Source organism: Solanum verrucosum, unplaced genomic scaffold (assembly GCF_900185275.1).
Source record: "Solanum verrucosum unplaced genomic scaffold, falcon-dt-bn FXZP01000102.1, whole genome shotgun sequence".
NCBI classification, from domain to species: Eukaryota; Viridiplantae; Streptophyta; class Magnoliopsida; order Solanales; family Solanaceae; genus Solanum; species Solanum verrucosum.
The window spans coordinates 807,247-871,581 of record NW_026019930.1 but is presented as its reverse complement, the minus strand read 5'-3'; the positions used below and the strand labels follow the sequence as shown (position 1 = coordinate 871,581).

The window sequence follows — 64,335 nt, the reverse complement described above, 5'->3', positions numbered from 1 at the left end:
TCTTATATCTATGAGATTGAATATGAAATTCTGTTTACTCACTCCAAATTACTTGCAACAAGTCAAAAAATAACTCAAATTTATATTTATGGCTAAACACAAATTAAAAAGAAAACCTATTTTTTTTCAAATTCTTAGTGATGGGAGTGAAGTCATAAAGCCGCTAATTATCTGCATTAATAAGATAAGGTAATACATATGTCACAAATGTAATAATTACTAAAAAAAGTTTTTGCTTAAGAAATGTAACAATTATTGAACGTCTTTTGGGACTAACAAGGGACAATGAATTAAGGGTTATAGAAAAGATTCAAAATTAGGGATTGGTGACTCAAGTCTTAATTATTGAGTAGAGGTGACAATTTTTAAATTAAGAATTAAGGGGTTGAATTTTTCATCCCTAAGTTTTTTTGTTTTACACTTTAGTCCATCTTATATAAAACCCTATATAATAAGAAATTGAGGGAAAAAAGGGTTCCAACGACTCACTTTTTTCCTTTTTCTCTCTTGCTTATTCTCCCATTGTTGGGGACCATTGTTGTTAATCTTCTTCTTCATTCTTCTTCTCCTTCTCCATCATCATTCTTCTTCTCCTTCTCCATCATCATTCTTCTTCTTCTTCTTGTTCATCACCATCTTCTGGTTATTCATCATTTTTTTTTCAGTTGATATTCACATTGTACTGCTGCTTTCAGACCAATTTTCATTCATATATCATTGGACATTACATCATATGTGATTTTGGTAAGTAAACTAATGATTTTTGCTCTAATTTTTCATTTTGATAGTTTGAGTGTTTCTTCAAAAAATTACAGTTGTGTACCCAACATGTAAGTCATCTGTTGCAACAGATAAATTATCTGTTGGATACATATTACAGTACCATGTCAAGCTAGGACTGAACCAGAAGCTTGTCCCAACAAATAAGTCATTTATCGCAATTGATGAGTCATTTGTTGCACCAGATGACTCATCTATTGCAACAGAGGGCTTACCTATTAGACACATATTACAATATCAGGCCAAGCTGAATAAGAACCAGAAGTTTGTCACAACAGATAAGTCATTTATTGCAATATATGGGTCATCTGCTACACCAGACGACTCATATGTTGCAACAGATGGCTTACCCGTTGGATACGTGTTACAGTACCATGCCAAACTACACCAAAAATTTGTCCAAACAAGCAAGTCATATATTGCAACAGATAAATTACCTGTTGCAACAATTGACTTACATATTGGATAAGTTTCTAGTTCTGGACATGTATCCAACAAGTGAATCATATGCTGCAATGGATGACCTACTTGTCGCAATAGATGATTGACTTGTTGGGACAATGATTGTGCATATGATTTTTAACTATATATAGTCACTCAACTTTACTATGCAATCATTATTAAATATTTTTAATAAATTCCTTTAGGTATCATTAATGGAAGAATCAATAACAATAGATGTTGATTGTTATAGTGAATGGATTGAGAAGAACAATCAATTTATTTGGCGTTGGAAGAATGGTGACATGTCAGAGTCAGTATTGATGACCGTCCAAAGGAATATTTTGTATAATAATTTTGTGAACTCAATCATTAGCTATTGTGGACTAAATTGTCAACCAAATGATCTTGTCATCAGTTACATGCACAAGTCTTTTGAAAATCAAAGAGTCCTACCTTTTAAGATAAACAATCAATTTCGGGGAATCATTTCCAACAAGAAAAAATAGGTGTTCAATATATAAAAACATTGGACACAAGAGAACAACATGTCCGGTTCGAAATGCTCCATAATTATTGTAATAGTGAAATAACTATTTTGTACTTAGTTATAAATCTAATAATTTTAACTCATTTTGGTTAATTGTGTATGTTCATATTTATTATATAAAATATATTAGTTATGTTCATCCATTGCAACAAATTTTGCATATTTTGCATTAGATGCATTATTTATTGCATTATTTGTTGCAATAGATAACACATTTGTTGAAAATAATAAAATAAATATGATCATCTGTTGCAATAATTATAGGAATCTGTTACAACAAATGTCAAATATGTATTATTTATTGCAATAGACGACTCATCCATTGAAAATAATTAAGCATATATGTTCATATGTTACAGTGAATGCTTCATCTGTTGTAACATATGAACATTAGTTATAACATATGAGCATATATGTTTGATCATTTTCAACTGATTCTATATATATTTGATATGAAATGTTTCATTAACACATAATTAGTGATAAATAAAGTTATTTAATTATAATTACATTTTAATTAATAAGTTCAATTGCATTTTCAATGTATTGTAAAGTAATTACATGATCAAATAACTGTATTCGTCTTAAATAAAATGATCAATTGATTATTTTGATATGAAATGCTTCATTAGCTCATAATTAATGATAAATAAAGTTATTTAATTATAATTACATTTTAATTAATAAGTTCAATTACATTTTCAATGTATTGTAGAATAATTACATGATCAAGTAACTGTATTCGTCTTAAATAAAATGATCAATTGATTATTTTGATATGAAATGCTTCATTAGCCCATAATTAGTGATAAATAAAGTTATTTACTTATAATTATCTTTCAATTAATAAGTTCAATTACATTTTCGATGTATTATAGAGTACGTACATGATCAACTAACTGTATTCGTCTTAAATAAACTGATCAATTGATTATTTTAATATGAAATGTTTCTTTAACCCATAATTAATGATAAATGAAGTTCAATTATAAGTTCAATTACAATAGATAATTCATCTGTTGCAATAGATAACCCATTTGTTGAAAATAATCAAATAAATATGATCATTTGTTGCAACAAATATAAAAATTTGTTACAACAAATGTCTAATATGTATTATCCGTTGCAATGGATGATTCATCTGTTGTAATAGATGAGTTGCAATAGATTATAACCTTCTGCAACATCTGTTTCAATAGTATAATTTAACATTTTACAAATCTAAGAATAAAATAAAATTCATGATAAAACAACTGAATATCTATATAATATAAAATATTGTCATCGACAATTACAAAATATGATTAATTAAATATGACAAGTGTTCATGAATTACAATTCATATAAAAGTCTTCAGCTTACAAAATAGAATTCATGGTAAAATAACTGGACATCTATTAAATATAAAATATTGTCATCAGCCATTACAAAACATCATGTTCTTCACCTTACAAAATATGACTCCAGCAACCCATACCTTCTACAACTTTTGCTGCTCTTCTATGGGTCCTGAAGATGACTCAACATTGCAAGGAAGAGAAGTAGTTGCAATTTGTTGTCTCTTTTTCATATTTGATAATATCTTGAAAATTGATTTTCTTCTCCTCTTAATCTTCAATGGTGTGAATGGCTCCGAATTTTTTCTTGATGAAATAATACCTCTCTTAGATATCAATTTCTTAACAGCACTAGTAAGAGCATCAGAGACTTCTTAACATCTTCACCAGTAGATATTAACTGAGCCTATTTGTTCTTGCATTCTTCAAATTTACATGCAGAACATGAGCTAGAAGAAGGAGCAAAAGATGTGGTATGTCCACTGAAAGGGTTGAATCCACCATATATACCACCAACATCATCAACATGCTCACCACCACTTTTAGCACCAGCATCACCAATATCAACACCAACATTAACATCAACATCAACACCAACATCTATTGCAACATCAGTAGCATCACCGGAAACAATATGTGCTTCCCTTTTGATCGTTGTTGCTCCAACCAATTCTTTTTTATCAGATCCACTGTAGGGTCTGATTTTGTGTCAATAATTTCTAGAGTTAAAAAGAATGGCATTTGCATCTTTTGCTTTGTGGGGACAAGCCATTAATGTACAATCTATAAATAAAAGTAGTTTATATTAAAACTAATCTATAAATTATAATAGATGAAATATTTATTGTAATATCTACCTATATATTTTATTTCTAACAGATGGCCCATCTGTTGCAACAACAGATGGCCTATATGTTGTAACAAATAGACTATCTATTGGAAGAAGGCAAAACAGTAGCAAATGACCATGACATTGTTGATGTCTTCAGCCCATAAAATAACATGCACAAACCAAACTAAGCACAGTTGCTCTTTGTGCTTCTTCAAAACCTTTTTGCTCTGAAGATCTTCTATCAAATCTTTGGCTTTATAACTAGGTCCAATAATAGCTAACAACTCATTTTCATTATTTAGTTTTTCTTTGCCTTTGTTGGTTTTGGTGTTGACTGGCTTTTTACCTTTCTTGCCAACCTTGACTGATTTAGATATCTTTTTTTCTCTTGGTTTTCTTAAGCGTTCAACTTTAGGAAGAGGGTCAGAAGGAGGATGACATCTCAGTCCAGTCACTATGGTAAATTCTTTCATGCCAAAACAAACAGGCATGCCACAGTAATTTATCTAAATCTCATTCATTTTCTTGTTCTTATCCTCCAAAGCATCATCATCATCTCCCTTATGCTTGATCCTGCGCTTGAGAAGATCATACACCATGCTCATTTGAAATCGTGCATTGTTAGCCTCCGGCAGATCAAGAAAGTATCCAAAACAGCTAGACTTAAAGAAATCATCCAACATTTCATTCATCAATATCGTTCTAAAAGCATCAACTTTGGCGCCCATGGCTGATTTTACAACAAAATCACCTGTCAAATTTGTAGGATCATCTATAGGCATCTCTACCTGAAACTTGTCAATATTAAAAGTTTTGACAACATCTTTATCTCCTTCCTCACTTTCAATATCATCTCCTTCATCACTTTCATTTTCATCTCCTTCTTCTTCATCTCTTTCCTCACTTTCTTTTTCAACTTCCTCCTCATTTTCTTTATCATTTCAGATTCTTCATCATCTCCATCTTCATCATTTATTTCCTTTTCTTCTTCATTTTTTATTTTTATCTTCCCCCTCTACAATTTTCATATTTCATTCTGTTTCATACAACAAGTTATTTTAATGGTGTTTGTACTTTAGCTACTTTACTTGATTTATCAGAGATCGATTCACTTGTTTTTCTTTTGGAAGTCATTTTATCTACAAATAGAAAAAATGAAAAAACTTACAATCAATTTGTGCATCATTAAAAAAAAGATAGCAATAAATTTAATAAATTCAACATAATACAATAATCTACAGACAATCCACTTGTTGCAACAAATAACCCATATGTTGTAACAAATAGGTCATCTATTGCAACAGGGGAGGCCCTAATGTAGTTAATTTCAAAAGATAAATATAAGATCAACTTTTTATCAGAACTAGGACATTTCATATACTTATATTGTCTAGACATTATAAGGTTCAAAAAAAAAGTACATGTTGAATTTTTTACCTACTTCAGCCATAAAAGCAAACTAGCACATCTTCAGTTAAAACCTTATTTAGATCAAGAAGACTAACTCCCAAAACTTGCCCTTTCTTTTTCTTTTTTTCTAATAGTGATGTTTGGATCAGCTTGCATGCATCTCAACAAAGTATCCATTACTAAGTTCAATTACTTTGCCTAGTTTATCTATATAGATGAAGCATGGCATCAAGCTTGCTAATTTATCCAACAAGGAGAAGACACAAAGTAATAGCCCTTAGTTACACAACTAGGTAAATAGTTATGGGAAGCAAAGTTATGATTTTATATCATATTAGTACAGATTAAGCCAAGAATAACAATTGCAATGGAAGATCAGAAATGAATAGAACAAAATGAATCAATCTTTATCATCCCTAAAGCGAAATACAACAAAAACAAAAACAAAAACAAATGTAAGATTAAGAAAAAAGGAATGAACAAGAAAGCAGGGACAATTTTTCTTTCTTTCCTTTCTTGAGTGTTCTAACCTCCACCTTCCACCCATCAGGAACCCAATTGGGTAAACCCCTTTTCTTCCCCATCTCACCTAAATTATCAACTAACCCCACTAATCCAAATCAATCTCCAAGTAACCCAAAAAACAAAAAAAACAAATAAAAATCAAATCTTGCCAAAAATTGTCCTAAAGCATAGGGTGGGGTTAGTCGATTTGCTCTTCCTAGAACAATCAGTTGGTCCACTTCCTAATGCATAAACAAGCAAAAACTTCATTGTCTCAACATGAATCGCACAAAACCTAGGCAACTCTTAAGGGAAGAGTATATACAAATTGTAAAGCTATTAAAAAAAAAAAAAACTAGAAGGCCCTAATTTTTTTCAAAAAAATAAAGCTTTACTTGCAAATTGTTGTTCCTTTTGGATGGTTAGAATAGAAGAATCGAAAGTTCAAAGTACGGCCATCGGAAGTTGAAAGTTGCTGGAGAAATTGATTGTCCCGATCGAAACAATTTTTAATTTTTGGAAAGTATGAAAAGTTTTCTGCCGCGAGAGAGAGGAGAACGTTTGAGGGTCTCACGTTTGAGGGGAGAGGGGGTGAAAAGTTTTGAAAATGTCAATTGAATCCACAATTAACTTAATTTAATATTTAAGTATGTTTGACCTTTTGTTGGTCAATATAGTCACTATAGGGGTCGTTTGGTTTGAAAATGAGTTATGATGGGATAAATTATGTTGGGATAAGTTATGTTGGGATTAGTTATGATGGGATAAGTTGTGTTGGGATTATTTTTTATTGAGTGTTTGGTTTGTTGTATTCAAAATAATAAATTTTAAGAACAATTTATTTGTTTACAAAAATGCCCTTCATTAATGTAAAAAGTGATATAACAAAAGGGTTGAAAGAGATATTTTTGTCATTTACCTATTTTATCCCGGGATAAGTTATCCCGGGATTACTATACCACCCCAAGAGAGGGATAACTTATCCCGGTATTAATTATTAATCCCGGGATAAGTTATCCCGAACTTGCCAACCAAACAACAAAATAAGCGGTACTATAATTTAATCCCGGGACTATTTGGTATTATCCCTCACACCAAACGACCCCTAATAGTTAATTCAAAACTTAAATTCCTTTCCTTCAATTTTCTCGAGTAACAATGGTTTACCTTTCACTTGGCTAAACCTGGGCTTTTCACAATGCAGTATCCTCAAGCAACAGCTGCACCAGAGAGGGCGTGCGCCCGTAGCCTCGTGGTCTTCTCCCCCAAAATAATCACTTGCAAAAATCGGCAGCCAGCTTCCCATTTCTGTTCCACAAAGTTTGGCTCAGCTCTTCCGTCCGGCACGTCTCTGTCAATTTCGCGTCGGGCGAACCACAGCGCCGCCGTACGGGCAAGTTCGTCTTCATTCTCCAGCTCTGCCTCACCGTGGGATGAAAAACCCTACCAAGTTTTACCGAATGGCAAGATAGTGTACTTGGACGAACAGGATGTAGTCACCTTCCTTGACCCCCCCATGGAGCTTATTCCTTTGGACCCATCTTCTTATAATCCCGCCTTTTATCTCTGGTGAACCACTATTACTGAATTGCTTTGATAGACAATTAGTAAATTTGGTGCATTTTAGCAATTAAAAAATCATTAAGTCTCATTAATCTTTTTATTTGTCATTTGTTGTTGTGGTTAGGAAGAAAATTGAGGATATTCCGGAGGAAAGGCGGCACAGGCTGTTGGCCTTGCTTAACCCAAGGTCTGTATGTTACTTGGTTTCCTTTTTTCTCTTGCTTTTATGACTTGTGCTTCATGAAGCAGAGAATATTTCCCTCTGTCCCTTTTGTATGATTCGACTGAGTATGAAATTTAATAGGATAGAATGACTTGTATACTATATTGATAAGAATAGATGATAGTATTACGTTACTGGCCTAGGTGAGACCAGTGTCATAAGCAAAACATTTTGGTTAAATTTGAACGATTTGAACAAAAATGAATCTGAATTCTTGAAAGATGTGAGAGTTTATTCTATGAAACATTTGATTAGAGGAAAGTAAACATTAGTTGTATAAATTGGAGGGAATATGTGTCTTTTCTTTACTGCATTCGTAGTAATTAGACATCTTGAGATATTATGCGCCATACATCCCCTGCTATTTAAGCCCCTCTGGACATCCCTTTGCTTTGTGATCTATGGCTATTATACATTTATGATAAAGACTTGCTTTTATGGATTTTATTAGCTTGTAGAATCATAGAATACCTACTGTGATTATGTTGACAATTGTTTAAAGTGGGGAGGATCTTTAGCTATATGCAAAAGCATGATTATCTCCTCCTCCCCCGACTGAGAAGCTTGCTATGCTCATTACATATCTTTACACCTCAAACTATCACTTCAAGAGATTTATCTTTTATGTCTCTTTTAAATATAACCCATCCTAGGGACAGTCAGCTTATGTAATGTAACATAGCAGACAATTGATGGTATTACAATATCTCCTCATATCCTCAGTTTAACTTCAAGCAGGTTGATTTCACAAGCTTGGGAGATAGCTGGCACACGGTACAATAATTCAAAACTGGTAGAGAAAAGTGCATCCAGTTTGCTAGCAACTGGAAATAGTGATACAGTTGCTGAATTTTGGAAGTGCCGAACAAGCGGAGGTTACTTATCTTGATTTTTGTCATTTCATGACCCAAATAGTTCTATGTTCTGATTTATGTTTCTAATAATTCTGGACCATGATAAAATGTTCTCCACGTTTAGCCAAGATTGGTTGTCTGATCTTTCTCCTATTTGCCCTTAGCATATGAAGTTTCAAGCAATTAGATGATACCAGATTTTGAAATCACATGTACTCAGAGGGAGTTTGACTGATAATTCACATATTTGATTTGGGTTGAGGTAATCATAGAGGGAGTCTGATGGTTGTGCAGCTTGTGCTATATGATCTTTAGATCCTTAGAAATCTGACCTACTTCTCTAAAGGGACCTGTATTCTACTAGCTGTTAGTAACATACCAGTGTATGTCATTTTCAATTCAATGTTTGGTGAATGATTTTAAGATACTTCGAAATGTGAACAGGGCCACTGCAGATTGCTTGGTTAAATTTCTTCAAAAAGGTTGCCCCCTTAACTGGTGTCTTTTGAACTGATTTTTGAAGGAATTCAACTCTGGTAATTTGGTGCTAATACTTGAGTTCATGAACTAATTTTTATGCCAGGTTGTATTTTACGCTGGTGATGGGAAGACATATGGGCGACTCATTAGTAAGTTAATTAGGAGCTATCTTCAGCTACGTGCAAACAACTTCTTCTTTTCTTTTTTAATAATTCTTCTCCAGAGAAGATAGTTGTTTATTTCAAGCTTTTTGCATCTTGTTACTCTGTATATTCTTGAGATTTCTTTTGCATTTTGTTACTCAGTTGTAATCATGAGAACTCTTTCGCAGTTTGTTACTTGTCTGTTCATAAGTTGAGTGTCATGCTTGCTTGGAAATGTTGCTTTATTATTACAAAGACTGCAATCTCAGATAACTCCCTCTGTTTTAATTTACGTATTTTACTTTGCGTTTTTGTCCATTTAAAAAAGGATGTCACTAACTATAGTTAGTAACTCTTTCTTCCAACATCCCATGTGACATGTCTAAAACCACAAGATTCAATCGGTATTTTGATACATTGCCCACATATTTAGAATGTGTGTTCAGAATGGAGAAAACTGTTTTTAGAAAAATAAGTAGGTTTCTTACTTATTTGCTTGTGTTCGGTACGTAAGCAAAAAAAATTATTCTTAAAAGCATTTGTATTATACACTAGACAAATATTATGGGAAGTGGAGTGGGGTAGGGTGTGAGGTGGTTGGGATGTGGGCTACGGGGTGAAGATGAGGTGGGTTGGACGGTGGGACGGCCACAATCAATATAGAATGCCGTTTGTGGAACTTGTTTTCTCTATTTTCCACTCGGGAAGTCATTTTCCTCATTTTAAGGAACTTATTTTCTTAGAGAAAATATTTTCCAAAAATTTTAACCAACCAAACATGGAAAAAATCGAAAACATTTGACTGAACACACCCTTTGTTTAGGACGAGAAGATTCAAAAATCTTACTTGCCTTCTTAAACTCCGTGCCTTAGTCAAATTGTCAAACAAAGACAAAATGAAAATGGAGGGAATATATGTCTGATAATGGTCAGGAACAATATATTAGAATCAGGCAACATGCAATAAGCTTATTAGGTTCCACACTAACCACTGATTAAATCATGATATGATTACTGCACAATTAATTTGCCTAGTATATTTTCCTAACCAATCATCCACATTATGCAGGTGAATCAGTTTTCTCTGGGCTCTCAAATTCATTTTCTCCTTTGTACTTTATGGTTAATGAACTCAAAGAAGTGATGTCTACAGAAGAGCCTTGTGATTTAGCATATGAATTCAAAGATGGAATCTTGGATCTCCCTGATTTTCCTCATGGTTTCCCCATGCCAGGTGAGAATTATTGCATCAGGCTTCTTGTTGAAGAGGATTAGACAGCTTCTCATGCAAACCACATATTACCCAATAGCCCTCGTTTTCTTCAACTTCAGTGGCCTATCTACCCTAGCCATTCCTAAACAATTGTTTCCCTACTGATTTACATGTCCTGAAATACCAGGCTTGGTAGTGAGTCCTATACGTAGTTGTTTGGATTTCATTTTCCTTTGTATTGTCAAGTTTACTAGTTCAAAACCTTATCTAGTCGGTTCCTGGCAGAAATTTTTTTATGGACCCTATGATCCCACTATGTTCTCTATGAGACGAATATTATCAATAATAATCGTATGCATGAAGTTTGTGTATGTCAACCTAGGACACCTTTAAATGCTTGTCTTGCTTTCACTGTCCTATCTGACTATCAGCTACCAAATCTACTAGTGCTTCTGTTTCTCTAAAAATCCCATAGAAAATTAAAAGGGGTGGGTTGAGATGCTGGTAGGTTTCTTTCTCGATTAGATTGTTATTATAGAAGTTGCTACTAAAGAGATACAATTTCATGAAACCTCTTCCTTTGCATTGATATGGCATTGCCTAGCTTTCTTTGTTGTTTCGTTTAGTGCAGTCTAATTACTTACCTAATTGAGGTGTTTTAACAACTCAGCGGAGCATCCATGGCCATTTAACGATGAGATAGTCATATATATACGTCATGCCGGGCCAGGAGTGATGGTAGGGCAAGCATGGCAAGAAGGAAAAGCATTACAACAAGTCCCTAAAAAGCTGTGTAGTGAAATCTTGATGGTGAAAGAGTATTTATCTTCTCAGCCACAATCAGCTAGTTAGTTGTTCTGTTGTGTCAACTCTTTTGTTAACTTTGACCATCTTTTGGTATGTAAGTTTCACAAGTGTACATATTGTCATTTGTAGTCTCATTTCTTTCTATTGCCACTTCTACATGGATGCTTGTGCACTGTTCACGGTTTGGTTTGGTTAAAAATCAAAACTAGTTTTATTTCTACTTTTCAAACAAATGGATGAAACATTGAAGTTGGAATGAAAAAAAACATATAACAAGAATTTTAGTTGTAATCTACTGTATGTTGAAAATGTGGTGGATTTGATTGATTTCTAGAAAGAAAGGATATTTCCCCACATTTGGAGCTTGGAATAACATAGAAAGTATGTGATGTAACTAGAAGATTTTTTTCCTTTTTCAAACATAGAGTTAAATGAAAGGAAATAGTATGAGTACAAGAAACATTTGTTGTTATACAATCAAAGGAATAATTGATGGGGAGTGAAACAAAAGTTATAATGTCTTTGTTAAGTCCCCACATCAATGGGATGAGAAAATTATGAATTTGGACAATTTTTTCTTCATAAGTTAATTTTTAAGATATGAAATCTACTTTACATGAAATCAGAGTAACATTCATTTCACTCGATATTAGATTTACCTAAATATACTGATGAAATAGGGTGTTGAAGAATTAAAAAATCCGCACACCTAACCTTTTTCATGAGGCGCCAATCTTGTGCGAGGCGGCCAATCAACCTCACTCAACAACCTTTCCATTCTTTTCGTCCTCTTTTATATTCTCTTCTCTTTGTCCGATATAAGAAAAATAGATACTCCCTCATTCATTTTTAATTGTCATGGTTTTCTTTTTTAGAGTCAAACTATAAGAACTTTGATCAATATTTTACGATGTATTTTTTCATCATATTGATATGCAAAAAATTGCAATTTATTGTACGTATCGTATAGTTTTTGAATATCTAATTTTTTTAAAAAAATATCGAATTAATGTAATCTAATTTAAATTTCAAAATTAGTCAAATTGACTTTTGAAAAGTGCAACATGACAAATAAAAGTGGGCGGAAGGAGAAGATATACTATTTGTTTTTATTTTTTAAAAATAATTATCTAAAATTATTTGTTATCTTAAAAGTTTAAGATAAAAAAAATTTAATCATTTTGTCTTTGATACTATTAATTGTTTTTAAATACTTCAAACACCTCAATAGAATAAATATTTAATAAAGAAAATCATAAGGATAAAATTGTTGAAATTAATATTTTTTTTAAAAACGTGTAAAAGTGAAATACGATACTGAAATAAATGAAGTGTATTTTTTCTTTCACCATCCTTTCAACCTATTTATTTATTTATTTGTTTTAATTTCTAGACAACAATTGTAGGATTTTTGAAATTTTCATTTATCCAACGCCGGAGATGACGTGCACCTCTAGTGGGTAGATATTGTTCTGTTTTTTCCACGTTACATGACATTATTAGAATTTAAATTACTACATTTTATCATAATGTTGTTGCACAATGTACTTTTTTATTATTTAATTTGACAACTTGTAGATTCTAATTTATGTAAAATGTATTTAAAAAAACTAATAAGTCGATATCCAGATTGAGACAAAAAAAAAATTGATCATTGTACACCAACCGTTTATGATTCCTTTTTGAAATAGAGAGTATGATAGATTAACTCACTTTCTTTTCCGCTCTATTTATATAAAAACACTATTTGATTAGGTATAAGAAAAAGTTTTTAAAATATTTTAAAAAAATTGTGATCTAAAATAAATTTGACCTATTTAGCTGAAAATTACCGACAGGGTAATAGTAAACTTAATTATTATTATTATAAAAGCTATTAGACAATAATAGTATTGCAACGCCCCATTATTAAGGATAAAATAAGCATATAAAATTAAGTTATTTCTAATTATTAAAAAATTACACTCTCTTTCTGAACATATTAAAAAGGCAAGTGTTTACATTAAATTGGGATCGATTTTAATAATTTGTCTAAAGAGGAATGAAAGGTTAGAGTGCCAGTGTATAAGCAGATCTAGGTTCTTTGATTTTATTTTTGAACAATATTTACACATTTAAACTAAATAAAAAAGATTTACTATAAAACACAAGATATTTAAAAAAAAATTAAAAATCAAAGAAAACAAAAGTAGGATTACCTTTTATTATCTGATGAAGCACATGATAAGTCATAACTTCACCTTTTTTTTTTCTTTCATTTTCCATAATATATGCTCAAAATGAGTATTTTCTTTCATACTCCATCTTTTTTGGTCATCTCTATTTACTTCTTATTGAGTCTCAGTTAACATTTTATCGTGAAAAAAAATCAACTAAAATTAAAGATAATTCAGTAAATTAACAAAGTCTTTTTCGTATTTTTAAACTTCATACCCGATCAATCGGTACTACGAAATTTTGGGCCGGAAAGATAACGGCGTTGTGTTTAGGCGCTGAATCGTTTTCAAAAGAAGTGTCGGTGGCAGAAAAATGAACGTCGAAAAAAAAAAAAAAAAAAGTGGGAGCGCCACTCTGTCAGTCAGTCTGTCCTTATCCTGATTGGCCCTAATTAATCCAACTTGGTAAATTTACAACAAATAGCACTGCTACACTTGCTGCTAATTCTACTTAATTACCAAAAGTGGTGATTTGTCCCGCCGGATTTTTAGTTTTTCTTGCTTGTAATTTAATCATTTATATATAAAACTCAGCATCCTAATACACATTTTCACTGTGAAGTTGCTGCTCTATGTTACTCTGTGCACAGTGTACCTTCAACTTCTTCCATATTTGATTCCTTGTGAACAGAGCTTTTGTGGATCCGTGAGATATGGCAGTGGATCCGAGACAAATTGTTGCTGGTGTTCTTACTGTTACTATGTTTGTAATGCTCGGCAACATGATCACGAGGGATCACTTTTATCCAGTAATTCCTATCATAATCATGCTCTAACTATTTGATTTTGAGTTCATTTGATGTTATGTTCCTTTTTGTACCGTGGATTTGTACATCTCCATTAGTGGCTATTCCAACTGCGTAATTACACTTGTTGCTCTCCATTTTTGGCCGATTGATGTTTTGTTTTTGGCTTTGTTGAGTTATTTGTTCTACTGCTGCTTTAGATTTTGTTCTGGCTCTGATCCATTATGTTTTCATTATATTGTTCGAAATGAATCGAACTATGCAGTATTTAACTTGTTTTGAAAAGCTTCTAGTATTTTCAATCAACAAATATTCTCACCAGCTTTCAGCGGGCAGTTGCAGCAAACTTTCACTACTGTTACCTAGTTGATTTCATAGTTTCCTGAAAGATCCCGTGTTTTCTGGCTTAGCCTTGGCTAAAAATGATCTATCTAATTAATTTCTGCATTTAGAGATTCTATAAGATTATGCCAAAAACAGATAAAACAGTGTCTAGTGTCAACATTTGATTATGTGATATTCTTTGTTTAATTGTTTGGACATTTCTGATTTCTTTTGATCCTTTTCCTCTCGATGAAGGTGGATTCTGATATATCTATCCATAGTACCAGCAAGCAGAGCCTGGGAAATGGCCCTTGGATGAAGGGTGGTGAATCCCTAAAGCCTTGTTGGACTAAACCAGTTCCCCGTGAGTGGTTTAATAATCTCGATTTCTTAAGGTTATCTTTTACTATCTTAATTTCTTTCAAGCAATTTGTACATCTCTTATTCTATGATTTTCTTAACAGAAGAAGCTGACCAATCAGAAGGATTTGTTACCTTCTCACTTACTAATGGTCCTGAATATCATGTCTCTCAGGTATCTTACTAGTGTTAGATCTTGAGTTTATCAAATAGCAGTATGTAGGTGGATAATTACCTGCAATTTACTTGACAAACTAATTGCAAACTCTAGGTTCTATCTTATAGTCAAGCATTTGTTTGCTGCAAATGGTATCTACAAGTTTGCTTTTGATTTTATTTGTGTTGTACATAATTTACTAATGTTTAGGATGATTCATGGAGACATTCAACAGCAGGACTCAGCACCAGTCTATCTCCTACTCAAGTGTTGAAAACTGTAAAAGGAGCACAACACTGTCGCATTTCATGTTTTTGGGAAAACCTTATAAAACTACAGTAGATGAGGCATAACTAGCTATTAAAGTGGAAAAATTACATTGGACATCCATTTTATTGCTTTTTTGGTTACGTTTACACTTGAGAATTTGTTTCTTTTCACTCTGCGGGTATTGGTAATCGTCTAAGATTACTTGTCCACCTTACATTTTTAGTTGGTCTGTTTGCTTCTGATCTGAAATGATTGTGTATGGTGCTCTAGATTCCAGGCCATTCAAATATTTCAAGTGGTCATATGAATTGTATCTATTTCTTCTGTGTAGGGGTGCTAAGCGCATAGTTACTTTGATGGGTCTTTCTTTAATCCATATTTGATGTTCATTCTTCTTGGTTGAGATGTGGTTATTCACTGTGACTACAGTTTCTGTCTCCAATCACATTTCTTTATGCCAACATGCAGTGGGTAGGGGTTGGATGGGATAGAAACTGAACTTTAAACCACTACTTGATATTGCTGTATTCCTTATATCATGGTTATTTCTCTATTAGCTTGGAGGAATATCTGGCACTTTCTTATATTACATCATCACTTTGCCTTTCTGTTTATGCTGCCAGCAAAGAGCAGATTCTTGTAAATGTTGTAGGATGAGTTAGACTTATACAGAGCTGCGTCTATGTTTGTCTTCTCTTCTATTGTCTTATTCTGTGTGGAACTGGCATGTTAGATTGCTGATGCAGTTATAGTAGCGAGGTATCTGCGTGCAACTCTTGTAATCCCAGACATCAGAGGGAGCAAACCTGGGGATAAGAGGTCAGTGTTCTCTATGCGTTTTCCCTATCTCTTGTTATTCTTGTAGAGTTTTAATGTTGTTTCAAATGAGAACTATTTAAGGAATTTAATCTGTATTTGACATTCATAAAGGTTACTTGAATTGTTCTTTCTCAATACACCCGTGGAACATCATATTTCTTGTGCCTGATATGCCCAGATGGAAACTAAGCTCTCACTCATGAGTCAAGACACTGCATGCATTTCTTTGGGCAAGATCTCCTTTATTTATTTTCTTACATCTCCCTTATTTTCATTTTCACTCCATTCCCAGTTTGGAAGAGCCTTCAGCCGAGGTTCTATCAGAAACAACCTCTCTACCTCTGAGGTAGGGGTAAGGTCAGCATACACTCTACCCTCCCAAAACAGTACATTGGGTATGTTGTCGTTCCCAGCTTGGAAGAGCTTGTCAATGACCAATTAAAAGAGATCGTGCACATGGCACAAAGCTCTACCAATTTTTTTCTCGTCTCCTACTGCTCCTTTTCTCTTTCTTGGCTCATATGATTATTATTTGTACTTAATATTTTTTCTTATTTATGTGTCTGTGTTGCCTTTGTTTTAGAAAAGCGATTTAATTGTGTTTAAAGCCCTAGCAGACTCTAGACACTTTTCTACATTCTTTTGTCTCCGATAACTGTAATTTGGAGATTGAATCCTGAGGCAGACATTGGATATGATTTTCATGAGCCATTCCTAGTTGAAGTTTCTTTCTGTAGAACTATAACCTTTGGAAGCTGGAATTATATTGAGCTTGTTGAATATTTGAAGAGCTCTTTCAAAATCTAACGGCTTTTCAGTACTGCTGATCATCTGTGAATTTTTATCGTTAGTTCTCATATCATCTAGGTCCACACTTTTAGTCACCCAGAGTTTGAAGATTCATGAAGGTCATTTGTGACTTTCAGGAATTTTGAAGACATCTATGATGTTGAACACTTCGTGAGAAGCCTAGATGGTGTGGTCAAAGTAGCAACAACTCAGCCTGCTGAAGTCTCAGCAAGAAATCTTGCTGTTGTGAAGGTTCCAAATAGGGTTTCTGAAGATTATATTGCTGAAAACATTGAACCAGTTTTCACATCTAAGGGAAACATAAGGCTGGCAACATACTTTCCTTCAGTGAACATGAAAAAAACGAAAGAGAAGAGTAATATCGACTCAATTGCATGTATGTCAATGTTTGGAACTCTAGAGCTTCAACCAGAAGTTAATGAAGTAGTTGAGTCCATGGTGGAGCGCTTAAGAACTTTGAGTGCAAAGTCAAAAGGACAGTTTATTGCAGTGGATCTGAGGGTTGATATATTGGAGAAAAAGAGTTGCCAAGGTGACAGTTCTCTTAAATCAAAGAGCTGCTATGGTCCAGAGGAGATTGGTATGTTCTTGAGAAAAGTTGGTTTCAACAAGGATACAACTCTATATCTGACTCAATCAAGGTGGGATAGCAGCCTTGATGCATTGAAGGATCTCTTTCCTAAAACATATACAAAGGTCCGGTTTCTTTACTATTGTATTTACTGTTTCACAATATTTTGCTATACTGTCATAGATTTTGGATTATGATAAGTTAAGTTTCGATTGTATGTTTAGGAAGTAAAAGAATCTGTATGCTTCCATGTATCTCCATGTGTGCTTTTACTATTTGTGTTGCTTACTCCTCCGAAAACACGACTGCAGGAAAGCATAATGCCCATTGACAAGAAGGCAAAATTTCTCGACTCAGAGTCTTCTGAACTGGAGAAAGTAATCGACTTCTACATGTGTTCTGAGAGTGATGTTTTCGTACCAGCAATTTCAGGCCTCTTTTATGCCAATGTGGCTGGTAAGAGAATTGCTTCCGGAAAGACACAGATACTTGTTCCAGCTGATATTCCTGGCTCTTCTGCTGCTTTAACAGATTACATATCCCATTATGTCTCAAAGAAGAACCACTTCGCCTATTCATGTTTCTGCTAGCTCCCTGTGAAGAAAGGCTGAAAAATGCAGAAGGTTGAGATGGGATTTCTTCTACGTATTCCTTGCCCTAAGCCTACCATTTATTAGAGGTTTTGATGGAAAAGATCAGGCCACAAATAGTCGAATGTTGAATTTAGCATTTGTAGAGCAGATTTATTTTTTACATGTCAGTAAAGCTATTTCAAACAAAAACTCTGGGGTGTTGAATTTTTTTTGTTATGATTGTTGTCAACTCCATTCCAATCAATGGAGATTGGAGCGTTCCCTTATAAGTAGTGCAATTAAATAGCCTATGACCTTCTATTTATGCGCTGCCATCATGTACTATATAGACAAGCTTCAATGACTATCTCAAAATCTATCGTCTTCTCCAACACTACCATTTACAGTTCTTATTCTGAAAGAATATCATATCAATATTTAAGTTTGTCATGCCCGTGGATTCGTAATATTTATCACTTTTAGGACTAATACTAATTCTAAATATTAAGCTTTGCCTTTAGCATATAAGTTTATGGAAAGTAAAAAAAATCGGCACTGTTGAATTATCACTTGTCTGATGTCTCTAATGTTCATATATTACATAATAACAATTGATAGTAGAGAATAATAACCAGGAACCGTTCTTTACACTGCTAATAATGGATATCTAATCTCTCCAAGGCGCCTTTCATGTCACTGAGTTTCTTTGCACTAGTATAACTGTAGCCGGAAATGATTAAAAGCTTGTATTCTATTCTCACAAGAAAAATACAAGCAGAGGATCATTATCCCCTACACTGAAATGACAAATTCTTCAAACGAGTTATATGCAGCTGTCGGTGTAGAGAAAGCTTCTTTGGGAGCATCCAAGCTTAATGATATTCCCAGAATTCATCAATCGTGTATCCCATTTTGTTATAATTTGAACAAGAAGTCAACGCATAGCTCAATATTTTTATTAAGCTATATACTCATGGGGATGGCACAATTGGATTATGGGCTTCAATGTCCACATGCCTAATGCCTGGAACTATTTCCTGGATTTCTTTTTCTAGCCGATCAACTTCACTCCCTAGTGCTGTGACAACTTCCTCACCTGCCAAGAAAGAAGAGAAAGTTCATAGCATTTAACATGTGCAATTCACAACCATACGTTCAAAGTTAGGCATACCATATATTGACATCATTTTCAGTAAAGCTGCATCATCCTTCTGCTCTGAAGCCTCTCGAAACTAAATATGAAAAGAGAAAATAACTGGATGTTACAAATCAATAATGCTTGTAGACAACATGTCCTCAAGGGTGAAGAAGAAAGTGAAATAATATTTATGGTCTTCATTTTTCAAGCTTAAGTTGTGATAATTCAAGAAATATGTCATCAATGTTCGCATAATCAAATAGAGATGAAGTAACTGAACTTCAAGAATGTATTAGCAAGAAATGAACTATGTGCCAAGCATATATTACATCACTACAAAAAAAAAAAAGCAAAAAAGTAGGGTCAAGAAACTTGCAGATAGTCCTACATCAATGAAGCATAATATCTTTGTTCTATCCAGGTTTCCATGTCAAGGACAGATACAATCTTAAAGTGAAATCCTCGGCAAGATTAATTGCTAAACCTGTAGCTGTTAGCATATGGTTGGAACACTATTTGTCAAACATGTGTGTGTTAAATATCTTGGTGAAACTCTACGCTCCACAGATTTAATCAAATAGTTCGGATTTTCTTGGATAGAAACAAACAACTTAAGCCAAAAAGTTTGTTGTGGATGGGATAAAATTCATCCGTAATATCAGTCCCATGCTGGGTCAGGTTAGCAGAGTTGCAGCAGATACCACAAATCCGGAATGAAGTAGATAATTGAGCCAAAATCATGTAGTTATTTAAAAATGAGCTCTTTTATCTGGTAATGACATGACTACATAAAAGGATACAACTCATCTCTAGGAGAATAGGCTTTAAAGAATCTTGCAGATGATGATCAACTGTAAGTAGGAAAGATGAACAGCTGACGGTACAGGAGGCCGTTACTTGAACTATGAAGCACAAACACACAGACATGATGCAGAAACATACAAATTAGCACTTTTCATCCATCGTTTACCAAAATAATTTTGATCTTTTTATATAAGGATGTCCCAAAATATGCAACATATTTCTTTAGATAATAATACCCAACAATTCTGCAACGTTTCAAAACTTAAAACTCATGTAATATTTAAAATTTCAATCATGATTTTGTTTTTCACCACACCGGCTTCTTCAGAACTTCAAATTGCTCTACAACTACCAATAAACGAACTTAAAACTAATCTAATAGAGTAGCTAAAATTTTAATCATGAATTTATTTTTCATTACACAACTTCTCCAAAACTTCAAATTGTTCTGCAACTATGAATAAACTATGCAAGTCAAATCAACCATGCCAACTCAAAGAATTTTATACAAACCAGGACAAACTAATGTATGTGTGTTACAAACAAGTGAACATGTTTGTATTTCATATCATTCATATGATGAATCATTATCTATAATAATGCACATCAGATCCACCTGTACCCTCACTTGTTTTCCAATTTGGCTTTATCCTATAGATTATTGTATTCTAAGAATTTATGTTGAGTTTTTATTACATCTTCCTAAACAAGTCATCTTGAGAAACACCAATGTAGGGCCGAAGACTTGTCACCAGGTTGGCATGATAAAGATGTATCAAGTGTCTTCTATTTTAGGAAAGATGAAGGACTCTATCAATCCATTGATGTTGTCCACTACTGAAATGCAAAAACAAGATGCATTTTTCCCTCCCTCACCTCAATGAGAGGTGGTGTGGTGGAAGAATTAAGAAGTTAGCATGCGAAACTAATAACCTGTTTAGCCCACTCTTCACGTCCAGCTCTCTCTAGATAATTTTGAACCAGCACTACGCCATTGAAGTCTGCAATATAAAACAACATATTAGGAGGTGTACCTTAAAGAAACTGAAGAAAAGAAATGAAGAACCAGATCCCATCACCTATCTCAGCCTTAAACCTAAAGAACCCAGGCCCAATCACCTCACTTTTGCAATCATAAATGGAATCAACAACCTGTAGCAAGTAAAGTTTGGATGGTTTAGTTAGGCAATGAGGTTAGCAGAGTAGAGCGATCAAGAATCAACATACTGGATCATTTTTCAGGAACTGAAGAACCCTGTCCATGTCATTGTCATCAATTGCTCTACCAATCAAAGCATGTCGATTTCTCTGAATCAGAAATATAGCAACCTGCATTTCAAATTGCATTGTCACATAATAATCTTCCCCTTTTCCAAAACTTAAGTTTGAGATGACAAGCAAAGAACGTAAAGGCATCAGACACTTATTACTGACAACAAAGTTTAGTCATCCATGTCATCAGTCGTTGTATCACATAGAGTGCATCACTAACACTGGAAACCATTTTGTGAGACGAGTTTCAAATTTCACTTGTCTCAGTCAACATCTCTCTTATATGCTAATTCACAGTCACCCAAGTTACTTCGGCCCCAGTATTAACTTCAGAACCAAGATACAAGAGCTAAGAACAACAACAACCACTTGATCCCTATCTAAACTAGAATTGGCTATATGAATCATCAATATCTATCCTGCTGCATTTTGATCCATTTTCTTATACTTAATATTTTATTTCATTCATGAACTCGCATTTTTAAGAAATCATCATTTCATTCATGTGGGGTATCATCATTTTTGAATTATGCTGACACATTGAAAATACATACAGATTACAATGCCTGAATTTCAGGACAAGTTCAAGGTTTAGCATCACATACCATTCCCAGGAGGTTGCCCACTATAATGGAACCAATGGGATCGTAAATTGGATTTCCAGTGGCGTTTACAGCAACCAGTGATGCGGCAGCAATGGCTAGACCTGTAACTGCAGCACCATCCTACAAATTGAACATCATATTACACATCACTGACAAAGACATCATGAGTAGGAGCTCAAGAAAGCATGTTGGTCACCTCTGTCATGACAGCTACAGCTGTAGGATCATGACCACGCCAAATGTAATCTCTCACTGTCATTCCTTCAGCAGCAGCTCCTTTTCTGACAGATTGAATAGCCACAACGAGAGAAATACCTAAAAGAAATCCAGGGTTCGGAAAGAATATGTAGAGAGTGAGATAAGTGGTAGAAAACATAAAAGGAACAAACATTCTAACTACTTGTATTTATTAGAGAAGAATTCATACCCTCTATAATGAATGAGCCACCAATCACCAGTGCTGCATATCCAATATTTGTAGGTTGCTGAAACAAATACATAGGAAGAATACAGTTCTAGTTGATGTGAATGCACAGTATTTAACAACAGACAATGGATCACTGTATTTCAATTAAAGTACCTCAGTAGTCCACAAGTTTTGTACTCCATGAACTATAGTAGCACCACAACCAAGACAAAAAATACCAACAGCAGATATCAAAGACCAGACAAATCTTTCCTTGGAGTAGCCGTATCTGAAATGATAAAATAAGTTCAACAAGTTCATCAGCCTCTAAGCCTCGGATACACGTCACCAGATAAAAAATCTTTTCCACTATATCGGTGTAAGACCAAATCAATCAAAATGTGTTCGATTTATTGTTGTTAAAGCTTTGACCAGAACACATATATTTGAAAAACAAATATCTTGTACGATACAGCTGCACATTCACCAAATCAGTGGTAAATATTTTCAATTTGCAATGGAAGAAAATACTGCTATATCTACAGGTGTGCTTTACTCAAATACAATAGAATTTTTTTTAAAAAAAAGAAGGAAAGGGGGAGGGGGGAGCATGTCTGCAATGTCAAGGTATTGGGACTTACGGGTGGATAGCATCTGGTGCACGTCTGGAGCTACTTAAACCATAAGCAAGAAGCGCCTACAAAGCAAGCAATCAAGATTTGTTTGATTGATGAAATATTAAAGATGGAACTTGGCTCATACCAGGCCAAGTTAGTTTTAAACATGTGCAATACCTGATTTGCGAAATCCGCAACAGAATGCACAACTTCAGCCAGCATGACATGGCTGGAACTGACAAACCAGACCCCAAACTTCAGGGAAAAGACAAGAAAATTGCACCATAACGCTGTTGTGACTGCTCGCTGGCTATGGAAATTAAAAAAAGGAACAAATTACATGGTGACACAATATATAGATTCATAGTTTTAGCTAAGAAATATCTTCTTTTTTTAGTCAATGTAGGTTGCCACGATTGTACAGGATAAGGTTTTGATGTAAACATTTTAATCTAGAGAAACTATTAATCACTTTGATAGTGAAGTCATTTCCACCACTCTATGTGAAACCAGTGTTCAGGGAAGCATGAAGCGGAAAAAAGCGATAAGGCCCCGCTTCACGCTTTAAGCGATGAAGCGCTCACATACTCATTCTAGTCTGTGAAGCGTAGAAGGCTCGCATCGCTTCGCTTTAAGCGATGAAGCGCTCGCTTTCCTGAACACTATGTGAAACACTACTATGTCTGACCAAATGGAGTCCAAATTAAGCAAACATGTTGAAATCCATTTAATGTTATTGAGTGCTACTTGATTGAATATGGAATTATCACCTCCCCGAGTAACACCTTTGAATGATGATTAAATTACTTGCAATAAGACAACTGAGTTCCAGTGGAACATAGAAGATAGTACCATAGTGGCTGTGTCCAAATCCCAAAGTAAGTTTTCTTTAGGAATATCAACTGCACAAATATTCTCTTATGCATGTCAAATATACAATTTAACCTAAATTTTCTGTTAATGTAATGTGACACTGATAACTCATTTCATGTAATTTTAATCAATATTTCTTCTAAAACGGTGATGTTTGGACTTACTTGTGCTGATATCGACTAATGTGTTTGTCAACTTGTTATAGTTCACAAGCATTGGTGTCTGATTATCATGCCCACCAGGGTTGGGAGCATGAGCTTACAGTCCATTGTTATTTTTATTTGTTGCTTATCTTTCCCCTTGTCCTACGGGAAGGGATATGGAATGATGATGAGGGACTTGTTATGCTAACAACATAATAAGGTTAAATTTGCAGATTTCTAAGAAACAGTAAGGCTATTTATTCAATTGTGTCTAAAAAGAAAACAAAAGGAACATCATATATGATGAGAACAACACACGTTACCCAGGATCATCCACCACTTCTATTGTCTTTATCTTCTTAGCTCTGGTAATCAAACCTGAAAAGAGCAATTTTCTAAAACACTACACATAGGAACTCTAATTGGTAAAGCTATATTTTGCTCCGGAATTCGTATCTGAGTTATGATGAAAGGACACTCACCGCGGCTGAGGAACAGGTGACTACTCATTCTGGAAATCGAACACGATACCACATTTCGCGAAGAATTAACCGAGAATATACTGCGCAATGCGAATGAAGGCCCCTGACCTCCACTGAAGTTTGAACACGGATTGCATTGAAATCTATGATACGCATCCAAATGAGGTTTAGTTTCTTCCTTGATTTCAGATGAGCAAGTGTGAAAAGCATCAAAATCAAATTTATCTAGGGCTGCAGAGAGGGAATACGATCCTTGATAACGATGGCGATAGCAGCGAAGAGCAGAGAGAACGCGAGGAGTAGGCATCAATGCGTGAGAAACAAAAGACTATATACTCGAGCAAAAGTAATTTCGGAACTTCACTAAGGCTTTAGGGTTTTGAGGTTTTGCAATGAATGTGAACTCCAAAACTCATTGCATTGAAATAGAGTTGCAGAAGGATAGTCATCAATGGTGGAATCGGAAAGTCCCCTCAAGAGATTCTCCATGGGTAAAGAGAAGCATATTTCCTAAAAGCGTTGTCCCCTTCCCAATTTTCGTGAATTAACTATGTTTGGGCTGTTGGACTTGGCCTTCGACCTGTCAATGGACCATCGTTGGGTCATTCACATAAATGTCCATGACTTTGAAATTTGAAATACTCTAATAGATAATTTTTTATTATAATGTAATATAAATTATACCTTAAAAAGACATGACAAGTTATAGCGATAGAGCAAAAGTTTAGTTCAAATTTTACGAGTTATGTCATAAAAAAGCATAACTATAAATGTCAATTTTAGAACTTACAAGTTATGTCGCAAAAGACATAACTTACTTTTTATCGCACTTATGTTGAACAAGACGAAAAGTTCTCTAAGATTACGTCTAGCGAATTAGGTCATAAAATTACTACACAATTTATGCTCCATGAATTACTGTGTTTAAAATGATACTCTAATTGTTTCAATTTATGTGTTAAATTTTGAGTCTACCTACTTTTTTATTTGAAACTAATTTAACTTTAAACTTCTCATTTGACCCTTATGAGATAGATTTTTAAAGGGCTAACCCATCGGTGGCCCCCTAAACTTGGCACTAACTTTCACTTGGACACTTTAACTAGGCTTTGTTCATTTTAAGCACCTCATGTCAAACCTCATTGTGTCATTTTGACACTTTTTATATTTTCAAAACTGCATTTTAAGTGCGTACATCCAGACGCCTCTTATGTGGAAAAATAAACGAATTGGTATATGACATGTGGAAATTTTATTTTATTTTTAAAAGTCTCAATTTTACTTTCTCTTTTTTCTTTCTTCCAGATCCCAAACCCCATGCCCCCACCTCTTTTCTTCTTCTTCTTGCGCCTCCTTCCCCTTCATCTGTTCTTCTCCATCAAAAAGGCAAGAACATAGGTTAGTTTACAAAATAAAATACGTTTTGGAGAATAAGGGAAATCATACCAAATCGAAAAGTTTTTATATGACATTTAAAAGAAGATGATTTCTTGTGCTACTACAATTGGAATTTACAATGAAGGATATGTAAAATAAATTTCTTTTTTTTTTCATTGGAGGTTTTTCTTTATTTCTTTTTTATTCCTTGAAATCAATTTAATTTTCAATGGAGAAGGTAAGAATGTAAATCAGTTTTTCCATTTGAAAGAAGTTGATTTCTTTTTTTGTTCCCTTGAAATCGATTTTGTTTTTGAATATGAATCAAGATGCAAATTCGATTTTCAAAGAAGATGGAAGAATCAAAGAGTGTAACCTAATAAAATATTGTAGAATTTTTTTAAAAAGTTGTGTGGTGATGGAGGATGGTAGAAGGTGGGGAAGATGGAAGGGAGAAAGCAAGAAAGAAGAAGGAGAAGAAAATATTTACAAAAAAAGTCTCTGACGCGCTCAAAATTCGTGTAGCACGCGTACTGTGCTTAGTCAGCAAAAAGTGTCAAAATGACACAGCGAGACCCTACATGAGATGTCTAAAATGAACATCGCCCACTTGAGGTGCCTAAGTGAAACTTCGTGCCAAATTTAGGGGGCCACGGATGGGTTAGGCCAAAATACACAAATATCTTTAACTTGTTTTAGATCACAAATTTCAAAAGTTTTCATTTCTTAAACAGCATATCCAATCAAACACTCACGTAAATTTGGACGAAGAGAGTATGTGAAGATGCTTGTAGAATCTCAAATATCTTAAACCAATCCATTGGATACAAGGTATGGTATACAAACACTCATGACACATTTTTTCCCAAAAAAATAACCAAGGTATGATATACAAATACTCGTCAAGCCCCAAAAATGTAGAGCTACCCACAACCAAATGCCCTCTACTAGAATACATTTGGCTGTTTTAAGGGAATGTAAGAACTAAAACTAAAAATAGCTACTATCTAATAATGTAAGTGGTCATAGGAGATCATTACTGCCCAACTCTAACATCAGTCCAACAAATCCCGCGAATCTGGCTGAACAAGTGCCAGGCAATATAGCACTTCATTCCCATAATTCTGTATCAACAACTAAACTAATGAGGACCTATGAGAACCTACTTGTTACCAAATCGGCCTTCTCTCCTGGTCAGTGGCCGCTTATATGATTTTTGCTGTCCAACTGAATTTCCAGCTCCAGAACTCATTGCTCGATCATTCCGGCTCACAATTTTTATGGGGTGAGCCTCTGTGTTAAAAACCCATTTATCTAGGGGAATGACTGAAGGGGATGAGTAAAGAAGATAGAGATATTTAAGCGTCTCTGCAAGAAAAAAGCTCTGCATCATATTGTCTTGCACACCAGTGTTAACCTGGGAAAAAACAACAAAAACAGGTGTCCAAAATATCATTGAATATCAAATCCTGAATATAGAAAAAAAAAAAACCATTTGGTGTAATAGTCACAAGCATAACTCCCTTACTGACTGGAAGATAGTGACAGATCAAGCGATAATCCACTTTCAAACAAACACAAACTTGAGCTGATAATGACCAACAGTCATTGACACATATCAGCAATTTTACATTCCACCCTACAGTTTAGATTCATTCTTGGTAAAATAAGCTCTTATATGTTTTGAACACACACATACACCCCCCCCCCCCCCAACACCTTTTCCCTTTTTCTACCACATTTTTCTGTATAATTGAAAAGAAAAGGTGTTCCGAGAAGACAGACGGTCAAGCTCTGCTGCCCCACAACAAGTTGAGCCAAATAGGAGAAAAAGCAACAAAAGGTCAGAGGAGATAGGGTGCCCTTACTCAGCTTGCTCAATATTTCTCTCATATTATTGGCATAGAAATGTGGTGGAAGCTTTCAAGATGTCAAATTGGAGAATCCAATTCTTTGATCTCGAGATTAAACAAAAGATTAATAACAGATCTTATTTTAACATTATGGTTGTGGTGTTTCAAGGTGATTAACTCCACTTTGAGATTGTGCAGGGAGGTAATAGGACCTCTACAAAGGTGGGGTGTGTAACTGATTCGACCATAGGTCAGGAGTTTTTATGCCTGAATACTTCATTTGGTTCCCCTATTTGGATCAACCTATTCTTCAGCATGGTACCAAATTGAACCCTTCGAAAGGAAAAATTGTGGGGTCTAGCTGCAATATACCTTAGGATGTATATCAAAGTCAAAATCGAAGGCGAGGAGTTGCTCAATCTGAATCAATGTCTTAGATCAATAAGCAAAGTACATCATGTGGCAGGTTTGTATTTTATTTTTATTTTTTGGATATATATTTCGGTTCTTACCTTTCAAAGAAATGACCTTTTTAAATTTGAAGATAGTTTCACTTAAACTTATCATTTTACCCTTAATGAGAAGTTTCTATAGCCACCTAAATATTATGGCATATTTAAGACCACAAGTTTCGAAAGTCTTGTAGCCACACAACTGTTATGCATGTTTAAGACCACAATTTCAAAAGCTTTCCTTTCTTTCTTAAACTTCGATATTTATTTTTTTGCTATAAACAAGAAGTTTGTTGTTGGATAGAGAAATGGATAGACTTCTGGGAAGGTTAAGCATACATGTAACATACTACCTTTATAAATCTCACGACATTTGGGAGAATCAGTAAAATTAATTTAATTATTAAAAAAGATAATTTACAAATGTTTCTTGCACTATCTTTTTTGTTGATATAATGAAGTTCCATTTGTGCCCTATTCCCAAAATTCTAAAAAATGTCATTTTTCTTGGTATCAAGTACAGCACCTCAGATCCTAACCATGCTATGCAGTCTTATTGTTCTTTCGTGAAAACTGAAATGTAGAGGCAGTGGTTGCTTGTGACAGCTTTCAGGAAGGTATCAGGTAAGTGATACAGCACCTCAGATGTTCTTTCGTGAAAACTGAAATGTAGAGGCAGTGGTTGCTTGTGACAGCTTTCAGGAAGGTATCAGGTAAGTGATACTGGCTAAGTGGCCAAGAAACGCATCCACAATTTTGTCATGACTCGTGCAGCATCAGAAGCTTGCAATCTCAGAGAGTCCCAGGGATTATAAAAGGATGGAGGGGGGAATAGGAATTCTCCTGAATAAAGGGTTCTATGTTGCTCAAGCATTTTGACATGTTTGCTTGAGAAAGCAGATTCAGATACAAATTTACGTCTCAACAAATGAACTTTAACTCGTGAAAATTGCTCATGTTATAAAGTAAAGTACAATTCCACCAGCCAAAGGTCAAGATTATGCAAAGCAAAGAACCATAGAGTGAGGTAAAGGGTAAGAAAGCATCAGCCTAAGGTGAAAAGGAGGAAACAGAAGTCTAAGCAGAATAGATGAATTATATATCAAAATCACTGAACCCTTTCAGATCTGAAGCACTGAAACACAAATGCCAGACAATGGAAAAGGCATCAGAAAGAAAATCACCAATAGGAGCCCCATGTTATTCTAATTCAAATCTGGGAAAACACAAACATGCATGTATATGAGTATATCCCAACTATGGTACTTAAAACAATAAGAATGTGGGTATCAGAAGACACATCTTCCTAACAATGACACTAAAACACACCGTCTTCACTAAGAATTGCAAACATTCAAAAAAGAACAAAGAAAAAGACAATGCTGAAGACATTGAAAAGCAGATAATAAGGAAGGCATATATCCCACTTATAGAGGTCAACAGGGATCATTTGAAGAGATGAATCAATCTGGAAAAAAAATCATCAGCTAGAGTTAAAGAGTCTAAGTTAGTACTTACATCTTTAAGTCCAACGTATCCAGATTCTATTCTCGAGTTCTTTTCAAATGCCTGGAATATGTTCCAACCCCACTCTTGGTATGTCTTGTTTCCAGTCAAACGCCAGAGGTAAAACAGAGATTCGACCGTTTCTGGCCTTAGTATGTTCCACGATGTGCCCACAGTCATATCCTGAAAAGCATTAAAGAGGAAAAACAACCACAAGTTCTTTATCAACATAAGTAAACAGTAATGACAAATATGTACTAATAAACTAAGTGGCAAAATCGACCTGGCCATTATTAAAGACATAGTTTTCTCCTGCCAACTTTGTAGGTGTTGACTGGTAGAAGTTATAGCAAGTCCAAGCAAGCTGCAAGAAGAGGTTAATAGATCCAGTAAAATAGCATTACTCAAGCATTCTGTTACTAACGAGCAATAGTGGAAGTAGCCCACTATGGATACTCTGTGCCTTCTTTCCCGGGCACCCTTTATCTGTGACAGAAAGCTAGAAGGTTGAATTATTAAGTCTGGACATACAGGAGCTATATGAAAATGCTTAGCTTAATGACACCAGGTAAACATTCAAAATGTGCCTCTCCCAACTTAGGATTCATAAAGTCAGCTGGAAAGAATCTGAATACAGAATATGGCATAGGTTAATTTATGCTTCACATTGTAGTGCCACCAAATAAATAAAAGCAAACCAAACTTGGCAGAATAATGTCCAATGTAATCTAAACAACCTCACGCTCAAAGTTGATGCAAAACTATCATGAGATACAGATGGTCAGATAAGAACTTAAGTCAGACCATTGTGCTTTTTTTTGTTTTTTTGACAAGGAACTTAAGTCGGACCATAGTTTGGAGCTCTACAAGTTCAAAATACCTCTTCTGCCAGTGATAAAAACTTCTGAGACTCATCAGGACCATAACCAGACGAACCTAAAGCTAACATTCCTGGAGCAAAGCATGCAAGTTCATCCATCTGTACAGAATTCAAAAGTATTAATATGGTCTAAGAATCACACACATGACCAGAACTCACTGCTTCCCATTTGAACGCTATACATCACCTTGTCTACGAAAGAATATCCAACCTTCTCACTAATATAAGCAAAAGATGATGGAGAAGTCCTCCGCACCAAGCTTAAAAGACCTTTCATTGATGTCTCCCACATTTTTCTGTTTGGAAAATTAAATAGAAGAATTGCATTTAATATGCTCGAGATTGCAAAAAAATGTATTGACATATATGCATTGACATACTTTGACTTGGTCCACATTTCTGATATATGCATTGACATACTTTGACTTGGTCCACATTTCTGATCCTTTTTGTTCTAACTAAGTAATTAAAACACAAATCTTTCAAGCAATAACCAATTTCATCTTCCTCCACTTCAGACCAGTAAAGCATATGCAGTGGCGGAGCCACCTTCTGCTAATGACACCCCTTCGCCAGAAAATTACATGGTTTAGCTAGGTTAAAATTTTAGTTTAACGTATATATGCTATATGTTGACTCCTCTTCTTTTTTCACATGTGTTACATTTTTATATTTTGACACCCCTTCCTAAAATTTCTGGTTCCTCCACTGAGCATATGGAGCTAACTTTGCATTTCTCAAAGGAAACACAATTACCCATTACGACGCACTGAAGCCATAAACCCCCAGTTCTTTGGTCTTTAAATTAGCTAATGCAAAACAGCTTACAACTGCTAATCAAGATAACAGCCATAAGGAAATCCTCAACTAAATTTAATAGTTTTGACTAATCTAGTTTGACCAGCAAGGAAGTTAAGTAAACAAAACTGTTTGAAACTTAGGATTATATCTGAAATTTTAGAGATATGTTAAAGTAATACTTGGAAGATGTAACTAGAGTACAAAAATGCAACACCAAAAGAGTATTCTATTGTTAATCAAGATTGTAAGTTTTGTACTTTTAGGAAAAAGTGATGGGACTACATAAGCATGCCTTCATTAATGCTCGCTCAGGTTTGAGATTGTGTATATATCAGAATAATATTAAAAATAGCAGTAAAGTTTTTTGATGAAAATAGCAGAACAGATACTTAGCAGTAAATTTAATCACTCTTACTCTGATATATATACATATATCTAATGGTATGATAATAACTAGCTCTAATAATTCAGGTTTGTTTTAATGTATTAAGATTACATCAACTCTTCAGCATGTTGTCATTGTTCCCCCTTAACAGTGTTTTTTCTTTTCATGTTCTGTCTAATTCATGTCTTTCTTGATTGGGCATCTTGGTCTATATATGTGAACATTTGAATAACATTTCTATTTGTTAGGCCATGATGCATGACAAAAGACTTGGTTCAGGACCGACAAAGTATCCTAACGGACCTAACCTTAGTTTATGCATAATAATATCACTGGAGAAATAAAGAAAATTTAAACTTAAGCTTCTTACCTGTAGCTGTCCACGGCAGCTGTTCTGTTTCCTTGTATCCAGACCTTGAGTAAATATTCATAAAAGCTGAAACAACATCTTTTACTATAATGTACAAAACAAACAAAGGAAAACTAAGTGCCAGTGAACAGAGGGATATGGTGACACCAGTCCATTCTCAGTTCACATTATCAGATAAGTCATTTGGAAAAAGATAATGAAAGGCAATTCACCTGTCCCCCATGGCCCCAAACGTTATAGTGGAGTATACAACCACCTCTCCCTCTGGATTAATGTGTATTGGAAGCAACCCATCATCTGGGAAAGTTTTACTAATTTCTAAGATGACATTCTCCGCCTGAAATAGAACGTTATGCCATTTGGTCACTAGCAGAACATTGATTCGAGTCTGTGTAGCTTAATCAATTTCTGTCATGCCCTTTTGATATTGTAGTTTTATTTAGTAGCTATCAAGATGTTACATATTGAAATCTATTGGGGAATACCTTTTGTTGATACTTCGGGTCTCCTGTTCTTTGTGAAAGAGCAATAAATTCAAGCTGCTCAGAGGCAGAATCTGCCAGGATACTATGACCCTGAGAACAGGGAGAACAATAGTTTCAGCAAATGTACACTAGAACTCCAGAAATCATTATATTATATATATATATATATATATATATTACATGCCATGAGCCTGAAATATTCAGATTTCAAAACGATAGTCATTGGTATGCAAAGAGGATTCTGTATTGCAAGGAATGGAAGGTGCTTTGAGGACAGATGTAACTCCATGCAGAGGATTAAGGAGAACTGTATTGCAAACTTTGATTTTGGGTGTAAAGAAGGAAATATAGACGATGTAATTCAGTTGGTAGATTTCCTAGGATCCTTGTAATTAGTTTGAGTTTCCTAGGCTCATTGTTAACTTTTTGGAGGTGGCCACTGCATAGCCCTTAATGCTGAGGAATATGAATTACCAATTTTCAAAAAAGGAGGATTCTGTCCAAGTGCTTAAAAGGAAAAAAAAATTAAGTAAAGAAATGTTTTCTCCCAGTGGATGCACAACACCCTCACCCTGCAGCTCCCCAATATTCCCCAAAGAAAAGAAATAAACAGCACTTAAGAAGAAAAGAGTTGGATTCACACAGGAGAACTTTCAGCAAAAGGACATCGTTAAAACAGCCCCCCCTACCCTGCAAATATCTTCTCTTTTGAGCCGAGGGTCTATCAGAAACTCTCTACCCCCCAAAGGTAGGGGTAAGGTCTGCGTACATCTTACCCTCCCCAGACCCCACTTGTGGGACTACACTGGGTATGTTGTTGTTCACAGCATTAAGAGATGGCAGGTTGCATAAACAAGTCGAAAATATATGGGACAATTTCTTAGAGAATTGCAAATTGCTAAGTTGCACAAGACATGTTTCTACTTGCAAGCTGGAGTCAGTTGGGAGAAAGCACGATGGGATGTGGCAAAGAGAGAGAAAACAAGGGGTGGATCATAAGACCCTTTAAGTATATTTTAAGAAAATTAGAGCATTTCTCAAGGTAATGCACGATTCTTCGATCATGCAGTTCCCCTTTTAAATACACTTCTCCAAAGCTGGAATTTCCTCCATGCCCTTCATGGAAAATGGGTGCAGGGTAAAGCATCAAATGACTTGTCAAATAAAATTTAGAATAACGCCCAGCATGAGATACTTGAGTTATATTCCAGGGAAAATCAACTTGAATTTAGTAAAGTTCGGGTTTACCCCAGTCCACCCATGATTATGTGGATTCCCATGTGACAAGTTGATAATGTTGTAAGGGATGCCAGTGGATGTATTCCATGCAGGCAACAGTCTGTCAGCAATGTCTTGAGCCTTTTCTAGGAAAAGCTTATCACCAGAGAGGTCATACGCACTAAGAAGTCCACCAACAACTCTATTGTTAAATTACAGAGAATTTAATCAGTAAAGAACATAGAAACAAATCATCAAAGCCGATAGAAGGTGTCAGGAATCTAAGTAAACGCATTACTAAAGCATCTTAAACCTTATAAAGCAACCTTATGGTTGTCTCAAAAACACTGGCATCATAATTCTTGTTGAAATCCAGGGAGTTTGCAACCCACCTGCCATCAGAGCTCCTTGTTAGCCACAAGCAATAAACTCTTGCTTGAAGCACAAAAATATGGAAATTCACAAATGTCTTCCACTTGGCACTATTGATTCATAGATAAAAGAAAGTAATACATAAACCCTAAAATCTAAAAGTAAAAGGGATACTGGCAGTCCAATGATTTTGAGAAGACAAGATGCCACACATAAAATCCATAATCCAAGGAAACACAGAACTCTAAGCAGTCTCTCTCGGAGAGGACATAGGGTGTGGGGCGGGGGGGGGGGGGGGGGGAGGTTGGATAACTTCATATTTTAATCAGAGAGATGACAAGTATAAAGGATATTAACTCAAGATGCATTTTAGATTTATCTCATACATCATTACTTAATTCTAGTGATCGCTTTCATATTTAAATAAGATTTTAACAATTCATTCTCTTCTTGAGAACAAAATTGAGATCATGAGTAAGAGGAATTTTAGTAGCTTAGTAGGTTGGCTTTCAGTTCCCCACCTTGTAATCCCCCTCCCCCATTTCCCCTTCCCTACTCCACAATTTTTTTTCTTTTAAAAAGAAATAACATGAATAATATTTGTCAAACACAACCATGGTTATTGTGTGCAGAGAAGGATCACCGCCAAATAAGATAAAGTAGAAAATGGGACGTCCACATACACAAAGCTGGTATTCACATAAACAAGGCTTCAATCTAGGATAAGAAAGATAAACTCAAGGCTTTTAGAAGCAAGAAAACAATAAACTCACTCTCTAGCTCTCTGAAACTGCTCATCCAAGCCCATGATATATAGTGTGTCAAGAGAATCGATTAATGTTGCACCAAGACCACCAAAACTGTCAACACCATTCTTTGTTTGTGGCTGGCATTGCAAAAGTTTAGCACGACAATCAAATAGTTGCGGGCACATGTCAAACAGAGGATATGATATATAAAGTACCACAAGCACATAGCAGAAGCAGATCAAAAAGTATCAAGGGAAATTTATCAGCCTCTTAGATTTAAAATTGAATATATACCACCAAAGGATGTGGTGCACTGGATGGGGCTGCTCCTCCCTTAACCAAACGTCTCGGATTCAAGCCTTGGCTTTGGAAAAATCTTTGGTAGGGAATGCTACCCTCGAATGGAGCCCTACCCGACACAAATCCGGATTAGTCGGGCTCCAATGCGAATACCGGACACCGGATGGGAAACCAAAAAAAAAAATGAAATATAAGTAAAAATGGAACTGTCTCCCAAATTTTCACTTCCTTTCTTGTAGTCATAATATAAGATATCACCAAAAAAGGTCAATGAGAATTAATTCCACATAGATCCTCTGTCTCTTCATAAATTTGACCGCCTAAGTCTGCCTATAAGGGTACTTCAGGAAAATTTTGAAAAGCTAACTGGGTGAATTTTTTCATAAATCAAATGATCAGTCAAATAAAGACAAAGAAAAGGGAAGTAGAGAGTCGAACAAAATCAAATATGAAGCTAGCAATTCCATCAAGAATAAGATTTGTTCAACATAAAGTTATATTACTCGGAAGCAGAGCCCTAAATACTCTAATCATAAACAAACTTCCCCAAGATTTTACCTCACAGTGGCCTTTTAAGAAGAACAAGAAATATCTTGTGCAACAAAATACTTATTCCAGTGATTAATTACTTTCTCCGAAAATGATTGTTTAATATTTCACAGAGAAGTTAAACACAGAAGATTGATGTTTCACTTTTGATTGCACCAAATGTTCCCTCAAAGCTTTGACATAAAAAGAGCTTACAAGATAAGATCATAGTGTTATCTTCATTACCAGGATGCTCAAAATTCTTGATGAACTTCTCGAGCATCTAACTGTATGAATAATATTCCCACATCAAGAAAACTCCTAGTGTTAATCGTACTTCGACATGAAAGGATTCTTGAGACAAGAAACAATATTAGATTATTTCTTCATGTTTACTCAAAGAGTGGACACAAGGGTAAATGAGTTATTACACAATGAAAAGCAGATCATAGAATTCTCCATTAGATCAATTGCTAAAAGACAAACTTGAAGTAAAGAAAAGACAAAAGATTTCTAGCTAAAGAGGTAGTCAATTTGGAATGACCAAAGTTACACCATTCATGTCAAAGTGAAAGTATTTGGAGAAAAACTGTAAAAGTAGGAGTTAATTAATTGAGACTACACTTTTTACATATTTAAATTTGAGGTAACTCCTTTTTGGACGCATTTTAGAAACCCTCGAATACAAAACCTTTTTTTAACCAGTAATCTTGAGACTTGAGTATAAGATATTGTTCATATTTGAAACTTCACTTTTTACATATTTAAATTTTGAGGTAACTCCTTTTTGGATGCATTTTAGAAACCCTTGAAGACAAATAATTTTTTATCAGTAATCTTGATTAAAAGATATTATTTAGTATAAATTAAAGAACTAACTTAAATAAGATAGATATCTAGGTAGGTGTAGCTTATTCCTCAACTTGTAGACAAATAAAACCTAAAACATACACCAAAAATGTCTAGATCAAAGGAGCATACACCAAAAACGATGAAACTATATTTCTGGACTTAAACTGTTCTATAATTGTTCTATAATTGGAATAAAGCAAAAAAAAAGGTTGATCCAACATCTTCTGACGAAATATTGAAGGACGAGAAAAATATGAAGACTCGCAGTTTAAATGGTCAGCTTAAAGGTAAAGCATAGCTATTGTTCACCATCACACGAAACTTTAAATAGTAGATACAGAAAATACAAGAACATCCAACACCAGGCAACCATTTAAACGCCCTACAGAGATACCTCTGCCAAAGATATGACTGTTAAATGACTAAATACAATGGAATAAAGGTAATTTGTGTACAAAGAAAACTTATTAGAAGCAACAACTGACCTGAAGTTCATCGTGGCCCCATGCATATTTTTCATATGAACTCCAGGCATGGCGCATAGCATCTTTCACTTTTTCTCTTCGCTGAGCATCAACAGGATCCTCTGTGTAATCTATTTTCTTCCCCACATCACCACCACTGTGACTAAAATTCATCTTTTCACCTGATACACTTTGATCATTCTTCAAATCCTCCAGCTACAATGCCACAAAGACCATAAATGGAAACAAAGCCAGCAATTAAACCATGATGAAGGAAACAGAACTAAATATTAAACCCTGTGAGTTTTGAAAGCAATAACAACAAACAAAAGAAAATGAGACAACTTTGCCAAAACAAGTGATGTTCATATATGTTCTATTCTCCTAAAAAGACCTACCAAGTCCTAAATATAACATTAGTCGCAGCAGTCTAAACCTGCCAGAACGCAGACGGACCTCCCATCTATTCCTTCCACACGCCCTCCACCACATCCACCATCACAGTTGCCAAACCTATTGCCCACACTACCACCATCTTCTTCTTTTTCAATGAGGCAATATGATTACACACACCACCTCTATCTTCATTGCTCCTGTCCCCAACTACCTCTCTCCCAATGAGTTCCTTCCTGTTGAACCCTAATAAGCATGAGTAGTTTTCATACAAGATAAAAAGAGTTGAACCTAATTGCAAGAAATGATAACTGAATCAGGTTTTCCATTCTAAATAGTAAAACAATGTTTTCATTCAATTGGAAGGAGGAGAAATCGCTGTGTATCACCAAAATTATAAGAAGCTAAAGCATAAAGATTTCCCCACAAGCCAAGATTTATAGAAGAGTTGAAAATTAATCATACCAGTACAGACTTTGAAAAGAAGTGCGGAAACTGCTTACCAGATCTTGCAACCGTATCACTTCTTCATTCAACTTAGAGATCTCTTCCTGCAAAATCACAGATTCATTGAAAAATTGCAAGACAAACTGAATTTAAAACTCCAAAATGTCCCAATCATAACTGCTTTAAGAACCACTAGCTTGCTTATGAAGTATATATAGCAACAAACTTATAAATCAAAAAAAGATCACAGGACAGAGTAGAAGAAAATTCTATACAAATTGAAGGGAATTAAGAATCAAACATTATTAGAACTTTGCTACTACTAGCTAGAAAACCAAACTTTCACAGGCTGCCGACACCAATAAACAGAAAGCATTAGAGTATTACCTTTTACTTAGTTTCTTTTGAAAACTAATTGATGTTCACATGCAAGACGGAAGAACTCAATTACATTTCTTTTTATCAACAGGAAATTCCCCGAGAGCCATTGACGCACAGTACGAAACTAGGAGGGATAGCCCCTCTATTCTTATCTACTGAAATACCATGATTTTATCGGTGATATGGTTCAAATCCGTGACATGCACCTAACCCACACATCACACGTTGCAATTTTACCCCTAAACCAAAGTTCTGGGTTGATATCAATTAACATTTTTTCGAAGGAGCAAAGGGGGAGAAAGAGAAAGTACGCCCACATGCAGGCTCTCACTTAGAAACTTAAACCAATCACCAGACAACCAGTCAACATCTGCTTTCCTAAGGATTTTAACAGACCATAAATTCCAACATGATGAAAAAAGAACGCCACACTTCTTATCCTGGAAATCCGACAACTGAACCTCCCCCACTTCATTAAATGAAGCAGCAAATACTAAACTATCTAACCTTACTTGGATAAAGTGATAAACCATGGATGAGATCGTACCAGCATTGATGAACTAGATCCCATCAGAATTATTAAGTTAAAAGTGCTTTTGGATGAGTCTAGTGCTAGGATAGTGACCGTTGGGAGTCCTCTTGCTGCATCTCTATTTTCAACATGGGTCTGGTTTAGTAGAATTCCAAGTTCTGGCCGTACAGACCTGCGCAAATTTGGAATTAAGGTATAGCTCTTTGCTGCTAAACGATCTAACCTTATCAAGGGAGTCATTCACCTTAACTCAACTTATGTTTCAATTATCAAAAAGAACCTCAAAAGTATAGTCCTGCAGCTACTAGAAGATCTCTAAAATGAATGCCTAGATATCTTAACACTTTAAAATAATCAAAAATCAAATCTCACTGAGAATTCTTTAATCCCATGCTTAGTGTTGGGACTAACGATCAACTATTTGATTGAAGAAGGGCCTTGCTAAAGTAATTCGTAAGGTTTACTTCAACTCATTACAGATAATAATTCCAGTAAGAAGTTGAACTACCTTGGATCTTCCAATATAGAGACTATCAAATTAATGAGGACTGGTACAATACACATAGTCAGATACAACATACACTGAGGTACCTCAGATTTGGGGTGGCTGGGCACTCAAATACTCAATTCTATCCGCCTAGAACACGTAAATTCTCCAATGAAACATAGACATTCTTATTGTGGTAACAAAGAAAGACTAGCTCAAAAGTAAAACGGAAACTATCACCAAGAGAATCAATTAACAAGTCAAGAAATGTTACATTAATTCTACTACTAAGAAAATCAAAGAAAAAAATGTGGACGGCGACAGTAAAATAACAATGAGGCAAATCTTAGTAGCTCGGTTAATTGGTTACTTGAACTTATTCCCCCACCTTATAATCCCCTCTCCATTTCCCCTTCCCCGCCCCCAATAAAAAAAAAAAGTGGCAATAAAGTACGGTAACAGAAAAACGCGCACCTGGTGATCTCGGACTAAAGTTTGTCGATCCAAAAAGAAGAAAGTACCGAATACGAAAACGATGAAAAGTAAAGCAAGACGCTTGGGGCGTTTCAAATAGTAAGATGGATTGATGTACTTCCACTTATTCGCTAACGATCTACTCCTCCCCATTTTCTGCTTATCAGAGAAATTGAAAATTGATCACAATCGAGATTGGTGAATGAGAGAGAAATCCATTGGGAATGAAGGGATAATGAAAATAAAATGGCAAGTAGTTAAAACGAGAAATAACGAAGACCAATAGCCGTTAGGGAATAGGGCGTAGGAACTAGCGTACGAATTCCTCTTCCTTTTTTTTCTTTAGTTGGTGCCAAATTGGCATGTAGACTGACATTTTATTTATTTTCATGTCCGTGTGTTCGAATCAATTTTTGCACACCATTAACTGATTTTGGGAACTCCCTCCAGCAATAGATGGAACATGTGCATGCGAAAGTGAATTTAAAATGTCTAACTACATGAAATAAATCAAAATGTTCTCAATTAATAATTTTGTCCAAAAATATTTCTATCATCATTACTTATAAGAGTCAAAAAAAAATAAAAAATCTTATAAATAAATTTATTATTGTTTTCCTTTTTGGACACATCATTTTCCTATAAAATCAATCAATTAATAGATACTCTCTAGAAAACAACTAAAATTAACTAAAATCAATCAATTTATAGATGCTCTCTAGAAAAACAACTAAAATTAACTAAATTTCACAGAAAAACCACGTAAGCAAGCCAAAATACCGCTTTCGCCTTAAATTACCTCAAACACATGTCTCTTCTTTTTATCATAATTTTCAAGCAGCTTTTAAAAACAAACTTCACCTTAACATGATTTTGTATTTGTAAAATTGTTCATAAAAATTGAGTATGAGAAAAGAAAAAATTGATCCAATCTGTTTACAATCACTTAAATCTTAAAATGTTTACAATCACTCGAAACCTTAAATAATAGAGAAAGAAAATAGAAGAACACCAATCAACAAGTAAGGCATCTAAGAGCCCTACTAAGATGCCTCCACCAAAGATATGACTGTTAATTAACTAAATACAATGGAACAACGGTAATGTTTTTACAAAAAGAACTTATTAGAAGCAACAACCCAGCCTGAAGTTCATCGTGGCTCCGCGCATATTTTCATACAAATTCCAGGCATGACACATAGCATCTTCCAATTTTTCTCCTTGCTGAGCATCAACGGTATCATCTACAATATCCATTTTCTTCACCACTTGCAACTACATCTTTTCACCTTATACACTATCGACCATTCTTTAACTCTTCCAGCTACAATGCCAACAAGACCATATATGGAAAAAAAAAAACCAGCAATTAAATCATGATAAAGAAAACGGGAACAATAGAAAATGAGACTACTTCCCCAAAACAAGTAATGTTCATTATATTCCCTTTTCCGGAAAAGACCTAAAAAAATAACATTGATCGCAGCAGCCTAAACCTGCCAGAACACAGACGGACCGCCCATCTACTCCTTCCACCATCACTGTTGCCAAACCTATTGCCACACCACCACTATCTTCTTTGTATTTATTTCTGAAGCAATATAATCACCCACAAAAATTCTATCTTCATTTTTTCTGTCCCCAAAGGCCCAACTACTTCATCCCCAATGAGTTCCTTCCTGTTGGACCCTAACACGCACAAGTACTTGTCATACAAGATTTTTAAACAAGGATTGAACCTAACTGCAAAAAATTCAAAATCGATCATGATCAAGCTCAAGATTGGTGAGTGATACAAAGGGGGAAGAACTCCATTTGGAAAATGGAATGAAGGGATAATGAAATTAAATAAGTAGTTGAGATCAAAATCAACTGTTTAAGCAATTGGATATTTTCAAAGAATGCTTTACTCGGGGAGTACTCTAAAACCCTGCACCGTTTTTTCCCACCAAAGATATTGAGAGTGCACAAAAAGATCAATGACTAAAGTAGTCTATGATAACCAAAGTGGCACTCTATCCTCCCTAGACTCCACTTGTGGGATTACACATGAATTATTGTTGTTGTAATCTAACTAGTGCTTAACAAGCCCAGACTTTTTGAACCAGAAATAGCTTCAATCAGTCAGCAAGTTCAGAATCTCGAGATCAAAAACCTCAAGAAAAATTATGTAGGACTAAGAAGTGTAAGTGTTTAAAAGATATATCAGGCAATAGCTAAACATACAAGCGCTTTCATGAGCTTCCAGAGCATGCAAGGTCTTGATTTCTACATATGTGCGTGAGAAAGGTGAAGAAAACAGCATAAATAGGAAGATCACAGTAGAGAAACAGGACAAAGGGAGGATGCAATGGAATCTTCTTGTTTTTCAGCTCAGGAAAAACAGCAAATTACTAGGCAGAGCAAAACTATAGGAGCTTAAGCAGGTGCTTTTGCAACTTTGGACCACCCTTGGTTTCTTTAATAATGAAATAAGATGTTAGCAGGCCCAAATTATAACATACACATAATGATATACATAATACACATGCATTTCATTCTCTCTTCTTTTGTTTTTGGATAGAAGGCAATTTACATAAACATATGTACTCGTGACTATTTATTATATGTTATATTATATTGATGCTAACATAGCATGACAACTGAAGATGATAAAAGCAGAGCAGAATCTAATTTCTATAATAATAAACAGATTGTACAAGAATGAAAGTAGCAACTTACATTGCATCTAAGAGGAAGAAGAACTTGACCAGCTCTCAAGTAGCCAGGGGTAAAAGCTTACATCGGTGCTGTCTTGTAAAACAAATGAAACAGTCAAGTTTTACACAAAGATCCCCCAAATCATTTGGCAATCAAAGAACTCCCGATATGGCTGAGCATTCGGTTCTTCGGTTTTCAGTTCTTCACAGGTGCATACCAAATACCGAACTGAAATTACCTCGGTTTGTTTCCATCTTTTCTAATTCGGTTCGGTTCTTTGGTATGGGCCTAATATCATATGCACCAAGGCAATAGCTGTTTTTTTATCACATGGCTTGCAATTTTGCATGATCGACGCAAACATGTATCAGCAGCCTACACAGCAGGCCAGCAACTAAGAGTCTAAGAGGCTAAGCAAATAATTCAGCAGCAAAAGGCCAAAGGCCTTATGCCTATACACTGCACCAACACAAAATTGTATGATATATTAGTTCATTTTCATTTACACCAGCAGCTAAGCTAATACAAGTATTACCAATGAGTACAGCAGCAGCTAAGCTAAGGTAACACAAGTAATTCAAGCAGCTAAGGCCTAAGCTATGGAAAATAGCCTCTTTTTCAACTAAGTTAATTCCAGGCAGTAGCAACACAAACTTGTGAAAAGTAGGTAGAAGCAAACACCAGCAGCTAATGTTTCTCTCGGTTCAAATATCAAACAAAAATCAAGACCAGGCCGAAGAACTAAATTATTATGTTCAGTCCAGTTTTTCGGTATTTCAATATTTATGCCCACCCCTGAATAAAGATATCAAGAGCCTCAAGATTTTCAATACAAAAAAAACAATTTCAGCTGAATAAGCTGATTTTCCAATAATTTAACACCAAATGAGCAAAGGGAATCTGATCAAGAACCACTATAATAGCTGAGCTAAGTTCGATTACTCAGTGACACGAGTGTCCTCTGCATCATCAGTAACATCATCATTATTGGCTTCCTTGTGTGTGTACTCAGTGTCAATACTGCAATCACCATCAGTGTCAATACTGCAATCACCATCAGAGTCAATACTGCAATCATCATCAGAGTCCAGGCTTTCTTCTCCCAAATCTTCTCTAACCGTCTCTCGGGCGGCTGAATGATCTCCTCCATTCTCAACGTAGTCAGCTATTTCATCATCGCCTCCCTGTTTTCCATAATTAATCAATCTTCTATCCACAATGACTTTCCTTGGACTCAGCAAAACCAATTCAGCCAGCCTTCTCCTAGCTAAATATAACTCATTAGGCTCAATCAACTCTCCCTTCCTATAAGCCTCCCTGAGAAACACCGTATGCAATTTCCCTTGATTTCCCCTCGTCGAAATATAAAATATCCCCTGATGCTGAAGAAGAAAGTCTTTCAGCTTCTTTGGCAAATCCATAGCCAACCTAAAATGCGCAATTCTCTCCAAAGTAATCTTCTTTTCAACTGTCAATGACAACAATTCATGAATAGTCGCAACTGCTCTCTTTTCCATTCTCTTCTGTGCCTCGAGTGACCTTAAATCATAACCAGAGATATCCTCATACGGCAACCAATAAGGCAACCTTTGCCACTTCCAAACAGCAATCTTATAATACTTCCCAATCTTGAAACCAGGGGGGAAATTTACTCTAAACGAAAACCGCACATTCTCTTCTTCGCCACCCTTTTCTCTATACTCTCTCTCCCTAACATTCTCCACAGCACAAACAGTTAATCGCGGGTCTCTTTCAACAACCTCAATATACTTATTCCTAGTCTCTTTAGCATCAAACAATCTAAAATACTTGGGATACTTCAAAACCACAGAAAACTCAAAATCATCAGGTAAACCAAAATCTTTCCTTGCAATCCTAACATGTTCTAACCTTAATCTCCCCGTATTCGAAAGCAACAGAAGCTTTCGTAAACGGGTTACAGCTTGAGGCAATTGAGCTAAAAGGGCTAGTTTTTCTTGCTCAATTTGAAGCAGTGATTTACGAGTAAGCCTGCAATATAATATTCTCTGAACTGGGTGTTCGAATACCTCGAAAACATGAGGGAATTTGAGAATAAACTTCCCTGCTTCATATTGTTTGAACCCAAAACGGCGAGCAAGCATATCAAGGCGAGAAATGGCGATCATTGAATTTGGTTGAGTAAGAAGCAGTTCTTGGAATTTCATTACTTTACGGATTTTCTTCTCCACTTCCATGTAATCATCGTAGCCGTGGTCACGAATACGCTGTTGGTTTCTGGGTATGGAAGTTGACTGTGACATTTGCTTTGGGGATAGTAAGAAAACTGTAGGAATCCATGTGAGGGACTTGAAGGATGTGGATTTTGACTGTAATAATTTTGATGAAATCGAAAGGAAAATGTGCATTTTGATTATAATGTGAGTTCTTGAATTTGGGGTTTAGGGTTTTAGGAGGAAGATGAATCACACAGCAGTTAAGCTACTTATGAGTAATTAAATTTTACGTTTTGAGGATGTTATAGTCATTTAAGATAAGATTTGTGCATTATTTTCCTTGTGTCGTATGCTAAAAAACTTGTACTTAAGGTTTAAATGACAATAACATTAATGATCTTTTACTAAAATAACAAATGTATCCTAATGATCTTTTACTAAAATGACAAATGTATCCTAATGATCTTTTACTAAAATGACAAATGTATCCTACCTTTTGTATATGGGTTCACAAGGATACGTCTGTAATTTAATCGAAATGAAGCAGTTCTATTAGGGATAGAGTAGAATTATCTTTTTCCACATTTGGTTGGAGGTTTAGATAGTCTTTAAATTATTTATCTCATCATTTATATTATAGTGACGACATAAGTTATTACATTATATGATGGGATAACTTATTTTGAAATAATTAAATCTGAATTAACTTGTTCCCAACTAAACGACATCATACTATATTAACCAAATTGGCCTTTTACTAACTCCTTTGCTTGGTGGGCCCTATCTAAAATCTCACTTCACACCGCTTGTCAAACCCTACTTTTAAGTTTGATTAGATTGACTTAAAAGTTAGTTAAATCTATTTTTAGGTTATTTTAATTTTTAAAGAGTATTTGACAAAGTTAAAAATAAATTTAAAATAACTTAAAAGAAGTTAAAAATCAAAAATAGGACTCCTCTACTTTTTTATTTTTTGACTTGTCATTTAAAATTTCTTTTTTTTATTTTTTTACTTAAAAATTATTTTTTTCAGTCTCTCCAAACGAGCTATTGCCTCTTAATTAGTAACTTGCTCATTTAATCTCTTGCACCCACCGACTAAATATGGTTGCTTGTTCTTTAATTAAAGGTTCAAGTTTAAATTTTTTTGTATGAAAAAGTTTTTCGGTAGAAAACGATTTTTTAAATGGAGCCTTGTACGGTATAAATACAAATATAATCAAATTATAATATAAATATTGTGCATTAAATAGGAAATAAAAAAAATGCTAATTCAATACCTAAATTTACATTCATTTTTATTTAAATTGTTTCATTCGTTTCATATATACTAGTGATACACAGGTTTTCAAATAGAAAAAATTATAAGAAATGACAAATATTGATAGTATATAACGCTTCATAGCTATAGTTTCATATATTTACGATTTGTGGTTACAGTTTTTTTTATTTTTTTATTCAGTTCCTAATTATATAAGCTCAAAATTTGTATAATTCGGTTCTTGATTGTGTAAATCTAGATTATATGCTTTCCCTAGTTATTTATATGCAATTTGTTGATACATTTGATTTGTATAAATATCGAAAAAACCATAATAAATTACTTTGTTTGTATATTGACAAGCGAAATATACAAATGAAGTTCTGAAAAATTGTTATGGCAAGCAAAATATACAAATGGAGTTTTGAAAATTTTCTATGGCAAGTAAAATATACAAATTGAGTTCTGAAAAATTCTGATTGCAAGTGAAATATACAAACGGAGTTCTGAAATTCCTAAATGTATGTATACAAATTTTATATATAAATACCTTGTTTGTATATATACAAAAGGTAATATCCATAGCAAATTAAACTATAGCTATAGAGCATAATTAAATTTAATTTGTTTGCTATTTATGAAAATTTCAAATAATATAAATAAAAATTAAATACCATAATAAAACTAATATCAATATTATTTTCTCTATTAGCTCCTCCAAAACAACCAATTTGAGTTTATCTAGTAAAATTTTTAAATTTTGCAGGATCCTTCCAATTTCACTTATTTAATATTGTGTTGCTACATTCCTTAAAGTAGTTTTTTTCTATTTGAATTTGTTTGGTATATTTTGGCTTGATAAGAAATTAAAAAAATTAAAAAAATATTTTAAAATTTGTTACTTTAAATTAAAGATGTCAAATGTAAAAATAAAATACTTATTGATATATGGTCTTAATTTAAAAATATATCGAATATATCAAAATGTTATCAATTTTGTAGTTTTAAATATATATGTGAAAAAATAAAATTAAAATTATAAAATTACTAAAAGGGCTAAAAAGACAGTAAAACAATTAAATTGAATAATTATAGGAGTAATTAATAACAAAAACAACTTAGTAATCAAATGAAAAATCATTTCTTAATTTTATAAATTAAACAGTAAAAAATAAATGGACAGAGTATTTAGGAATTGTGTGTATCTAAGTGACGTAACACGTCGAGGTTGTGAATAAATATTGTTCGACATTTGAACATGCCATCCTCGTGCACCACAACATGATATTGGTGGTCTCCGTTAAGCCACTTGCCAAATGCTTCTTAAATATGCGACACGTGGCGCCAGCAATGATCATAGCTCGTATAGAAGATTCATTTCTTCTTCTTTATTTCAAATATGATTACGATATGGGAATCAAACCGTCCCTAGCAAAAAGTGGAATTCAGATACTCAATCAACCAAATTAATAAGGTTTTTTTTTTAAATACATTTCAATTGCATTGTACATTTTAATTTAATTGTTCTGTTTTGATATAACATTTTTTTTAAAATAATATTTAATTTTCATAATCTTAAATTAAATATATGTCAAATATTATTTAATTTTGCAATGAAAAAACTAAAATATCAATTAAATTTGGATCGTGTATCGCAGAATTCATTCAAATTTAGTGCTCCTACTAGAATTATTTTATATTCAAGACTAGAACCGAACCCAAAATATTTAATCCCTCTGTTTCTATTTATGTGACTTACTTTTCTTTTTAGTCAGTTAAAAAAAATGACGCATTTCTATATTAAGTAACAATTTAATCGTAAAATGTTCGTTTCACCCTTAATGAAATGATTTATAACTATACAAATTTCTATCATTCATTTTAGATCATAAGATTTTTTTAAAAAAAAATTAAAACTTTACATCGAGTCAAACTACCTCATATAAAATGAGACGAAAAAAATAAGTAATAATTAAGAATGAAACCGTCCCACCGTAAAGTAAAACACCTCATCATACAAATACTATGACCTATGCACACCATTTCTTTCCTTAACTATATGTTTCGCGTGGTCCTACTCCCATGCAGTAATTGTGTGGTCCGCTTCGATTTTCTCGATTCGAGCGCCTATTCGACTTTAGTAGTTTCGCCACGTCACTATCGACAACACAAGCTTTAAGCGTCAAGAACTGTTCTGAGCTGGCATTCATTGACAAATATACCCTCACTAAAAATAAGTAGGCTTTGGTTAAATATTCTTTTATTTTATTTATTTGAAATATATGAAGTTATATTTAGGTAATAAGTTATACTTTTTACAAAAAAAAAAAGAGAAAAGAAAACTTTATTTGAAAGGTATGAAGATAACTTTGAAGAATATGTTTAGATTTTGTTCAAATTCAGGTTTCAGAAATTGGATTTAAAATTTTTATAATTAAATATTAATTTTAAAAAAATATTCTGAAAAAAGTGAGTAATTCTAATAGTCAAATCTTGACTTAATGTGAAATTTAAGAAAGTATAAAAAAAATTCAAATTTTGTGGTCTTAAATCAATACGACTATACTACTAGATCTTTGACCAACTTTTTAGGAGAAAATAAAATATTTTTATGGACAAGAAGAAATTGTTTTCCAAAAGCTAAAAAATGTTTTCCCCTAAAATTACATATAAGAACTCACTTTTTTTTTTTCAAACACTAATTGCTACTTAAAAATATTTTAAAATTTATCAATTAAACATAAATTATTTATCACGAATATTAGAATCTTAATCTTTGAAAAGGAAAAGAGGATTTAGGATCTAATGCGGACATCAAACACCAATAAAAAAAAAAGTGAAGTTATAGGGGCATAGTGGTACTTGGAGAAAGTAAAGCACTTAGATGATGTGTTAAAATGAGCAACTCCGATGATGACATCGTGCAAGTTTGGACGTGTCAAATTTGTTGGCGTTGATGCATGCCTTGTAACGAATAAAATACTCAGATATTTTTTTGGGGCAATTGATTTATTTATGGCGTTGGCGTGGGAGTTTAATGCTGATTGGTGAGTGTCGTATCGAGGTCGATGCTCCCTCATTGTCTTGTGTGGCTACGAGAGAAAGCAACATGACACATGACAAGTGTAAGTAATAGTGGAGTATTATTGTCTTCTTTAACTAACAAAACAAAAAGGATGGGGAAAAACAACATGCCCTATGTATAGGTATTGAGTACCTACAACAAACTATTTTGTAAATTTGATGCATTGTACTTTTGTACATTTTAAAAAATAATGCATAAACATGACTTTTAACTTGACTTTAACAGATAACTATGTTCTTCAACTTTAAGAATGCACAAGTAAACACTTAAACTTGTATAAAATTGAACAATTAGATCACGTGTCCTACATGACATAATATACGTATGAGTTATGACGCCATGTAGGACACAAAATTACCATGTAGGTTGTCATGTAGGATGAATGTGTCTATTTGCCCAATTTTATACTATAAGTTTATGTGTCTACTTGTGCATTTCCAAAGCTAAAGGTCATAGTTATCAGCTCACGCCAAGTTAAAGGTCATGTTTATGCATTATGTCTTTCTTTTAGTCTGTTTAAAAAGATTGATTTTTTTCTCTGTAAACAATAATTTAATTTTCAGCTTTTCACGAGATATATTTCAAGTCATGAGATTGAATGACATTTTAATATATTTGACATAACAAAATTTAAGATCATAAGATTAAAAATCTTCTTTATTTTTAAAAATTTTGTGTCAACCCAAACTAGACCATTTTTTTAAAAATTGAGGAATTAATAAGTACATATGTAGTTCCTCAAAAACTTACTAAATATTAATCCCTCTGTCCCATTTTATGTGATGTAGTTTGATTCGGCACGAAATTTAAGAAAAAAAGAAAAACTTTTAAAACTTGTGGTCCAAAATGAATGATAGAAATTTGTGTAGCTGTAAATCATTTCATTAAGGGTAAAATAGATATTTTATTGTTAAATTGTTACTTAATATAGAAATGTGTCATTTTTTTTTAGACCGACTAAAAATGAAAGTAAGTCACATAAATTAAAACAGAGGAAGTAAAAATTATAGACAGATTCTCCAAAAATAAACTACTTTAATTATGACAAGATAAAAATGAAATCTCCTTTTGGTTCTGTTGTGTACTCGCAAGAAGTAATGCTCCGGAGAGCAAATACCGTTTTAAAGAGAAAATTTTCATATTAGTTGATCATTTTTTTATTTTGTGTTGTGTTTAAAAAATAATAAATAAGAAGATAATTTTATTAATTTACTCTTTAAAAAAAAAGAAATTTGAAAATATAAACACTTTAAAAAAAATTAATTATGAAGGTAATATAAAAAAGATTTAATTAATACTTTCTTAATTTTGTAAGGTAGACAACTAATAAGAGACACTAATTTTTAATATATTGACCAGTTGGGAACGGAGGAAGTGGTGCATGAAATAAAATGGAGAGTGTGATACTAATTTGAGTAAGAGAAACTTGAATGATAATTGTAATTAAAAAAATGTAATCTTAATTGGAATAATTTAGAATAAAATACTCTCTTTATTTTAATTTATCCGTTTTATTTAACTTAGACACAGAAAAATCAAATCTTATAGTCTTAATTTAAAAATATGTTAAATGTATCAAAATACTCTTTGATCTGATTTCAAACAAAAAAAAAGATTTTTTAAACAAATTTAAATTAGAAAAATAACAAATAACATGTTATGACACATTAAATTATAATTTTTTTAATCAATATAATAAACGTGAGAATAGCTTGGTTTTGTGGACAAGGATGGGTGATAAAGTGGCATGGTCTGAATTTGAATATTAAAATATTGTTTCATTCCATTTGACTCCACATGAAAAAACCACCACTCATCTTCCACCATTCAATTTGTATATTATAATATATACTACCATCGCTCCTGCCGTAGCATTAAACAGTTTGGACTAAACAAATATAAAATTTATTTATTAATTATTAAATTAATAAGTGGAACTAAAAATTATAAATTTAGCTCACAAAATTTATTTAATTCTTTCGAATTTGTATTTAAAATTATAGCTCCACATATGAGGTAGTATGTTATTTGAATTTTGAAGAATGATAGTCTCTTGTAATCATGAATGACTTAAAAGGATAAAACCATTAAATAATCTTTTTCTTAGAACCCAAGAGTCAAAACTTGTAAAAAATTATTTTTGTTTGTTCATAGATTTATATAACTCTAGTTGTAATTTTCTAATAATTATAAGAAGACTTATCTATAACAATAACGTCATATTAGTGAAATTTCACTAAATGGAGTTTGAGAGAGGGCATAGTATCATAGATCTTATCATTACCTCGAGGAGATAGACACATTGATTCCAAAAGATTGTCGGCTCAAGTGCATGAAACTCAAATAAAAGGGGAAGAGGGTGTTCCGAATGACCTTTGACTCAAGTGTATCAAAACCAAGTAAAAGAAGAAGAAAACAATGAAAAAAGTATACCGGTTAAAAGAAAAATTATCCCGTATACAAGAAAGAAGGAAGCAATAATAGCAACAAAATTTTTTTTTGATAAAGAATTAAAATTAACTATAATTTGAGATATTGCAATAAAAACTAATAATATGGAAGGAAGATTTAATGCATTCCTACGCTAATACAAAAGATATTTTTTTTTTTGCTATAACCGATTAGTTCTATTCATGTACATATTTTTTTATTTACGACGATTTCAAATACTATTATAAATTTTATTTTTCAAAATTTAGTTGTCTATAAAATAAATATCAAATCAATTAATTCTTAAAAGAATAGTTTTAGTGATTTTTATCTAAAGAAGTTAAAAAATATGGTAGTTGAATTTTTTTGAGTCCACACTCCTCGTGTGGCATGTACATTGATAAAGAATTTGGCTTCCCTTCATCTATGTTCTCTCCATTTTATTAATGTTCTTATTTGGATGAAAGACACGTATTATAATTTTAAATATATTAATAAAATTTAAGGTAAATTTTAATAATAATTAAAATAATAAATATTTTACATAATTAATTTCAAAATATAAGACAATGTTGCAATTCTAACTACTAGATTTATTCTTTTTTGTCTTTATAATATGTATTTTAAATTGTTTTTTACTATATTAATATTTTTTTTGTGAAATATTCAAATATTTGATTGGTACATCATTTACAAAACATACCCGACTTAGAAAAAAGTTACATTAAATTCTGTTCACATATACTTATTTAGAGTAGAGGATCCAAATTTATTAATTCTTTAAAACATTGCAAATTTTTTATTTCAAAACATCCAAATTAAACTAAAAAAATTGGAATGAAAGAAGTAGCAAAAAACAGATTTAAAAAATAATAATCAAAAGCAAGTACGAATATGTTTTTTACTAAAGACAAGTAAGAAAAGTTTCCAATATTTTTAGAAAAGATATCATCTACAACTAAAATTGTGGGATTAAAAATTATAATTAAAAACAAATACATAAAAAATATTAATTATCTTAATATCTTTAATTTATTAAATTTAAATTATTAATTTAAGTTTATGACATGTGTCTCTCATCCAAACAAGAAGTTAGAAAAAAATGGAGAAAAAATAAATGAAAAGAAGCCAAATCCATGAATTAATAGTAAGTTTACAATACTTAACACTCTTTGCTATATCACCCTTCCTCATTCTTTCTTAGATCACGACTTACGAGAGTCAAAAACCTAAAAGAAGTATTACTTTTATCATATAATTATTTGTTTTTACGTATTTATAGTTTAAGTTAATTGTTATAAAATAACTGCTAAGCAAATTAAGATTAATAAACTAAAAGGAAAACAAGTAAAAAGATAGAAAGTAATGTATTCCGTATATATTTTCATTTCGTGTAGTGGCTATTTATAGCCATTAGCTTAATATACAAAATGTATAACTTGGCCATCTAATAGGTCAAGTGATGATATTCTCCTAATGAGAAAGTTCCACATGGCATGCACAATAGTTTTGCACACCATTACGAGTGATGTAAAACTTCTAATAGTTGGGGCCCACGTGGCATCCAAAATTGCTTTACAACATTAATAAAATATTAGTGCCATTTATTGCAATATATTATCTTAATTCTTGTCTTCGAAAATCTTACTGATATATAATAAACTTTAAAAGTTTAATTCAATATTCTAAAATATCACATAAAAAATCTCCTCTAATAAAAACTTATAAATTTAAAAAGATATTTTGTTTTTGTATTCATAAAATAACAGTTTTCAATTTTATTTTTAAAAATAAAATTAATTTATAATTTGAGATATTGTAATAAAATCTACATAACATGAAAAGAATATTTAATGCATTCTCTAAAATAAAAATACATATATCTTTTAATATATTTAAATAACTTGAAAATGCTATAATAATATATAATTATTTTTTTTCTTTTTGTTATGGTACATTCATTCTCTTTTTTCATGATTTTATCTATTATATTAAACTCAATTTTTGATTTTTTTTTTATTGAATGAATTAATTTTAGAAAAATAGTTATAATGGTTAGTATCTAAATCTAAATGAAATTAAAAGAGTGAATTTCGCACTTTTGTATATAGAGTGGTTAACTTTTGAGTCCACACTCCACAATATGGTAAATGCATTTATGGTTAATACGAAATCCACAACCACAACACTTGGCTTTCCTTCAATCTCTCCTTTCTTTCCTTTACTCAATAATATTACTGGACAGTGCTCACTTTTTCTTTTAAACCACACATATAAATTCATCAATAATACACTTCACAAATCATTCTAAAGTCTAAATTCTCATTACGTAGCACTCTTTGTTATCTCACCTTCCTCATTCCTTCTCCTCCTATATCTTTTCTCTCCCCCATTTCCACTATCACAAGTCAAGCTCCAAAATTTAGAAATTACACTACATTTTTTTCGTATACAAAAATGGAAGTTATGTCCTCTAAACTCTGTGAGCTTTGCAATGATCAAGCTGCTCTGTTTTGTCCATCTGATTCAGCTTTTCTCTGTTTTCACTGTGATGCTAAAGTTCATCAGGCTAATTTCCTTGTTGCTCGCCACCTTCGTCTTACTCTTTGCTCTCACTGTAACTCCCTTACGAAAAATCATTTTTCCCCTTGTTCACCGCGGCGTCCCGCTCTTTGTCCTTCCTGTTCTCGGAATTCATCTGCTGATTCCGATCTCCGTTCTCTTTCATCGTCTTCGTCGTCGACTTGTGTTTCCAGCACGCAGTCCAGTGCTGTTACTCAAAAGATTAACATAAGCTCTTCCAATCGAAAGCAATTTCCGGAATACTCTACAAACGATTCTATTGGTGAAGTCAATTCTGGTAGCTCTAATTTAGTGCGATCCAGAAGTGCGAAATTGCGAGATCCGAGGGCGGCGACTTGTGTGTTCGTGCATTGGTGCACTAAGCTCGGAATGAACGGCGAGGAACGTGTGGTGCAAACGGCTTGTAGTGTGTTGGCTATTTGTTTCGGTCGGTTTAGGGGTCTGCCTCTGCGGGTAGCGTTGGCGGCGTGTTTTTGGTTCGGTTTGAAAAATATTGAAGAAAAATCAAAGTCCACGTGGCAATCTTTGAAGAAATTGGAGGAGATCTCGGGAGTGCCGGCGAAGATAATATTAGCCACAGAATTAAAGCTTCGAAAAATAGTGAAAACCAACAACCGACGACGTCAAGGAATGGAAGAAAGCTGGGGTGAATCCTCGACCTGATTTTTTGTTTTGGGAGAATATTCTCCCCTCTTTCATTTTCTATTTTCTATTTTTCTATATTCTAAATTTGTGAAAATCATTAGAAAAATTTGAACATGACGTCTGTTTTACAATAGTAGTATTTTCTTTTGTTTTTCGTTTTTCAGCATTTTATCACGCTTTTGAACCAATAAAGTCCGTGTCGGACCACCGGAAAAATGAAAAAAAAAATCGAGGAAGAAACCTTTACAAGACAAATTAGAAGTTAGACCCACACTAATAAAAACTTGGTCAAAATCAAACAAAAAGTCGAGGTTAGACCCACACTATTAAAAACTTGGTCAAAATCAAATTAAAAAATCGAGGCACTACATCAATTTGAGAAAACGAATAACTAGTAGAAATTGACACTTCAATGATTTTCGACCTGATTTTAGTTTAGTACTAGATAATAGCACGGGTCCAATAATATAAATGGTATATTCTGGGGCTAATAACCGAGTTTTTGAAGCGATTGTTTGCGTGGATAAAGGAATAAGCTTTTTTATCACAAACATGTACTTTCTCTGACGCTATTTAAGGCATAATAAGACTACCCACTTACAACATTTTTGAAATATTTTATGTTGTCAATTATCATGATTTATAGTAATTTTAAATAGATTCACTTCAAGAATCAGTGAAATTTTTTGTATTTTTCAAAACATATTTTATGTTGTCAATTATTATGATTTATAGTATTTTTACGCAATTTTTAAATATAACAAAAAATAAGATAAATAAATTAAAATGGACCCAATATATGTTATTTTTGTTGTCTCAATTTATGTGACACAAATGAAATTTGGAGAGTCATCCAAATTTTCATATTTTTTTAAAAAATGTTTGAAGTTATTAATTATTGTGATTTATAATATTTTTATGTAACTTTGAAATAACGTACATTACTGGTCACTTTGTCCTAATTTATGTGATATGGATAAAATTACAAAATTAACCATTTTAAAATGTCTTTCAGATATTTTAAGTTGTTAATTATTATTATTTATAATACTTTTTTGGTAATATTAAAATGATATGTGTTATTTTTTCTGTCCCAATATATGTGAGTCTGATAGAATTATGAGAGTCAACCTATGTTATTATATAGCTTTTAAATATTTTAAATTGGTAATTATTGTAATTTTTAATGTTTTTTAAGTCATTTGTAAATGATATATATGTTGCTTCCTTGATTGAGACTTTTCCACTTGTGATATATATATATATATATATATATATACACATATTCTAAATTATTTTAAAAGGGAGTTTATGCCCAAGTTCTACTATATAATAAATATAATATATAATATTCAAGAAAGTCTCAATCTTGAATATTATATATTATACTTGGGCCTAAACTCTCTTTTATAATATAGTAGAATAGAAACAAGCATGCCCCTTGATTAGAATTATTCACCTTCTCTAACTTTCGTATTAAAATTATGAACATTTTTTGAATTACAAAATTTCATATCTAAAATTCTCATGAAATCGAATTAGTGAATATTGCATACGCCATATATGAGCCAAACTGAAGTTACATGATGTTTTCTTCAGAATAATCTTCCCACATTTGATACCTTTTGTAACTTAAATAGCTACATTGTTAAGTATGTCTATTTCCCTTGTGAGTTTCAACTTTTCTTGTTTATCATGCTCTAGAAGAAAATACTAATTAAATTAAGAAAAAAGAAAACCAACTTCAAATCCTAATTACAAATCTAGGATCGAATCAATCGAACTTTTAATTATATTCTTAATTATGTTGCACATATAAGAGAGTAGAATATAAATTTACTTATTTGAATATAAAAGTTATTTTCCTATTTAACTTCTATCCAAGCACGTTAAGGATTATCTGAGCCATTAGAACATAAATAGTATCAAGAAAGACAGTTTAATCTATATTTTTAGAACGAACAAAACAAAGATATTCAAAGTTTTGATGAAGTATTTCATTCATAAACCTCAATATTTGAACAAGCATATTTGGTTATCCTTGTGCATAAAAGTTGAAACTTAATATTGATGGAAGTGTAAAGACGCAAATTGAAAATGCCACTTTTGTTTGATGGGCTCTTTTAGGGATGACATGTGATAGTGGATATTGGAGTATTCATGTAGTATTTGCCTACAATTAGTACATTGGCCTTTTTAGGAATGACATGTGATAGTGGATTTTGGAGCACTCACGTAAAATATTGCCAAAAATTAATACAAAATTATGAAGCATCAAATAAAGCCTCAAGTTATTAACAAAAGAAAGAAGTTACATTACATTACAGAGAGAAGCTGAGATTATCTGTTTTTTTTTTGGGTAAATATGAGATATTATATTAACTTCATGCTGACAAGGATATATAGTTTCGGACAGAGGCGGAGCTAGGTGGGATTTGTGGGTTAAGACGAACGCAGTAGCTTTTTCGTAGACCTTATATTTGTATTAGAAAATTAAATAAAAATATATGTATATTAACTTATGAATTCCTAACAAAATTGATTGACGGTTCAGTGATAAGGAAGTAATCGTGCAAATACTTTTCACGCTAGAGTTGTGGGTTTGAACCCCTGCTCTTTTTGTAAAGGAAATTAAGAAACCCAAACTCTTAATCTTGGCTCCGCCTCTGATTTCGAGATGGACCCAGTACATAGTTAAGTGCCATTGGATGGCCTAAATTGTCAATGGCTTAAGTCATACGCAACCACTTAAAGTTGTCCGTAGATTTTACTTAGACACCTCAATTTAGCCTCGTACCTATTGAACACTTTATATATTCAAAAGTGATTCCAATTAGACACAAAACGCTGACATGACAAAAAGCGTGTACAACACCCTCCTTAAGCGTGTGGAACAATAAAAAAAAGATATTTTTTTTCTTTTTCTTTTCAACTTATACACCTAAATTAAATTAATAAATAAATAAAAATAAAAAATATAGTAATTAATTTTAAAAAAAACGTCTTCTCCCCATCTTCCTCCCTCCAATTGTTCTTCCATTTTTTTCCCTTTTATTTATTTTTTATGTAGATCTAATTAAGGTCTTAAATATTCCGATAAAGCTCCATTATTTCCAATGAAAATAATATTCCAGCAAAGTTATTGATTATTTTTTCCCAACAAAAGTTCATTATTTTTTCATGTAATTGTGATAATGATGACTAGTGAAAGAAGATGAAGACCATGAATGAAAGGTTTAATGCCATTAGAATGAAAGGTGATTGAGGGGTTAGCTTAGATGGATAGCAATGGTGTATTATTGACGCCGGTGAAAGGGATAAGATTCGATTGAGAAGAAGAAATGGGTGGAGGCTATGGTTTAGTGGCAGTTGAGGTGCATCGTCTCAATGCTTAGGAATTAAGATCCGACGACGTTGAAAATGGAAATAAGTAACGGTTAAGGTGCAGCGGCACTGTGGAATTGGAAATAAGTTCCAATGGAGAGGAAGAAGGGTGGGGTGGGGGTGGGTTAATTTAATATATATTTTTGTTTTCTTGAAGTTCGTTTTGAATTATTTAAATAGAGTTTTAAAAATATTTAATCCAATCAACATGTGTCATCATTTCATTGGTCCATTTGGTATGCATATGCGTTTGAGATGCACGCATGTTTATCTTTTGATTATTATTATTTTATGTCAAATTAAGATTTAAGTGTTCAATGGGTCAAGGCTTTATTCAGGTGTCTAAGTAAAATATGTGGACAATTTTAAGAGACTGCATATGACTTAAGCCATTGTCAATATTACATGCCTTAATTCTTCAAATAAAAATAGTTTCGAGAGTGTCTACTTGCATTACTTCAATAGCATACATTGAAGGAACTTTCAAATGCTTGTTCCTTTAAAAAAGGAAAAAAGTTCTGAAAAATACTTTAACTTTGATCGAAATTACTATTATGATACCAAACTTTATGGAGGACATTTTACCTCCTGCACTATTTAATAGTGTATTTTAAAGGTACATATGTGCCCACGTGGACAACATAAATATTGCATCATTCTAAATAGTAACATGTCCGCGTGGGCACATATATACCTTTAAAATACACTATTAAATAGTCTAGGGGTAAAAAGTCCTCCATAAAGTTTGGTATCGTAACAAAATTTTCGGCCAAAGTTGGAGTATTTTTCAGACCCTTTTCCTTTTAAAAAATGGTCACCTTGCTCCCTCCTTTGCCAGATTGTCTGCCACTTTATTCGTACACGTGCTTGATGGTTGTGATCTCTATTTCCTTCATCAAGTACCCTTTTTTTTCAATCGGTGTCCGATACCCACATTACACACTATTGAGTTAAAGTTATATGTACCTTGTTTTTATCAATGTATTTGATTAAGTGTACATGTGTCTGACAAAATATTCGCATATATCTAAATAAGAGTTCATGAATTTGAGTTAAAGAATTTTAACTTTACTTAATCCCCCAAAAGAAAGAAGATGAATGCTTTTAATTGTTTTGATTCTTTTAGGAGTTGTGATATGCCATATCCTCTCAAGTTATTTAAGCGTGATTTTCTCTTAATTAATGACTTTCAATTATATCCCTTAATTAGATACACTAATTGATATGCATCTGCCTTACATGTAGAGCTGTCAAAATAGGCTAGTCCAACCTAACCCAACCCTAACGGGCTAGAGAGTTAAATGGGTTGGGACGGGCTGACCCTTTTAATTAAAGGGCCTATAAAATAGGAGCTCAACCCATCCCTAAGCGGGCCACGAGTTGGGATGGGTTGGCCCTTCAACAAAAAATGGACAACATTTCCCTCTTAGAAAGAGTACGAACGTTATTGTCTGATGAACACGACATCAATACATACAGAAATTCATTCATGAATTACACATACTTCAGTGAATATTTATAAAACAAAAACATAATAGCCAAGATACAACATTCATAAGATTCATCCGAGTAAAAAAAACATTACATGATCATTATTTTCATAAACAAGACAATAAAGAAGAAGTGGAAAATTACGCATAAAAGTAAAAGTAAAAGAGGTCAAAGATTCATAGTTATAATGGAGTAATGGACCAATGGTAATGAGAAAATTTAGTGGGTTAATGACTCTAAAATGTAAAAGATATGTAAAGAAGTTAGTCTTGATTTTATATTGATATTTTAAAAATATTTATTAACAAATAAAACACTACTTAATATATATATATAATAAAGGACAAATTACTTCAGTACACTCATTTACTTACCTTAATATCCATTTATCCCTACTTGTTTCAAAAATTTCAAAAATTTCAAAAATTTCAAAAATCCCTTATTTACCTATGTATCCCGCTATGTGGAATGTATCAAACGCTATGTATCCCGTGCACAATGTTATGTATCCCGCATATATCCCGTGCACAACGCTATGTATCCCGCTATGTGAAATGTATCAAACCTAATGTATCCCGTGCATAACACTATGTATCCCGCAAACATTTTTTTTAAGGGATTTTTGGTAAATAGAAAACTAGAAGGGATATGATGTTATTTAGTACTTATAATATGTGGTTCCTATAATTTATACTATAATAAATATTTTTAAAATTAACAGCCCACGGGCTGGCCTCTGAGGCTTACGGGTTGGGCCTACGAGGCCAGCGAGCCAAATGAGGCTGGGCTAAAAAACCTCATTCTTAAATGGGTTGAAAAAATTAAGCCCAATCCCATTTAATTCAAGGGTTGGGTTTTGCCTGCCTAGCGGGCCAAACCCATTTTGACAGCTCTACTTACATGTATTTAGAGGTAAGGAATGTAATATTGTAAACTATCGTGAATCTAAATAATTAGCTCATAAAGTAGTAAGATTTGTATATGTTCCCTTCATGTAAATAAGGTTTAGTACTGGGCCGAGTAAATGTGGGCCGGATCAAACATGATGCTTTTATGGTTAGCTTTATTTAAACGCCCTCCTTTTTCCTACAACCTTTTTCACTACTTTTGACGACCTTCTTTCCCTCTTCTAACTTCAGCTCACATTGCCCCAATCCCATAGTAATAATTCTTAAACATGGCGTCGTCGCACACCCTCTCCTCCTCCATGGAAGCAGCCATCTCAAGCTCCAACCGTGTCTCCAGGTTTTCAGAAACCCCTCCAGTATTTCAATCCATCAATCCATCTAACAGGCGCAGTATTTGTTATCCAAAAATTAGTTTTAGCCCGCCTTCTACTTGCTCTTTTGGCGGCGGCTGCTCTCCCCGTCTGGTGGTTAGCCGTGCTGAACTCTCGGGTGAAAGCGGTTGCGAAGAAGAGGATATTAATGGGTTGAAGAATGATAATGCGTTTGGCTTAGTTCCTGAATCAACTTTTTCGTTGTCCCAGGTAAAACCTCTTCCCCTGATAATCATAGAAACAAGAAATCTCAGATCAATTTATGAAATTCATGAAATTAGCTAGTTCCACTTGTGGGATTACACTGGTATGTTGATGATGAAATTAGCTTGCCAATATCTATTATTGTTGGCCCTTAGGAATACTTCAACTTGATATTCCCAAAGTATCTTTAGGTATGACTTGAAAGACATATTCGAATCTTGTTTGGATAGTTGATACACTTAGTTTCATAATGTATTATACTTTATTGTTTTGCTGAATACAATGTTTAGATAAATTACATGCGACACACATAACAATGTGAAGAATAAACTTAAGTTAAAATATAGGGAAAAGGGTCAAAAATACCCCTCAACTTTGGTTTATTAGTTGATTATACCCCTGCCGTTAAAACAAAGTTATTTATGCCCTTGTCGTTACCAATTTCACCATTTATACCCCTCAATTGACGAAAATCCCCCAATTGACTCAAATTAACCAATTTTACTTAAATTACCCAATTCTAACCCGATCAGACCCGACCCGAACCACCAAATAATATAAACCCATTTTTGTTCATCTTCATTTCTGTTAATCTTCAACTTTAAAATTAATAAAAAAAAAAAGTCCAACATAATAACAAATTAACAAGCAAAAGCTGTAACAGTGCCCAAAAATACAATAATATCAAACCAAAAATTAAATAATCAACAACAAAGTGTAATAGCATACACAAACTTGAACAACAAATATGAATGAAAAGTTATTGGAGCTTGAACTCCCTAACCAAATCTGAAACACAGAGAATAGAGTGAAAAATGTAAAAAATAAATAAATCATCATAAACTATAAGAATGGAAAGAAAATAGAGGGTCACCGGAAAATGAGGGTGAAGCTCGGTTGTGGAGCTGTGTTGGTGTTGTTAACTGATTCGAGAAATGGGTTTGCTGATTTTGGCGTTGTGAGAGAGGTTGTGGTGGCTGCTGATTTGCAGAGCCTCGCCGGAGTTCATGGTCATTGTTCACCGGAGTTGGAGCCAAAAACACATATACAATAGAAGAAAACGTAAAAGGGGAAAAGGGAGGGGACTGGCGGCGTTCGCTCTTCGCTGGAGTCCGTGGATGGAGCAGGTGGTTTTTACTAATTGTTTGATGGGTGTTTTCAAATGTATTGTTTACAAGTTGTTTTTGAAAAGGAGTCCAACATTAAAGATGAAGATGAACAAGATAGAACAAAAATGGGTTATATTATTTGGTGGTTTGGGTCGGGTCGGATCGTGTTAGAATTGGGTAATTTAAGTAAAATTGGTTAATTTGAGTCAATTTGCGGATTTTCGTCAATAGAGGGTATAAATGGTGAAATTGGTAACGGCAAGGGCATAAATAACTTTGTTTTAACGGCAGGGGTATAGTCAACTAATAAGCCAAAGTTGAGGGGTATTTTTGACCCTTTTCCCTAAAATATAAATAAAAGGTACCAATGTGAAGAGTAAACTTAAGTTAATATAACTAAATGGTTGAGTAAAGGATAAAATATGGTTGCCAATTAGGGATGGCAATGGGGTGGGATGCGGGGCGGGTTGAAGTCTTTTTTTTAAAAACTAATGCGGTGCGGGGTACATGTGATTTTATGTGGGTTCAAACTTAATTTTAACTTTTTACATGTTATATGATTGATAGAGCATTAATTATTAAGATAATTTCTTTTAAGCTAATAAAATATTCAAGATAGTAATAAAAATTGTTCAATAAAAAATAATACAATCTCTTACATGTTTCCCAATTGACCTCTAAAAAATAAAATTCTAAGTCACTATTCTATTAAATTAATACAACTTAATGAAAATATGAATTTATTTTTAGTATCAAACTTAACTAGAAAAAGAAAATATTAAAAAATTTATGCAGGGTGGGGGCGGGTTGAAAATAAAAAATGTTGTAATGCGAAGCGGGGCGGATTAAAAATTTTGTGTGTTAAGCTCAACCCGCTCCGCCCCATTGCCAATGATAAGCGAAGTCTATACTATTAAACATTACAAATAATTTAGATCTTTAAATAGAACTGCAACTGCAGTAAATTAAGTTTTTTACAATAATATTCAAGGTAATATATTGCGAACACATGACTAACATCTTAGTAATTTGAATTAACTCTTATCATACAGTACTCTGTGAAGTTAAATACTTAATGTTTTTTTAAGAATACTACATTATATAAGAATACTAACTTATAAATCATGGATAATGAAAAAACTTTTTTTAAGAATACTACATTATATAAGAATACTAACTTATAAATCATGGATAATGAAAAAACTTCTTACTAAAATTTGAGTTTAGGCAACTAATTTTAATGAAACACTCTTGTATTTACAAATGTATTGTGTGGTGAAATGTTTTATGAATTGGTTTTTTGATAAAAAAATGTAGACCTGAACATATAAAAGATTAAGTTCAATAATGTTGAAGAATCTTTTTTTTTTCTTTTGACATGATGAATTATACTTCTCTTTTCTTAATATAGTCCATTACTCGTAATGCTAAATGGCTACTTCAACTTTGTTGTGATGGACTCTCTCATATTATGAAGGATAATTCAGATAAACAAGAAATAAACAGAAATGATTCGAATCAAGCTTCAAAAGTGGTTTCACCCCTTGAGCACTCAACTAGTGGCGGTACAAGGGCTGGGCTTTTCAGAACTCCCATTTCTGGAGGGGTACAAAGTGCAACCTCAGCTCATGGCCTACCTAAACCTGCCTTAGCTGTCCGCAATCTAATGGAGCAGGTAGATTCCTTGTGCTATTATATATTTGTAGTTTTTCAGATATTTGTAAAAATAACATCTTGTTGTGTGTTTTCATTGTTAATATTGCAGGCAAGATTTGCTCATTTATGCACTGTGATGTCGCGGATGCATCATCGACGAGAAGGCTACCCATTTGGAACACTTGTAGATTTTGCGCCAGATTCTATGGGGCGTAAGTTGCTACTCTATTGTCCTCACAATTTTTTTTAAACCCATCTTTTGGGTTTTTTTACAATTGAGTCTAGAAAAATTAGAATATAAAGTGTGTCCTAGCCTTGGTGGACAAAGTTACATGGCACCTATTGCTGGTGGGAGGTGGTAGGTATCCTGTGGAATTAGTTGAGGTGCACGAAAGTTGTTCCGGACACCACGGTCATTAAAAAATAATGATAATTAGAATATGAAATCGAGCTCAAACTCTATTTTGAGTATATTGATTCTCAATAAGTGTAGGCCACTTTGATCCATGTGAATTTTGTAAAAGGGATCATTTTGGTCTTGGTTAAAGTTCTTATTTGTTGGCAATTTTGAGCATGATCTTGAATTAACTCATCTTAATGCATTGAGTTACCTTGTTGGTTGTGGTACCAAAGTGGTGAAGACTAAGAAACTTGTCTAGACCTACCAGGAAATTGTTAGGTACAT

The 64,335-nt window shown here is 33.4% G+C and overlaps 7 protein-coding genes across 10 annotated transcripts in view; 4 read left to right on the top strand and 3 right to left on the bottom strand.

Annotated features, from left to right (window-relative positions):
• The first annotated feature begins 7,010 nt into the window (after nt 1-7,010).
• On the top strand, nt 7,011-11,389 carry LOC125828311 (uncharacterized). Its single transcript, XM_049507627.1, has 7 exons — nt 7,011-7,423; nt 7,542-7,604; nt 8,379-8,515; nt 8,939-8,976; nt 9,078-9,123; nt 10,187-10,351; nt 11,001-11,389. The coding sequence occupies exons 1-7, from the start codon at nt 7,053-7,055 to the stop codon at nt 11,180-11,182; spliced, it is 1,002 nt and encodes a 333-aa protein (XP_049363584.1). The 5' UTR covers nt 7,011-7,052; the 3' UTR covers nt 11,183-11,389.
• Nucleotides 11,390-13,799: 2,410 nt separating this feature from the next.
• Nucleotides 13,800-18,307, top strand: LOC125828283 (protein MANNAN SYNTHESIS-RELATED 2-like). 2 transcript variants are annotated; one of them, XM_049507597.1, is made up of 6 exons: nt 13,800-14,102; nt 14,679-14,787; nt 14,888-14,958; nt 15,944-16,029; nt 16,956-17,535; nt 17,722-18,307. In XM_049507597.1, exons 1-6 carry the CDS (start codon nt 14,007-14,009, stop codon nt 17,998-18,000), a joined length of 1,221 nt encoding a protein of 406 aa, XP_049363554.1. In that variant the 5' UTR covers nt 13,800-14,006; the 3' UTR covers nt 18,001-18,307. The 2 variants fall into 2 exon arrangements, with proteins under 2 accessions (XP_049363554.1, XP_049363562.1); XM_049507605.1 differs by having other exon boundaries at nt 13,856-14,102; nt 14,891-14,958.
• A 216-nt stretch (nt 18,308-18,523) lies between these two features.
• Nucleotides 18,524-24,840, bottom strand: LOC125828238 (metal tolerance protein C4). 2 transcript variants are annotated; one of them, XM_049507556.1, is made up of 13 exons: nt 24,323-24,840; nt 24,164-24,218; nt 23,002-23,134; nt 22,849-22,904; nt 22,382-22,496; nt 22,229-22,286; nt 21,998-22,116; nt 21,802-21,921; nt 21,152-21,253; nt 21,004-21,076; nt 20,858-20,925; nt 19,154-19,214; nt 18,524-19,078 (listed from the first exon to the last, which is right to left on the bottom strand). In XM_049507556.1, exons 1-13 carry the CDS (start codon nt 24,627-24,629, stop codon nt 18,954-18,956), a joined length of 1,392 nt encoding a protein of 463 aa, XP_049363513.1. In that variant the 5' UTR covers nt 24,630-24,840; the 3' UTR covers nt 18,524-18,953. The 2 variants fall into 2 exon arrangements, with proteins under 2 accessions (XP_049363513.1, XP_049363521.1); XM_049507564.1 differs by lacking the exons at nt 18,524-19,078; nt 19,154-19,214 and adding an exon at nt 19,796-19,971 and having other exon boundaries at nt 24,323-24,806.
• A 2,009-nt stretch (nt 24,841-26,849) lies between these two features.
• On the bottom strand, nt 26,850-39,783 carry LOC125828181 (mannosyl-oligosaccharide 1,2-alpha-mannosidase MNS1-like). The gene is made up of 14 exons (XM_049507506.1): nt 39,629-39,783; nt 37,811-37,858; nt 36,936-37,130; nt 34,795-34,907; nt 33,976-34,041; nt 33,680-33,851; nt 32,432-32,521; nt 32,159-32,283; nt 31,947-32,012; nt 30,578-30,686; nt 30,391-30,489; nt 29,794-29,874; nt 29,523-29,693; nt 26,850-27,116 (listed from the first exon to the last, which is right to left on the bottom strand). Exons 1-14 carry the CDS (start codon nt 39,779-39,781, stop codon nt 26,862-26,864), a joined length of 1,743 nt encoding a protein of 580 aa, XP_049363463.1. The 5' UTR covers nt 39,782-39,783; the 3' UTR covers nt 26,850-26,861.
• A 2,569-nt stretch (nt 39,784-42,352) lies between these two features.
• Nucleotides 42,353-44,765, bottom strand: LOC125828213 (protein ROOT PRIMORDIUM DEFECTIVE 1). Of its 2 annotated transcripts, XR_007443040.1 has the most exons (3): nt 43,271-44,765; nt 42,567-42,787; nt 42,353-42,417 (listed from the first exon to the last, which is right to left on the bottom strand). XR_007443040.1 is itself a non-coding variant. In XM_049507535.1 (2 exons), exons 1-2 carry the CDS (start codon nt 44,713-44,715, stop codon nt 42,781-42,783), a joined length of 1,452 nt encoding a protein of 483 aa, XP_049363492.1. In that variant the 5' UTR covers nt 44,716-44,765; the 3' UTR covers nt 42,564-42,780. The 2 variants fall into 2 exon arrangements, 1 of the variants encoding a protein (XP_049363492.1); XM_049507535.1 differs by lacking the exon at nt 42,353-42,417 and having other exon boundaries at nt 42,564-42,787.
• An 8,669-nt stretch (nt 44,766-53,434) lies between these two features.
• On the top strand, nt 53,435-54,545 carry LOC125828368 (B-box zinc finger protein 32). The gene has a single exon (XM_049507685.1). It carries the CDS (start codon nt 53,757-53,759, stop codon nt 54,543-54,545), a length of 789 nt encoding a protein of 262 aa, XP_049363642.1. The 5' UTR covers nt 53,435-53,756.
• A 5,964-nt stretch (nt 54,546-60,509) lies between these two features.
• LOC125828300 (uncharacterized) overlaps nt 60,510-64,335 on the top strand; it is an 8,210-nt gene continuing 4,384 nt past the window's right edge. Inside the window, exons 1-3 of the mRNA XM_049507616.1 lie at nt 60,510-60,891; nt 63,472-63,669; nt 63,760-63,862. Coding sequence (XP_049363573.1) covers nt 60,580-60,891; nt 63,472-63,669; nt 63,760-63,862 — 613 coding nt within the window. The 5' untranslated portion in view covers nt 60,510-60,579. The remainder of the gene's footprint in view (nt 60,892-63,471; nt 63,670-63,759; nt 63,863-64,335) is intronic.

Bases quoted from the DNA above. Each gene is read 5' to 3' on its own strand.
- LOC125828213 (XM_049507535.1), bottom strand. From the start codon at position 44,715: ATGCACATTTTCCTTTCGATTTCATCAAAATTATTACAGTCAAAATCC.
- LOC125828368 (XM_049507685.1), top strand. From the start codon at position 53,757: ATGGAAGTTATGTCCTCTAAACTCTGTGAGCTTTGCAATGATCAAGCT.
- LOC125828311 (XM_049507627.1), top strand. From the start codon at position 7,053: ATGCAGTATCCTCAAGCAACAGCTGCACCAGAGAGGGCGTGCGCCCGT. The intron at 8,516-8,938 runs GTTACTTATCTT...AAATGTGAACAG, and splicing joins GAAGTGCCGAACAAGCGGAG to GGCCACTGCAGATTGCTTGG. The intron at 10,352-11,000 runs GTGAGAATTATT...TTAACAACTCAG, and splicing joins TCATGGTTTCCCCATGCCAG to CGGAGCATCCATGGCCATTT.
- LOC125828283 (XM_049507597.1), top strand. From the start codon at position 14,007: ATGGCAGTGGATCCGAGACAAATTGTTGCTGGTGTTCTTACTGTTACT. The intron at 14,959-15,943 runs GTATCTTACTAG...CTGGCATGTTAG, and splicing joins CTGAATATCATGTCTCTCAG to ATTGCTGATGCAGTTATAGT. The intron at 16,030-16,955 runs GTCAGTGTTCTC...TGTGACTTTCAG, and splicing joins AGCAAACCTGGGGATAAGAG to GAATTTTGAAGACATCTATG.
- LOC125828181 (XM_049507506.1), bottom strand. From the start codon at position 39,781: ATGGGGAGGAGTAGATCGTTAGCGAATAAGTGGAAGTACATCAATCCA. The intron at 30,687-31,946 runs GTAAGAAGCTTA...TTTTCCAAACAG, and splicing joins GCTGCCGTGGACAGCTACAG to AAAAATGTGGGAGACATCAA. The intron at 27,117-29,522 runs GTAAGTACTAAC...GTTTTTTCCCAG, and splicing joins GATACGTTGGACTTAAAGAT to GTTAACACTGGTGTGCAAGA.
- LOC125828238 (XM_049507556.1), bottom strand. From the start codon at position 24,629: ATGCCTACTCCTCGCGTTCTCTCTGCTCTTCGCTGCTATCGCCATCGT. The intron at 23,135-24,163 runs GTAACGTGTGTT...TAATTTCCATAG, and splicing joins GAAGTGGTGGATGATCCTGG to CCAGCGAGCAGTCACAACAG. The intron at 22,497-22,848 runs GTAAGTCCCAAT...TTATCATTTCAG, and splicing joins GCACCAGATGCTATCCACCC to ATACGGCTACTCCAAGGAAA.